This window comes from Rhinichthys klamathensis, unplaced genomic scaffold (genome assembly GCF_029890125.1).
Source record: "Rhinichthys klamathensis goyatoka isolate OS25496 unplaced genomic scaffold, OSU_Roscu_1.1 h1tg000571l_1, whole genome shotgun sequence".
NCBI lineage: Eukaryota > Metazoa > Chordata > Actinopteri > Cypriniformes > Leuciscidae > Rhinichthys > Rhinichthys klamathensis.
Window position 1 is genome coordinate 2,685,522 of NW_026607037.1, and position 71,844 is coordinate 2,757,365.

General features: G+C 39.1%; 5 protein-coding genes across 7 annotated transcripts in view; 4 read left to right on the plus strand and 1 right to left on the minus strand.

Moving 5' to 3' along the window:
• The first annotated feature begins 220 nt into the window (after positions 1-220).
• Positions 221-20,963, plus strand: gys1 (glycogen synthase 1 (muscle)). Of its 2 annotated transcripts, XR_008805460.1 has the most exons (17): positions 221-367; positions 1,538-1,656; positions 12,012-12,193; positions 12,716-12,907; positions 13,494-13,679; positions 14,389-14,533; positions 14,783-14,900; positions 14,998-15,118; positions 17,085-17,191; positions 18,503-18,562; positions 18,643-18,835; positions 18,936-19,062; positions 19,539-19,634; positions 19,763-19,926; positions 20,107-20,187; positions 20,527-20,791; positions 20,835-20,963. XR_008805460.1 is itself a non-coding variant. In XM_056239800.1 (16 exons), exons 2-16 carry the CDS (start codon positions 1,539-1,541, stop codon positions 20,737-20,739), a joined length of 2,103 nt encoding a protein of 700 aa, XP_056095775.1. In that variant the 5' UTR covers positions 221-367; position 1,538; the 3' UTR covers positions 20,740-20,809. The 2 variants fall into 2 exon arrangements, 1 of the variants encoding a protein (XP_056095775.1); XM_056239800.1 differs by lacking the exon at positions 20,835-20,963 and having other exon boundaries at positions 20,527-20,809.
• A 2,077-nt stretch (positions 20,964-23,040) lies between these two features.
• On the minus strand, positions 23,041-25,720 carry aspdh (aspartate dehydrogenase domain containing). Of its 2 annotated transcripts, none has more exons than XM_056239886.1 (8): positions 25,616-25,720; positions 25,214-25,264; positions 24,698-24,842; positions 24,447-24,531; positions 24,158-24,307; positions 23,746-23,969; positions 23,410-23,549; positions 23,041-23,116 (listed from the first exon to the last, which is right to left on the minus strand). In XM_056239886.1, exons 2-8 carry the CDS (start codon positions 25,260-25,262, stop codon positions 23,079-23,081), a joined length of 831 nt encoding a protein of 276 aa, XP_056095861.1. In that variant the 5' UTR covers positions 25,263-25,264; positions 25,616-25,720; the 3' UTR covers positions 23,041-23,078. The 2 variants fall into 2 exon arrangements, with proteins under 2 accessions (XP_056095861.1, XP_056095862.1); XM_056239887.1 differs by having other exon boundaries at positions 25,601-25,703.
• Positions 25,721-26,521: 801 nt separating this feature from the next.
• On the plus strand, positions 26,522-28,948 carry tmem86b (transmembrane protein 86B). The gene is made up of 3 exons (XM_056239807.1): positions 26,522-26,692; positions 26,990-27,233; positions 28,043-28,948. The coding sequence occupies exons 1-3, from the start codon at positions 26,642-26,644 to the stop codon at positions 28,495-28,497; spliced, it is 750 nt and encodes a 249-aa protein (XP_056095782.1). The 5' UTR covers positions 26,522-26,641; the 3' UTR covers positions 28,498-28,948.
• A 1,142-nt stretch (positions 28,949-30,090) lies between these two features.
• lrrc3cb (leucine rich repeat containing 3Cb) lies at positions 30,091-31,095 on the plus strand. The gene has a single exon (XM_056239872.1). It carries the CDS (start codon positions 30,266-30,268, stop codon positions 31,076-31,078), a length of 813 nt encoding a protein of 270 aa, XP_056095847.1. The 5' UTR covers positions 30,091-30,265; the 3' UTR covers positions 31,079-31,095.
• A 34,460-nt stretch (positions 31,096-65,555) lies between these two features.
• The window catches only part of stk17al (serine/threonine kinase 17a like), a 16,243-nt gene continuing 9,954 nt past the window's right edge, over positions 65,556-71,844 (plus strand). Inside the window, exon 1 of the mRNA XM_056239776.1 lies at positions 65,556-65,963. Within this exon, the coding sequence (XP_056095751.1) occupies positions 65,866-65,963 (98 nt within the window). The 5' untranslated portion in view covers positions 65,556-65,865. The remainder of the gene's footprint in view (positions 65,964-71,844) is intronic.

Here is a 71,844-nt window from a genome sequence, read left to right on the forward strand (position 1 = left end):
AAAAGCTTAACTTCCTTTATGAGTTGTCTAAGGAAATTGTTTAGCCAATCAAAATGATCATTCAGGTAAACGCCTAGTTCTCTGTGGAAGTGGTGTTGCGACCATAGGTTGCACGACCGTAGACGCTGCTCTTCATTTACCCAGAGATCAAGGAGGAGGCGGAGACGGTGTCAGATAAGACACTCCCCCATTTTTATGACGTAACTGGACGCGTGCGAGCTGTCACTCTGACGGACAGCCAAATTGTCCAACAGACAAGGTGAATCTGCGCAGGAGACTCCGCCCACTGTCAAATCAGCCTCCTGGTGATTGATTTCAGCAGATGCGAAGCTTGCGCCGCTGAGCGAGGAAAAGACACTACCGCAGGGTGAGTGCATAACAGCTTTTCTCAGTTGTCAGTTTGAAATTAAATGTCCGTGTGTTTTAAAACCCGGAGAGGGAAATTATCTTCAATCTGCAAAGCCCGTGATTACTGTCACGCGCAGTGCTCTTCGTTTACCCGTGTCTAACCCACTTTTGCAGCCTGCTCTCGCCTGGCCAGTCTGTCCTTCCTCAAGCGTGCAAGACGAAATTCCGCAACTTGTGACTTTTTTGATCGTGTCCATCTGTTTATTCTATGCACTTTCAATACTATGCCCACGAAACACTTTATATGTTGTTTTGTTATGGTGACAAACAATGATGTTCTGCGTTTGACTGTTGTGTGGTCAAAGCGCACGTACCATGTCTGGGCGCGCGCGCGCGCACACGCAAACCGTATGCGTCCGAGAGAGACTCGGTGGTAAAATGCCCACTACCAGTCATAAATGACACTTCACCAACACTTCAATATACTACATTGGGGTTTCAAAATCCAAGTAACCATTGCGTGAAGGTGTGTTTATAATGTATGGAGGACCTTTTAAGTAACGTTATTTAATTAATGAATCCTGGCTGGGTTTATAGGGACTAGTCTATAAGCCTCTTCTCTCAATTAACGTTACTTTCTGTCCTTCTCGTAAAACAGGCCTATGTTGCTCAATGTATGTTGTAATTGGAGGGTGTGTAAGTGATGGTGTGATTGACTGTCCCGGTATTACATAGTGTTGTGATCACTGTAAAAAAAATTGTGATGTATGAAAGATCATGCCTGGACTTGAGATGAAGGCATAATGTCACAATGTATTTGTAGACCTCTCACCTGATCTGAACATGCACTTGCTCATAGTTCTTGCTCATAAGAGGCTTTTTCAAAATGTGTTTCCATGTGCAAATCTGAGAGGAAGAGCCAATGAGCCATGCTGGAAGATGAGTCATTATAATGAAATGCTGTGGATATAAATTGTTGTCATTTGGGGAAAGTGAGGAAGTGTGTGTGGTGCATATGGTTGAAGGTCATATACTGATGTAGACAGCTCTTGTGTGTCACATAAGGCTACATGTGTCATTGTATGATGGATATAAGTGACACATTAGTTTAAATGTTAGGAGTTCAATGTAGATGAGACTAAAAACATGGATAAATTGATTGATATTATCATTGTTTTCCATTACCCAGCATGCCACTGGCACGCAGTTTGTCGGTCACCTCCCTGTCTGGCCTGGAGGACTGGGACGAAGAGTTTGATCGGGAGGATGCAATCCTCTTCGAGATCGCATGGGAGGTCTCTAATAAAGGTGTGCGTGTTTCTTTTCTTGGTTACGATGTTTCGTTGCTAATGTATCATCATAGACATTTCAAATCATATCCTCAAAAATCTACACTACCATTTAAGTTTGGGGTCAGTAAGATCAAAATGTTTTTGAAAGAAGTCTCACCAAGGCTGCATTTTTTTAATCAAAAATAAAATAATACAGTAAAACAATATTGTGAAATATTGCAGCATCGTTACTCCAAACTTCAGTGTCACATGATCCTTCAGAAATCATTCTAATATGATGATTTGGTGCTCAAGAAACAAACTCTTCTGATTATTATTACCAATGTGGAAAACAGTTGTGCTGCTTTTTGTGGAAACTGATTTATTTTTCAGGTTTCTTTGAAAATAATCTTTTGTAACATTATAATATGATATGTCTTTACTGTCACTTTTGAACAATTTAATGCATCCTTCTGAATAACATTATAAATTACTTTTTTTTTTTAAATACCCCAAACTTCGGAACTGTAGTAAATTTATGTAACCCAGTAGGTTATAACTGTGTTGTTAATAAGTTACTTCAATTTATTAGCTTGTATTTGTTTAATTAAGAGAGAAAATGTGAATTAACCATTCATCTTTGTTTGTGATCATACGTGTATTTGTGCCTTTAAGAGCGCGCGTGCATGAGATACAAGTTTTATAGAGGTGTACTTGTGGAAAACGTGGCTTTAACCATCAAGTTAGGTGCTTGATTATTTTATTGGTGTATGTGAATTAAGTCCCGCCCTCACTGGTGTTTTGTGTAATGTGAGTGGTTGTTCGGGACATGAGAGTTTTTGTTGACAAGCGCGAGAGAGAGAGAGAGAGAGACGGAGATTCAGAGAGACGCGTTTGCGGGTACAGAGTGATTTGATTGACGATTTATAAGTTTAAACAACCTTTAACTGTAATGTAGATCCAAGATGAATCGCTTGTGTGTGCGTCTTTGAGTTTGTAGCCAGTGTTTTTATAGTTTTTGTTTCGTGTGGCTAACCTGCCGTGTGGGAGCGAATCCGAGTGTTTTCGTTTAGTTATCACTGCGCATATCTGCGCATCTGAACTGATTACAGCGACAGTTAAACAACCGACTAAAGACTGTTTAACCTGGTTGTTGCCCTTCACAACGAGGGAGACCTTGAGGACCAGATAGCGCCCCAAATACCCGCGTTATTTGGGGTTCCTCTGGCGGCGTGGGAGGTGCATTTCGTCGGCTGACGAGGGAGAGAGAGGACGAGGAGCTGCGTGACGCCTGCTGCAGGATTCCGGAGTTGCGGTATCATTGCACGTGGAATTGAGGTATCTTTGTTTGAATTGTTTTGTGCTCAGGAGAGTGAAGGGGCCATTTGTCAGTTTCCCGGCCACCACGAACACGAGCCACGTTTCAGGCCTGCAACGGGGTGGGGTTGAGTCAATGACTGGTGTGTGTGTGTGTGTGGGCCCACCGCATTAAATATTGGTACATTCTAGTATTATTCAGTGCACTGAACATGTAATTGTTTATATTCAGAGTATATTTGGTATAATTTGTGAGTTATTGTATACATTTATCCCATTGAGGTCATTGGTTTAAGATATACTGATTCTATTGGACCTGTATACTAATTTCAGTAGGTCGGGCATCTGAGAAATTGTCCTTCGAGGATTAAATTGTGTCCCATTTAATGTGAATGTGATTGTGGGAACACTTCACATTCTGAAACTCATTGTTTGAGCCAGTTAACATTTGATCATTCTATTACAATTAAATCCTTTATTTGTTTTGTACTTTTACCAGTGTGTTATTCTTTCAGAAGTGTTTGTTGACTTCATCAGTTTGGGGGCGTAGAGATTTAATTCTGAGTAACTTCGTAAAAGGAAAGTATAGATTATTATTCTAATTTTCTAAAAGAGAATTAATTCATTTAGTGACACCAGAGGGGCCTAACTTCAACATCTGTAGGCATATAGTTAATGAATCTGGAGCGCTGTCCTACTTAGTTACAAGAAAGACAGGTAGGGGGCGCTACATAAAGTGGGGGCTCGTCCGGGATCTCCCTCTGTGAGTCACACAATAGTTGATGCTGAAAGAAGAAAAAGAGGAATTAAGCTCAACACACCCCTGTAATTACATCATAATTAAGTGAAAAGTGCATAAAGTGTCATCATGGCTCTATCAAAAGACCCCAGTCTCCAAGCAGAGTTGGCCAACTGGTGCAAAGATGCTAGCATTGAAGAGACTCATGCTTTAATGCTGTTAAACGTACCCGTTCACACCGAAGTGGCCGAAATTGAAGAGGCGATGGAAGCTGTAAAAGCTCTAGGGAGAGTTCGTGTAAGGGACACGAGAGAAGGACCCACTTCACATTACCTGCTGGTGTTGTGTGAGTGCAGACAAGCCATCGACCCAAAGCGCATACCTCCTGAAGTGTCACGGGGAGACAAGAAAGAGCCATGGCCAGTCATAGTAATCCAGACAAAGGAATCGGCTGCTGACACCGCTTCTGCAGGTTTTACAGAAAAGTTTGCGAAGTTCCTGATGGAAGAAGGAAAGTCTCTTAGCGATGTACATGCTTTGATTTCTCCACACAGTGCCACCGACAGTTCCCCTGAGTCAATTATACGCGCCATGGGTGAGGTCCTGGAAAGGACAGTAAAGCACTCGAGTGACAGCAACACCTACCGACGCCTGCGCACCTTTTCAGCCGTAGTTCCAACCCCCATGGGTGAGGAGAATATGGAAAATTGGATTGATCAAGCCAGGCTGCTGATAACTGAGTGTGACTGCTCCGAAAAAGAAAAACGACGCAGAATTGTGGAAAGCCTCAAGGGACCTGCAATGGACATTGTAAGAGCTGTTAGATTCTCTGATCCTGAAGCTAGTGCCTCACAGTATCTGGAAGCGTTGGAGAGCACCTTTGGATCATCTGAGTCTGGTGAGGATTTATACTTCAAGTTTCGTCTTATGCGCCAGGGAACAGGGGAGGCCTTGTCTGAATTCCTGAGACGGATGGAGAAGACCCTCAGCAAAGTAGTGGAAAGAGATGGACTGACTCACAGTCTGGTCGATAAAGTACGAGTGGAACAGCTGATTAGAGGGGCGGTGAATTCTGACATGATGTTGCTCCAACTGAGGCTGAGAGAAAGAAAAAATCACCCACCTTCTTTCCTGAGTCTGCTGAAGGAAATCCGTGAGGCGGAGGAGAGTGAATCGGCTCGCCACAGAATGTCTGCAAAAGCTAAGGCCATACATTTCCATGAAGAGGAAAGAGCCAGCACGTCTGTTATCCAGGAACTCAAGGCCGAGCTTCAAGAATTGAGAACCCAAATAAGGGGAGTTGAGCCAAAAGCCATGTCTACTTCATCATTAGTGATTGAAACTAAAGAAAAACCATTCAAGAAGACTGAAAAAACTGATGATTCAGAAGTACAAGAGTTAAAGAAACAGGTCCAACACTTACAGCAGCAGTTGGCAGTTCTGAGTGTCAGTTCTACTCAATACTCACCTCATGTTCCAGAGCAGCGGCCAAAACCATCCCAGTCTGTTTCCACGTCGTTAAGATACCAGTCAGCCCGAACAAGAGATGACTACTTCTGCTACAAGTGTGGAGAAGATGGCCATATTGCCACAAAGTGTCAAGCGCCACCAAATTCTGATCAAGTGATTCAGAAGCTGATTCGTTCTTTGAGGCAGGTAAAGGGTGGAAAGCCTGAGACGGCTGACAATAGAACTACTCAAAACCAAGCCTGTTTCTCCAAAAAGAGCCAGACCACCGTCCATGAATCCAGCCGTCTTCCTAAAGGACTAGTAGGACCGGCATCCACTGTAAAAGTGAAGCTTAATGATCGTGTATGTCAAGCACTGTTAGACAGCGGATCACAAGTGACGATTGTGTTTGAAAGCTGGTATTCCAAGAATCTGCCTGATGTGCCCATTCACCCGTTGACTGGATTATCCATATGGGGCCTCAGTTCTTCCAGTTACCCGTACAAGGGATATATCATCGTGGATGTCACATTTCCTGCCTCTGTCACTGGTGTGGAGGAGCCGTTGTCCATCCTGGCTCTTGTATGTCCTGAACCCCAGGGTCCTTCCCAATTGCCAGTCATTATTGGTACCAATGCCAGTTTCTTCACCCGCCTTGCGACCCTTAGCCATGATACAGAAGGATCCAGTGTTGCACGTGCTTTGAGAATCCAGACTCGACACCCTGCAATCCATCTGTCACCGCCGAAAAAACCGGACCCTCTTCCTGATTCACCTGAAGGAGAAGTTCGATGGATAGGACCTGGCGATTGCGTAGTTCCCCCGAGGGGAGAAGTGTGTGCTGTCTGTAAACTGGAGACTGACAAGCCGTTAAGAAAAGAGATTTTTGTGGTGGACACGCCTGAGGACGCTAGTCTTCCAGCTGGAACATTCATAACCCCAGTGGTACTACCATCATCCGCCGTAGAAGGACAACGCATCCAGGTGATGATCCATAATGTAACATCAAAAAATATCTCCATTCCGGTGGGAACAGTAATTGCCAATGTATATCCAACTGACACACTCACTGCCAGGACTGAAGAACAGAGCTCCCAAGCAATAGACCCAAGTTTGTTTAAGTTTGGTGAGTCGTCCATTTCTGAGGCCTGGGAACGGAGACTGCGCCACAAGTTGGCCACCAGAGGTGATGTGTTTTCTGTTGAAGAATGGGATGTTGGATTAGCTCGTGGAGTGGAGCATCCCATCAGACTGAAAGACCCAAAACCGTTCCGCGAACGCTCCAGACGCATCGCTCCTGCAGACATCGAGGATGTACGACGTCACATCAAAGACTTGTTAGCAGCGGGAATAATTACAGAGTCAAGGAGTCCGTATGCATCGCCCATTGTGGTAGCACGGAAGAAGAGTGGGGCAATCAGAATGTGCATCGATTATCGCACTCTAAATGCTCGTACTATCCCTGATCAGTACACTACTCCCAGGATCGACGATGCCTTGGACAGTTTGGCTGGTAGTAAATGGTTTTCCGTGCTGGACCTCCGCAGTGGGTACTATCAGATAGCCATGGCGGAGGAAGATAAAGAAAAGACAGCGTTTATCTGTCCCCTGGGATTCTTCCAGTTTGAACGGATGCCTCAAGGGATCACTGGAGCTCCAGCCACCTTCCAGCGGCTCATGGAGAAAGCTGTTGGTGACATGCATCTCCTCCAAGTAATAGTATACCTGGATGACATCATTGTGTTCGGACGCACCCTTGAAGAACACGAAGAGAGGCTGTTAAAAGTCCTGGACCGTCTGAGAGAATGTGGCCTGAAAGTGTCAATAGATAAGTGCCAGTTCTGCCAGCCTCAAGTTCGGTATGTGGGCCACATTGTATCAGCTGCTGGAGTATCACCAGACCCAGCCAAGGTTGAAGCCGTAACACGCTGGAAAAGGCCCACTGACCTAAAGACATTGAGGTCGTTCCTGGGGTTTTGTGGATTTTACCGGAGGTTCATAAAGGATTACTCCGCCATTGTAAGGCCTTTAACAGAGCTCACTAAAGGTTACCCGCCAACATCTGGGCAAAAAAGCAAGTCAAGTGATGGGAAGATTTACTTCAGAGTATCGGAACCCTTTGGAGAGCGTTGGGACGACACTTGTACAGCAGCGTTCCATAAAATCATTTACTGTCTCACCCATGCCCCAGTACTTGCTTTCGCGGATCCTGCCAAGCCTTATGTACTGCATGTAGACGCTAGTCTGAGTGGACTGGGGGCCGTTTTGAATCAGGAGCATTCTGGAGGAATGAGGCCCGTGGCCTACGCAAGCCGGAAACTGAGTGCCTCAGAACAACGGTACCCCATACATCAGCTAGAGTTCTTGGCACTCAAGTGGGCGGTAGTGGATAAGTTTCACGACTACCTATATGGAGCCCAGTTCGTGGTAAAGACCGACAACAATCCCCTGACCTATGTGTTGTCAAGTGCCAAGCTGAGTGCGACGGGTCATCGTTGGTTAGCTGCCTTAGCTACCTATAACTTCAGCTTGCAATACAAACCAGGAAGTGCCAACATCGATGCGGATGTATTGTCTCGCTACCCCTGTGAATCAACTGCTTGCTCTGACTGGAAGGAGATACCCAAGTCAGGAGTAAGAGCCATCTGTCAGTTAGCAGTGGTTGCTGAAAGTGGAAGTTCATCATCCAGACTGGTGGATCCGTTGGGTGTGTTACCTGAGGGTATTCCTGAAGCTTTCTCTTGTCCCACAGCTTTGGGGCTTAGTCAAATGGAACAGTTGAGCACTACTGAGTTGAGGAAAGCTCAAGAGGAAGACCAGGTAGTTGGTGTAGTAAAGCGAGAAGTGGAGTCAGGAAGGATTCTTACTGGGGCTAGGAGTTCTGATGCTACCATTGCTCTGTTACAGCGGCAGGGAGACAAGTTAAAGATAAAGAGTCAACTTCTGTACAGAGTCACCAAAAGTTCCTGTGGTAGAGAAAAGACACAACTCGTCTTACCCGAGAAGTACTGGGCTACTGTGTTACAATCATTGCACGACGACTCTGGGCACTTGGGAGTAGAGAAAACTACGGAACTTGTGAAAGACCGTTTCTATTGGCCTAGAATGTCTGCATACATAGAGCAGTATGTCAAGGATTGTGGCCGGTGTGTAATGAGAAAGACGTTACCCAAGAGAGTGGCCCCACTGAATCACATACACAGCAGTGGGCCATTCGACTTGGTGTGCATCGACTTTCTGTCAATTGAACCTGACTCAAAAGGTATTGGTAATGTTCTCGTCGTAACAGACCACTTCACACGCTACGCTCAAGCGTTCACCACCAAAGACCAGAAAGCTCTGACTGTGGCTAAGATACTGTGTGACAAATTCTTCGTTCACTATGGCTTACCCTCTCGCATCCATTCTGATCAGGGTCGAGATTTTGAGAGTGGTCTCATAAAAGAGCTACTAAGCATGCTGGGAATCCGAAAATCCAGAACGTCTCCCTATCATCCACAAGGAGACCCACAGCCAGAAAGGTTCAACCGAACACTTCTTTCCATGCTTGGTACCCTGAATCCAGCCGAAAAGAACCGATGGAGTCAGCACATTAACAGTTTAGTACACGCTTACAACTGTACTAAGAACGAAGCCACTGGGTTTTCCCCTTACTATCTTCTGTTCGGAAGAGAGGCTCGTTTGCCAGTGGATGTGTGTTTCGGGACTTCGCCTGATGGAAAGGGAGCAGGAAGCCATCGACAGTATGTGGAAAGAATGAAATTAGACCTACAGAGAGCATATCAGTTAGCCACCGAAACTGCCCAGAAAAGTCAGCGAAGGAACAAACGGTTGTACGACAAGCGAGTGAAACACCAGAGTCTGACTGTGGGAGATCGTGTGCTGATAAGAAATCTGGCATTGACTGGAAAGAACAAACTCTGCGACAAGTGGAATTCTGTTCCGTACCTAGTGGTGGAAAAGCTAAAGAACTTACCAGTGTATCGCCTAAAACCTGAATCCGGTATGGGAAGTGTAAGAACATTACACAGAGACCATCTCTTACCCGTTGGGGACCATGTGAGGATGGCAGATCCTGGAGAACCAACGGAAGTTTCTGCACCTGCGGAGACCAGGACAAGATCTAGGGAGAGAAAACGGAGAAGAGGATTAGGAGAAAGAAATGTAGTGCCGACAGGGTGTGAATTGAGAAACTCCTCTGAAAGTGAAGAGGATGATGTGTGTTATTACTACTCGGATAGAGTGGAGAGACAGCACATGCCAGAGTGTGTTACACTGGAGGACTCTACAGTGGAGGATGAACCGGTTAACTGTGGATGGGAGGTGGATAGACCTTTTGACGACATGGCAGAGCCGATGATCATGGAAGAAGGCCCTGGAGAGTTTCCCGATCGAAGTTCAGAGACTAGGGGAGATCCTGGTTTAGAAGGGGGAGAGATGGAAAGAATTAACGCTACTAAAGAGGTAGTAGAGACAGTTCATTCCCGCCCAAAAAGGGAGATACGACCCGTAGTCAAGTTGAGCTATGATTCTCTGGGACAGCCCACTAACAGACCCTTAACTCTGATTCATAGAGGGATGGTCATAAATGTAGAGGGTGGGGAAGGTTCAGAAAGGAAACCCTGTAACACCATGTGGTGTCACCCTATGGCACAATGTGTTCGTTGTACTCAGTTAAACCCTTCTACTGAGCCTAAAGTCACCATTAAGGTGTTGAGAAGTAATCTCATGGGGTCATGAGATGTTTAGAAGGGGGAGCATGTAACCCAGTAGGTTATAACTGTGTTGTTAATAAGTTACTTCAATTTATTAGCTTGTATTTGTTTAATTAAGAGAGAAAATGTGAATTAACCATTCATCTTTGTTTGTGATCATACGTGTATTTGTGCCTTTAAGAGCGCGCGTGCATGAGATACAAGTTTTATAGAGGTGTACTTGTGGAAAACGTGGCTTTAACCATCAAGTTAGGTGCTTGATTATTTTATTGGTGTATGTGAATTAAGTCCCGCCCTCACTGGTGTTTTGTGTAATGTGAGTGGTTGTTCGGGACATGAGAGTTTTTGTTGACAAGCGCGAGAGAGAGAGAGAGAGAGACGGAGATTCAGAGAGACGCGTTTGCGGGTACAGAGTGATTTGATTGACGATTTATAAGTTTAAACAACCTTTAACTGTAATGTAGATCCAAGATGAATCGCTTGTGTGTGCGTCTTTGAGTTTGTAGCCAGTGTTTTTATAGTTTTTGTTTCGTGTGGCTAACCTGCCGTGTGGGAGCGAATCCGAGTGTTTTCGTTTAGTTATCACTGCGCATATCTGCGCATCTGAACTGATTACAGCGACAGTTAAACAACCGACTAAAGACTGTTTAACCTGGTTGTTGCCCTTCACAACGAGGGAGACCTTGAGGACCAGATAGCGCCCCAAATACCCGCGTTATTTGGGGTTCCTCTGGCGGCGTGGGAGGTGCATTTCGTCGGCTGACGAGGGAGAGAGAGGACGAGGAGCTGCGTGACGCCTGCTGCAGGATTCCGGAGTTGCGGTATCATTGCACGTGGAATTGAGGTATCTTTGTTTGAATTGTTTTGTGCTCAGGAGAGTGAAGGGGCCATTTGTCAGTTTCCCGGCCACCACGAACACGAGCCACGTTTCAGGCCTGCAACGGGGTGGGGTTGAGTCAATGACTGGTGTGTGTGTGTGTGTGGGCCCACCGCATTAAATATTGGTACATTCTAGTATTATTCAGTGCACTGAACATGTAATTGTTTATATTCAGAGTATATTTGGTATAATTTGTGAGTTATTGTATACATTTATCCCATTGAGGTCATTGGTTTAAGATATACTGATTCTATTGGACCTGTATACTAATTTCAGTAGGTCGGGCATCTGAGAAATTGTCCTTCGAGGATTAAATTGTGTCCCATTTAATGTGAATGTGATTGTGGGAACACTTCACATTCTGAAACTCATTGTTTGAGCCAGTTAACATTTGATCATTCTATTACAATTAAATCCTTTATTTGTTTTGTACTTTTACCAGTGTGTTATTCTTTCAGAAGTGTTTGTTGACTTCATCAGTTTGGGGGCGTAGAGATTTAATTCTGAGTAACTTCGTAAAAGGAAAGTATAGATTATTATTCTAATTTTCTAAAAGAGAATTAATTCATTTAGTGACACCAGAGGGGCCTAACTTCAACATCTGTAGGCATATAGTTAATGAATCTGGAGCGCTGTCCTACTTAGTTACAAGAAAGACAGGTAGGGGGCGCTACATTTAGTTAAGATATTTGTATTGTTTTTACACTGACATGTCATGAATGGACTAACAAAAACATAGTTTTACGTTTGTAATATTTGAGTGTAACCTTTCATTCAATAAAAGATAAACTGAATAAAGGTTTTTAATCTCCAATAACCAGAGCTGGACTGGTAAACAAACCATACTGTACTTTACATAGCCTATTGCATTTTCCATAGAAAGTGTCAATATATTTGGTAAACACAAAGAGGATTTTGATGCAATACACTACAATGAATTAACCAATAACCAATTGTTTTGAAGAGAGTTATTAGGTAGTCTACAATAATTACAGTTTTGAAAAGGAGAAACCAGATACTTTTGTTGTCACACCACAAAAACCTATATGCCACATGACTCCAGCGCCAAGTGCTCAGACACCGTATCCATCCACATACCTTCATGTGACTCTAGTGTTGGTATTTGCTGCACTCTGTGAATATTATATATTCTTGACAGCTAGATTAGATAAAGGTCAAGGAGACATTGCGATAGCCGTCGACAACGTCAAGTTTAAAGGGTTGGGTGGCCTTCTCTTTGCTGGACCTAAACATCTGTTGAAGGTTAACTAACCACTCTCGTTTTGTGGTAGTTGGTGGCATTTACACGGTGATCCAGACCAAGGCGCGTCTGACCTGCGAGGAATGGGGTGAGAACTACTTTCTAGTTGGCCCGTATATGGAGTCCAATGTCAGGACGCAAGTGGAGCTGATCGAACCCTGTAATCCAGCACTCAGAAGAACCATTGATAAAATGAACAGCAGTGGGTGCAAGGTATACAAATGCACGCACATCCTTGCTGGCTAGTTGACTAAATACATATGAAAAAAGAAAGACAATTTCTAACTCTGGGTTTGTTCACCTCCTGTTTATCCACACTAATATGTGCACACACATCACGCAGCCTGTTTTAATCTGCTCTTATCCTCAGTGAAACCCTAAACCTTCATTCTGTGTGTGTGCGTGTGTGTGTTTTAAAGGTTAAAAGGCTATATCTGTGTCCTACAGCTAGACTGAGGTCTATTTCGGTTCTTTGAGAAAATTTTCCGCTGAGAGAAAATTGGTGCCAGCATTATTGACAGGTCACTTTGCCGTCATCCAGGTTTCTCATAGAAAGTATTAACTAAAGATTGTGATCTTTGAATAAATTTGTCAAAACTGTATGAAGACAATATCAGCAAGTGTGGTGGTAATCTTGGTTATTAAAATACTGTTTCCATGAATGTTTTAATGAATCGTTTCAAATCTTTAGCAAAGTGACACAGTTTTTGACTTCATACCTTCCTCTTTCTCTAGGTATATTTTGGTCGATGGCTGATTGAAGGCTCTCCATATGTGATTCTGCTAGACGTGGGCTTCACGGCCTGGTCTTTGGACCGCTGGAAGAGTGAATTGTGGGAGAAATGTGGTATTGGTGTGCCCTGGTTCGACAGAGAGGCTAACGATGCTGTTCTCTTTGGCTTCCTCACTGCATGGCTGCTGGGAGAGGTGTGTGCAGTGTTGGTTTTGTGTATTTATTAATATTTTTAATTACTGGTAGCTTTTATTTTATATATTCAGTTTAAGTTTTAGTAACTTTGCTTTTGTCATTTATTAACTTTCTATTTAGCTTTAATTTATTTTTAATTCAGTTTTAGGAATTTTTTAACTTTCGTTTAAGTTTTTAATTTCAGTATTTAATCGTATATTTATATTGTATTATTGTATTTTAATAGTTTTAGTTAACTAACTACACTGGTGTGTGTCATTCCTTTTTTATAATATCTATATGAATATTAATTTTGTCATTGTAAAGTACATGTTTTTGTTTTTTTGTTCAGGAAATTCAACAAAAAATGATTTATATATTAAATAACCTACTATTTTTAGTAACCCAGTGAATTATATATATATATATATATATATATATATATATATATATATATATATATATATATATATATATATATATATATATATATATATATATATATATATATATTTTTTTTTTTTTTAAGATACATCATCTTATCTTTTTATTTGGAACAAGATGTTTAATTCTTATTTATTATGATTATGGTTATGTGTGTTTCAGTATGCAGCTCAGTGTGACGACCCTCCTCACATCGTGGCACATTTTCACGAGTGGCTGGCAGGTTTGGGGCTTGTCTTATGTAGGCAGCGCCAGTTACCCATAGCAACCATCTTCACCACACACGCCACTCTGCTCGGCCGATACCTGTGTGCCGGTAGCGTCGACTTCTACAACAACCTCGCAGAGGTTCGTTTGTGCAAGAGATTGTGTATTTGTGAATGTGATACTTCCCCATTATTGTTTTTTAATCTAACTCCAGATAGATTCGGTTTTCTTTTGAAAACATTCCCTGTTTCAAGCAAATAATAGTTTGACACCAAGAATATTTTCTGGAATCAAAAACAGCAACTGTAATTCAGCTAGTATCCCTAATTTAATAAAGGTGAAATACTAGTGGCACTTGGGGAAATACAAAAGTTAAGCATATTTTCAAACAACCTTGCAAACGTCCCCTTGTGTGTCATGCCTCCCAAAACCCAAATAGTTGTTACGGGTGCTTGTAGGCATGTCTTAAAAGGTCAAATTAAAATTAGCGTACTTTCAATAAAAGATCAAACATATTAGGAATACTTTTAGATGTTGCAATGTGTCATGAGTAAGCAATTGAGTAGATTAACACTTTGTCTAGAGCAAACGCGAGCGTCTTTAATATCCTTTTTTAATATACTGTACCCATCCAATGTATCTGCACTGTGTGCATTTTTTGACTCTCAGTGTTTTGATGGTGCCTGGGAGGTTCAGTGTTGACACTTTTTTGGAGAGATAAACCCATGTATAGCATACTAATACTAGTCAATAAACAAAAACTGGGTTAAGAGAAAGTATTTTAACATAAAAAAATACTTTAACTTTTAAGAAAGTGTTCTGAAGTGTCTTGTTATTTCTCCATGTGTAGTTTAATGTGGATAAAGAGGCAGGTGACAGGCAGATCTATCACCGGTACTGTCTGGAGCGTGCAGCAGCCCGCTGTACACACGTTTTCACCACCGTCTCTCAGATCACCGCCATTGAGGCCGAGCACTTACTAAAGCGGAAACCAGGTGACTTTAGTTTCTTAAAAAGACTGTTACACTACATTTCTAATGGCATAATGGCACTGTCAGATGATACCATTTAAAATGTCATCATGGCCGGATTGATCTGGTATTAGAAGAGATTCTGACCTCATTTTCACTCAGGAGGCTTCTTGATTTAGTTCAGAAATGGAATTTTGTCCAGGAAGCTGCTGTTTTGTTTAACCTATTTTTAACCATTTGCTTAAGATATCAACTTTCACTTTTCTCTGTCAGATATTGTGACTCCTAACGGTCTGAATGTGAAGAAGTTCTCAGCCATGCATGAGTTCCAGAACCTCCACGCTCAGAGTAAAGCGCGCATCCAGGAGTTTGTCAGAGGCCATTTCTATGGGTCAGGGCTCATAATACGCGCAATCATCATATTCACATGTCCATATACGATAACACTCTCATACATATGTTTTCTTGTTGTTTTGTGTTCCCTGCAGGCATTTAGATTTTAACCTTGACAAGACGGTGTTTCTTTTTATTGCTGGACGCTACGAGTTCTCAAATAAAGGAGCTGATATCTTTCTTGAAGCATTGGCCAGACTTAATTACCTTCTGAGGGCAAGTATTTGTGTTTTAGGGTGTACACTAGAGATGTGCGGATCAACTCTAACGTCACCTGAATCCGCTGTTAAAAATAAATAATTCACCCGCCACCCACGCAAACCTATGATTTTCTCTGATTCAGATATCATTACCTGACCTGTGTGCGATCGTCACATAACACTGAGAATTAGAATAGGCTAATTGTAAAGCGTGATGTTATGGTAACATATAACACTGAAGTAGGCTGCTTTTAAATGAACATTAGTTTAAAGTAAAAGTTGTTCTTTGTCAAAATTACATTTCCTTAATAGCCTAAACGGAGGCTTTACTCCCTTCAAACTTTAAATTGGAATGTCACTGTTTCCGTCACTGCAACTTCCCGAACACACACAAGAAATTAAATGCGTTCAGCCCAAACAAAGGCTGGATATAGGATTTATCAGTTTATTGTCATACATACAGCGCTTCACAGCCGTTACATATCACATATCCAGTACTTAACTTGCCCTGGTTAACTATTTCACTAAAACACTCCCACACTGTATTTTTTTCCCTTCCTTTTTTTGTTTTGTTTTTAATGATCTTTTTAAAATTTCTCTCTGATCTGTTTTACTTCCATTGCTGCTTAAACAAGTAGACACCTCAAGTGAGTCTAAGCTAAGAGTCTGCAAATTAGTGCCTGACGAAAAATTAAGCTTTAAACGCATTAATAGTTCCATAGACTCTTTTTAGAATAGTTTCTGTTAAAGGGGTGGTTGATTATGATTTCACTTTTCTAACTTTAGTTAGTGTGTAATGTTGCTGTTTGAGCATAAACAACATCTGCAAAGTAAAGTTGTTCAAAGCAAAAGAAAGATATTTGCTTTTAAAGAAATCGTTTCCTCCTGGGTTAGTGACATCACTAACCCTAAAATTTACATAAACCCCGCCCCCGGGAACACGCAGTCCATATTGAGAAGAGGAAGAGTTGTAGTCGAGCGCATTTGTGAGTCTGCTCAAACTGTCGCATCCGTCTTTTCACGTGCAATACAGTACGCAACACAAAGGCAATAGCATGTCACTAGTCATCTTACAACAGTTTCCACGTGAGCGATTTTATAGATTATCATGACAGAATATGCTAATTGAAGATAGTTAACTCCACATCAGCAACATAAATTCATCATCTAACCATTCAGAAATGTCCTGTTGCATTCTATGTCACTTCTTCTTGAGTCTAGTTTAGACTCCAGTTTAAACATAAAAGGCAGAACAGTTTCTGACATCTTAGTGTTTGTCTGTGTGAGGTAATCGGAGCTGCTAACACACACAAGCTCTTGAAGCTCCGCCCTCGGTGACGGGAGCAGCAGCTCATTTGCATTTTAACGGACACACACGAAATGACGTGTTTTTACTGATCCTCAAAAGGGACAATTTTAACATGCTGTAAAAAAAAATTTCTGTGGGGTATTTTGAGCTAAAATTTCATATACACACTGGAGGCAACAGAGACTTATTTTACATATTGCAAAAAGGGGCATTATACCACCCCTTTAAGCTTGTGTATATTAGTTAAAGTTATTAAGCGATATCTCATGTAGGTTTTTTCCTTTGTGTTTTATATAATGACCACTAGAAGGTGCTCTAGGCATATTTTTTCCTTGATTGATTTTCCCTGAAGAAATGCACGTTGTTGTTGAAAACAAAAGTAAAAGAGTGGTGCGCGTTCATTGAGTTTTACCGTGAAAAGTTCCGTGTCTTTAATAAAATCAACACAATATAATGATTTATCTCATTCACCCACAATTAATTGGAATGTTATTTTGTATTACTTGGCCCGCCTCACCCGCGGATATAAGCGTGATCCGCGTATCAATAGTGTACACTATGTGCATTTGATACTTCACAGTACAAACACATAAAATCTTATAAAGATGGAGAATCTTTGTTTGAAAAGTTTTAAATGTGACCTTGATTTTAAACAATACTCTTATGGTTCTAGGTGAATCACAGCGAGGTGACTGTAATAGCATTCTTCATCATGCCTGCTCGTACCAACAACTTCAACGTGGAGACCCTGAAGGGCCAAGCCGTGCGGAAACAGCTCTGGTAACCATGACAACTGCACTGTGAGGACTACTATTGTGAATGACACTGTGTAGCTCAACCTACCTACTTCATAAAAACTCCCAAGATCGCCTAGAATGCCGCCACATGTCTTGAAAGCAGTGCTAATGTAATATTATTTATACTGTATTTTGAATTCGCTTTTGTTTTTATATTTTCAATTTTAGTTTTAGTAATTTTATGTGCTTTTGTTTTTTTATAAGTTTGTTTTTAACTCTATTTATCTATAGTTTATTTTTATTTCAGTTTTAGTTTGAGCCGTTTTAATACTTTAACTTTTACTTCAGTAAGTTGCTAATGCAACATTTAAAATTTTCCTTTGTTTATATTTTTCATCTAATATTTATTTTTAATTTTATTTCAGAATTTTTTTTTTTTTTAAATAGTTTGTTAACAATAGCAATACTGGTCTAGAGCGTCCCAACACAGCTGCCATTCTGTAGTGAAGGATGTATGATGATGTTGAAAGAATTGTATTTAGTTATTATTAAAATAAACAGTAGTCATAATGTCACCTAATTGAAAGGAATAGTCAAAATTATTGTTATTTATTAATTATTTTACATAAATATAATTATTTACTCATTATCATTTTGCTCAAAAACACATATACAGTTTTTTTTCTCTCTCGACATTTTAGGGTGCTTTCACACTTGGTTCGATTGCCTGGTCCTCTCCCCCTTCCCCTGCTTATACAAATAATTATATTATTTGTGTCTGAACCGCGATGCGTTTGCGACATAAAAGCAGCAGCTGTTTACCCCTATTGCTTGGTAACGACGACACAGGAGATAGCGGCAAAATCTATAGCGTTGCTCTCCTCCCTTTTATATTTTGTTTTTTGTACCTTGATTACATTTTCAAAGCATCAGCACATAACACTTGCCGCAAATGTTCTAAAGAAGGCGGGAGTCCATTACTGCAGAAGGCGAACAGAAATGAAATGTACATTTTCTCTGCTTGCAGTGCATCAGCTTGTCAGGAAGGTGAGTGAAACCCACACAAACAGTTTTATCGGGTCATACGTCATCAATAGAGGTTCACTTCCGCAATTTAATACGATTGTGTACCACCGACCAACCTTTTTAATGCGGATTCAGGTACAGTTCACAAGTGCGCACCCGAGTTCGGAAAACAGTGTTCACATCCAAACGAACTGAACTCTGACGTCAATCGAACACGGGTGCGCACCAAAAGTGCTAGTGTGAAAGCACCCTTATTTTCAGGGACTCGGGGTCTGTTGGAACAGTGAATGGATTTTGTTGTGATATTGCATCTTTGTTGTATTGTCAGGGACACTGCACAGACTGTGAAGGAGCGCTTTGGGAAGAAACTCTACGAATCACTTTTAGTGTGAGTTGCCTCTTCGACTGCATCAAAAAAGTGTGTGAATCTCTTCTTCGGAGTGACATTGCTCTCGTTTTTGTTCTCAGAGGGCAGTTGCCTGATGTGTCTAAGATGTTAGATAAAGAGGACTTCACCATAATGAAGCGTGCCATCTTCGCCACCCAACGACAGTGTCTGCCCCCCGTCTGCACTCACAACATGCTGGAGGACAGCAGTGACCCCATCCTCAACTGCATCCGCCGCATTGGCCTCTTCAACACCTCTCAGGACCGAGTCAAGGTACAGAGACACAGTATATAATTAAAGGCTCACTAATTGATTAGTTTTTCTGTGGGAAAAATACTGAATATACTTTTAAAGACTCCTATTCTTCTGCTAGGTGATTTTCCATCCAGAGTTTCTCTCCTCAACTTCTCCTCTCCTGCCGATGGATTACGAGGAGTTTGTGAGAGGCTGCCACCTTGGAGTATTTCCATCTTACTATGAGCCCTGGGGATACACACCAGGTATAACTACACACACTCCTATATGTACACCACTGGTCAAAGGTTTGGGGTCAACATTTAATTTTTTTTTTAAAGAAATGAATACTTTAAAATGATCCAAAGTGATACTGAAGACATTTTTAGAATTTTACTAAATACTTTTATTTCAAATAAAGGCTCTTCTTTTGATCTTTCTATTCATCAAAGAATCCTGAAAAAGTGTTACTTTACAAAAAAAATGCTAAAGAAATGTTTCTTGAGCAGCAGATCAGCATATTAGAATGAATTTTAAAAATCAACATTTTAAATAAAATTTCAGTGTATTATTGTTTTTACTGTATTTTTGACCAAATCAATGTAGCCTGGTAAGGAAAAGAGACTTCTTTTAAAACATTAAAAAATCTTACTGACCCCAAACATTTTAATGGGAGTGTATGAACTAATTAAATGTGTATTAATAACTACCACTCAACACAATGAACACATCTCTCTCCCAGCTGAGTGTACAGTGATGGGTATCCCATCGATCTCCACTAACCTGTCTGGGTTTGGCTGTTTCATGGAGGAGCACATTGCTGACCCATCAGCTTACGGTGAGAGCTGTACATTTATGGTGGAAAAGATAAACCGCAGCTACAAGATTTTTTTTTTTTTTTTTTTCAAGTCTCATTTTTGTTTGAATTAGTTTTATTTGGTTCCTAATTCCCTCTCTCTCTCTCAGGTATCTATATTCTGGATCGGCGGTATCGTGGGGTGGATGAGTCCTGTAATCAGCTGACGTCTTTCCTGTTTCAGTTCTGTCAGCAGAGCCGCAGGCAGAGGATCATTCAAAGGAACCGAACCGAGCGCCTCAGTGACCTGCTAGACTGGAGATATCTGGGCAGGGTAAGACACCACAGACACAGACACACTCACACACTCAATCTCAATGAATTGCTTTTCCCAAGTCCATACCACCCAGGACTGTCAGCCACAAGATGTGTCCAAATAGCTGTATATACATCAAAACAATAAAGCTAACGGGTTATTGTTCTTGAACTAATATAACATGTTTTTATTTCTTAGTATTACATTTCTGCCCGTCATATGGCTTTAGCGAAAGCTTTCCCGGACACATACATCTATGAGCCTCAAGAACCCACTTCAGTAAGTTAAAACGATGACTTAAGTTTATAGTCTTAAATTTAATTATCTAGACCAGTGGTTCTCAACCTGAACTCTCAACCCGGACGTCTCAACCTCAGCAGACGTCCAAGGGGGACTTTGGTAGAAATTGAGTGGAAAAAATATTTTTTATAATGCTTTTCAAGCTAGTTACAAACAACTAGACAAGTCATGGGGCTTTTGAATATTGTTGTGGACAATGGGGGGCCTTGGAGTCAAAAAGGTTGAAAACCACTGACTGCTCTAGGCAGATCTGGTTAATGTCTATCAGCTAAGACGTAAATATTTGTTGACATTTATTCTTTTATTCACGTAATCCAGGCCACAGGCTTCCGTTACCCGCGACCTGCCTCTGTGCCCCCTTCTCCCGCCCACTCGCTTCACTCGTCTCCTCATCACAGTGAGGGTGAGGATGAGGAGGAACTGTATGATGAAGATCTGGAAGCAGAGAAAGACCGGGTCAACATCCGCCAACCGATTATTGTACCGAACCGAAACAAGAATCATACAGTCGGTCTCCCTGAGAAAAACTAAAACACAGCCCTACATGCATACATACACAAACTGTAGCTTATACTGTGAGGCACTTATATACACACACACACACACACACACACACACACACACACATATAATATATATATATATACCCACACACTTTAAACACAATAATACTCCCCTAAAAGTGAACGTAATGCCTGCAAACAGTGTGTTTGCATGTTGGTTTTCTGAAGAGAAATAAATAAGATGTTTAAGTATATGGTGAGCCATAGTTTGTGAAGATTTCACTGGTGTCTTTCATAAAAGGCCTATTACAAAAACAACTGAGAGCAAAGGATTTAGTAGTAGCTAGACTTATTCAGATGACAATTCCTATGGATTCATACCAAACTGACCTCCAGCTGTGTGTCTGTGATGCCGGTCTTAAAGGGATAGGTCCCTCAAAAAATTATTTACCCCATGATTTACTCACCCTCAAGTCATCCTAGGTGTATGACATTCTTCTTCTAGACGAACACAATCGGTGTTATATTAAAAAATGTCCCGGCTCTTCTTAGCTTTATAATGGCAGTGAATGGCCGTTTATGTTTTGAAGTCCATAAAAAAGCATCCATCCATGATAAAAGTGCTCCACACGGCTCTGCGGGGGTTAAAAAAGGCCTTATGAAGTGAAGAACGATATCCATATTTAAAACTTTATCGACTAAAATAACTAGCTTCCGGCAGACGGCCTACGTATACTACACAAGTCGGTTAGTCTTCCACTGTGAATCGATGTGTACGGCTGTCTGCCGGAAGCTAGTTATTTTAGTCGATAAAGTTTTAAATATGGATATTTTTCTTACACAGACACATCGCTTCACCTCAGCGATTTATTAACCCCCACAGAGCTGTGTGGAGCACTTTTATGATGGATAGATGCACTTTTATAGACTTGTAAACCGAAACGGCCATTCACTTCCATTATAAAGCTTGGAAGAGACAGGACATTTTTTTATATAACTCCGATTGTGTTCGTCTGAAAGAAGAATGTCATATACACCTAGGATAACTCGAGGGTGAGTAAATCATGGGCTAATCTTAATTTTTGGGTGAACTATCCCTTTAAGCGGACATTCAAATGGCCACTGTGAAAAGTTAAGATGATACAAATGAAAGTGTTCATTTCAAGTCTTCCCATGATAAACTAATTGAGATGAAGAACATAATTGTTACAAGCATTTATTTTAAAGAGACCTTTATAAGGAATGAGAGCCTTTTCAATTCTTTAAAGGAAAAAAAATGCATTATTTATACACTGTCTGTTCCAAACCTGTATGACTTTCCTCTGTGGACCGCAAAAGAAGAATGTTCACGCTGCTCTTTTATGTAGAAAATGAACGAGTCAAGGTTCAATATATAAACATAAAAATATAATAAAAATAGTCCATATGGCTCACTGTCTTCTAAACTCATACAATATCTTTGTATTAAGAACAGACCCAAATTTAATCTGTTATTTACTGAAAATCATGCTTTGACAGTCATTATTACTATTCACTTTCATTGTGCTTAAAAGAGCTAAACTTCTCCATTTGTGTTTCATGAAAGCAAGAAATTCATACATGTTTCAAAAGACTTGAGTTTGAGTAAATTATGACAATGTACCGTTATCCGAAAACATTCTTGCGATTCTTTACTCATGGCCAGATTTCCCTTTGCAGTATTATGTACTCTCAAAAACATAGTGCGTATCCAGCAATTTTTATTATTATTATTATTAAAGGTGCTCTAAGCGATGTTGCGTGACGTCACTTCTTGTTGACGTTCGAAGTATTGTCAAACAAAATGGAGGCTAGCTCGACCCTCCCTCCTCCTCATCCCCTCCCCCTCCCTTCCGTTGCACGCGCACTAACCCCCCAACCCCCAAATCATTCTTGTCGGTTATTGGCTGGAACACTGTTTATGTTTCGTGGTCCAGGTTGGACCAGTTTGTTTTTGTTGCTGTTTGTGGAGCCTGGGCTGTCTACAGAGACCGCGTTTTTGTTTACAGTGTGTTCAGGGGACAGGCAGCTAGCGGATAGTGCGGAGATGTTTGCTGTATGTGACGACAAAATGTTTCAGCCTAAAAAACGCGTGACATCGCTTAGAGCACCTTTAAAGAATCACAAGCAAGTAATGTAGCAAAAACTAACCTGTCAAATGAATGCACTGGATGATCATTGATACTGTAATACAAATACACACGAGCACTGTTTAAATTTGTCATGTCTGTCACGGCTGTACAACAGAGATTAAAGTCTACAACATTATTGACACGACAACAATTTTTTTATTATTTCTTTATGTGCAACTGTTATTCTTCGGTTAACTTGTACACTTTCTGACTGTTGTCAACACAGATATACCCTCCCTCCATGACCCTTGCAGACTGGAAAAAAAAGACAACATAATTCAGATATAATGTAATATATAATAAGACAGAGATAATAAGATATGAGACAAGAGATATTATGTATCATTTTGGACTTTTCATTCATTTTCAAACTTTAGCTGGACAGAAAGAAAAGATGATGGTTACAAAAGAATGCAAAAGTTCATGATGGAATTGCTTTCTATGGCTATATTATCTGTGCAAAACCAGGTTTGGCTTATAAGGATGTTCACCACATACTGTGGTTTTTGGCTATATGCACTCCATCTGTCTTTCTTATGCAAACATACCCAGTAAGCTGCTCCAGAAGGAATTGTATGTGGCATTTCCTGTTACAGCTCCCGGTTTGGCGGGGTTCCGTCTTACCGTTTTCACTGAGAACCCATCTGGACCTATTACCTCAACCTCCACAATATGGTAGTCTGCTAATCTGGAGAGAAAGGAAAGAAGAAATGCTCATACTCAAGGTTAAGGATTTGAACAAAACCTGAAGTATATTGGTTTTTTTTTTTATACTTTTGGTAGTGAACAACTACTTAGCAACATGCTGAAAAGTCTAGGTATGGAGGCAGTTTTATTGTGTTTTATGAGGAATGAAACATTTTGAGGACCAGTTGGCAACTCACGCAGTGTCTGAAACGATTTCTCCAGTAACCCCATGGAAGCCCAACTTTGATGCGGCTATGGCCGCAGCTGCCATTGTGTTCACATTGTTGGGGGCTATGGGGCAGAGCTCTGCTACTGAGCCGTGGTACAAGACCCGCCTCCCCTCTCCCTCCGTCCAATCAGAGAGCAGGCCACCAGTCAGTCGAAAGCAAGAGGGATGTTTAGACATTCGGATGGAAAGAGCCTATGAGAGAGACATTACCATTTACCATTTACATTTGAAAATTACTTAATTGTTTCTCTCACATTAAAAAATATATTAAGTTGAACTTTAGCTATTAACTTTGCTGACCACCTGTTGAATATAAATATTTTTTATGAGCAATCGTATTAAAATTTGTACACTAAATAATTATAATAAAATGGTATCACCCGCAATGTTCCGCTGTCGTTCATTTTTTGAATATCTTGGCCACCCCATAATGCACCACTGGGCACATAAAGCGTTTTTCCATGTTGTTTTGCAGCAGTGCGGAGCTCGTGCTCAAGCTGGGTGTCGGAGAGGGCCGAAGGGCTGCCCACCTGAGGGAGGGAAAAACTTGATCGGGGATGGTTCTATAACAATTACATAACCAACACAGCTTGTAATCATTATGAAATAATGTAAATAATATGGAAAGCAAGATTGCTGGTGATTAATATAGAGGTAAACAGTAGTTACCAGAAAATGAGCGTGTGACAGAAATCTGACCCCAAACTCTTTAACTATCTGTGGATGACACACCTCCACTATTACATCAGTTACTCTGAAACACACACAAAAACACTTATAAGTGCTCTGTCTCTCCCGTTTACATTTAAACAAATAGGGTGAATTCAGGTTGATTGGGACACTTTTTGCCATTGATATGACTGGGGAAAAGTGCCCCTATGCAACATGCACGTGCATACAAACATATTAGCAATGTTTACCTGCATGTGAAATCTGAGAGGTCATGTAGAATGAGCTCTTCGGGCAATGAATCTTTAAGTTTGTCTGGATTTCGGTTCCAAACGAATGCTAATTGCAGCCCCACTTTAGGCCCTTCCCTTTGGATCTTCTCAACAAGAAACTGTCCTGAATGTAGAGAGAAATATAAAATACAAGCTTCATGGTTTGACAGAACATCAATTGATACTGAACATGAGTAATCACAGCTCTTCCACGCTTCTTGACCAATACATTTTCATGATATTTTAGTGGTTTGTGTTATGGACAGATTCACTAATGAATCAAAAGTCCCAGATACTTTTCGATGACAAAATATATGGTTATATGCTGATTAACTGAGAAAATGACCTTAAGATGTTATATTTAAAAAACAGGAAGTATAATTTTTTTTTATTTTGTCAAAGGTAATATGCAATATTTTAAGTGCAAATTAAATAAATCAATGTGTAATACACTGTAGGGAAAGTTGAAACAGAAGTTTTCACTGGAGAACTCACCTAAATGTCCATATCCCACAATTCCAACCTTTAAGGATCTATCAGCCATATCTGCAAACTGAGAAAATAGATTCAAAAGAACCATAATAGCATTTCTATAGAATGTCTAATCTCCAGGGTTTGTCTGCTAAACGTAGTTTAAGGGAGCTAATTGTTACCCACAACTATATAACAACAGTGTAGTCTATTTTGTAACTTCTGAAACGGGAAACAGCATGTAGGCCAAGAAGATTTGCTTATATTGCATGTATATTCCCCACACATGCTCTTGATTAAAACTCTGGCCCCTCCCCCCTTTTCATTTTCTCCAATGTCACCGTCCAACTAATACATTCTCCTTTATCTCTAACACACTGAACTCAATCGCTCCTCTCAACTTTCACTTACCTGCTTAATCCTTACCTTTTCTCTATTTTCACTCTCTCTTTCTTCTCGATGTTCGTCGATCTCTTTCGCTGTTTAAACTTGACAGATTGTTGGATAGAGCGGGTTAAAGTTCATGTTAATCATTAGACTTTGTGTGTGAATCCATTGGCGTTTGGATATTTTAAAGGAGCACTGTAATATTATTTATGGTAGAAACGGGGATCCTGAACCTGAAGTTGCCATGCCATCTATGATAGGTCTTTAAACACCTTATTAACAAGTGTAAGACAAAAATGTTATAGTAGACTCCCAAAATATACAACATTAATGTATTTAGAATATATATATATATATATAATTTTATTTTGTGCTTTTTTGCATCATAACACTGCGGCTCCGTGGCGCCCTCATATGGGTGACCATGTGGAAAAATTTAAATATCTCCAGCAGTTTTGATTATAACTATGCATTTAAAACCACTACCATCAGAGAAGCTAATAATAATGGAAAAAAAGAATTAGAATTACAATGATTATTATAATAATTACAATACTTTTGCATATATTTAGGTTGATATAGGCCTAAACAATTAGCCTAAATAAAACGTTTCTTGTGCTTCTCCTTACTCTGACATCTACAAACACAACGGAAAAGCTGACAAAATGAATAAAATAAGCTGAAAAGACAGAAATCAAAGTGATAAAGATAATTTTCTATAATTAATAATAATTAAAAAAAAAGATCTTCCTGAACTTGTGTCTCAATCATCAAACCTTTGCTCTTACTGATGATGTCACTGCAGGGTAATAGGCCATAATGCAGAGAGAAGAGGGAGAGACAGGCACAGAAAGAAGGAGAGAGAGTGAGGGGTGTACTTTGTTTATGACAGAACAATCTGACAGATAACACATCCCTCATAATGGTCCAAAGTCCAGACCTACCCGAGCCAATGAAACACACTGGTATACATAGTTCACAGAGACATTGCAGATCTCCCAGTTGTGGAATACGTGGCCCACATCTGAGAACGGTGTGTGTGACTGTTTAGGCCAGAAGAGAGAGATGGACATCCTGGAGACAAGTGCCTTTGACCGCAGACAACGCAGAAATACGGTAATCACATCACCACACACACACACACACACCTGCACACAAATACAGACACCTGCGTTCTGCTTTTGTGGGATTCACAGACATCCAGTTTAAATATTTAGATCCACATTTAGTCACAATTATTTTTCTAGTATTATGGCTTCACACTCATGTCATGTTTTAATTTCCTCATAACAAAGATATTTGCATTTAATGTTTAATTAAAAAAAATGTGAGACTATTAGAATTCTCTTTAGAGCAGAATGTGCAGACTGTGTTTTTATAACTGATGCCTGTACTGCTTTCATTCTTTTCCAGTGCTGTGTACTGTTTCTCTACCTCCTCCCTTTTTTTGCATCCTGCACAATATACTTCTATTTGTGGATCCCAGACTCCACCCCCTCTCTTCTGGCTGCTGGAATAAAGGCTGCTCCCATCCTCTCGTTGGTCCTTCTGGTGTTCAGCTATAATGGGGGGCGGAGTCTAATGGGTGTGGCCGGAGGGTTGCTGCTCTCAGCGGGCGGAGACTGTTGCCTTATTTGGCCAGAACGTTTTATTCATGGTAAAAGTTATTTCTTTCTGTCCCATATCTTAACTTAAGACTATCAGGGTTAATGACACAAAATTTAACAAGAACATATCCAGGCCATATTTCACCCTAATATATACATATATAGGCTATATATATATATACATTGGAATATTAGGGATATTAATTTATTTTCATGGCAGCAGTTAGGCACAATTTCTCCATAAAAAGTGCCATCACCACAATCCAAAATAGTAATAAAATATATATTTTTTTTATATTGTATTAATACATCATGATACTAATTTGTTCAGTCTTTATTTTAACTTGATATATACATCGTATTTGTAACTGTATCACTGTAATGAGAATAAAATGAGAATTACCATTCAGAATTAGGGAATTTGGTATTTTTTTTATTACAAATGTTTTTAATTACTTTAAATTTATTTCCATTTTAATATAGAATTAATCACAATTCTCCACAGCAGTGTTATTTTAACATCAGTTTTTATTAATGGTTTGAATTTGTGTTTAATCTAATTTTAGTTCAAGTTTTGTAATTTTGTTGTGTGATTTTGTCTCTTTTTATTATTATTAAAAAAATAAGTCTACATCTTTTATTCATTTTTATTTCATTTTTAATGATTTAAGTAGCCTATATCAGGTAAAGGTAAATTATAAAACTTTCCTTTGCAACTAGTTAAAAAAATGAGTAAATATTAAATTTTATTTTGATTGACATTTATTTTACTTCAAGTAACATAAATATTTATTTATTGTTTTGGTTGATTACAAAAACCCTGTCTCACAGTCCAATCTCTTTCTGTTTTCTTTTTCAGGAATGAGCTGTTTCGCTCTGGCCCACTTGCTTTACTCTTTCTCCTTCCTGTCATCACGATATTCTGCAACATCTTCGTCTTTCTCATTCTATATCCTCTACCTCCCCCTGTGGTTGATCGGCGGTGGACTTTATGTGTACCTGGTGCCCTTCCTACGGCTTGATCCAGAAGCTGACGTCCTCGTCCCAGCCATAGGGGGTTACGTGCTGCTCATTGTCATCATGGCTACACTAGCTGTTCGTACGCGGCGGCCGCTTGTCCTGCTGGGGAGCCTGGTCTTCATGGCTTCTGACCTCACAATTGCACTAACAAAGTTCAATGTCTTTGATATAGAATACGAAAGGCACATTATTATGACAACATACTACCTGGCACAGCTGATGATTGCGCTGGGTGACGTGAAGGCAATGCTGGAGGAGGATGCTGATGATATCCACAAGTGGAAGAGATCATAAAACTGCTGTGAACTCAGGATATTGGTTTAGTGATGCCACACAAACACTACTTTGTGTATCATCATCACTGAAAAGGGTTGATTACGGTATAAAATGGGACCTATTTGAATAAACCTGTCTGTGTCTGTTTCGCAGTTAAATCCACAACTATTGTGTGTGGACTTGACTTATATCCCTAAATATCTGAAATATTACAGTCTACAATAACAGCTGAGACTTAGGCCTTCTTCTAGTTTCACTGCAGCAGACTGATGTAAACTCCTCACAACAGACTCTGCGCTGATATGAACTGATTTAATTAAATTTAACTGTATTTAAATCAAGTTTTATTTTGTCGAACAACACAAATATTTATGCTGGGATGCTCCACATTGAAATTATGCTATTTCTAGAGCAGAGATAATTGTATCATACTTAAACAGAAAATAAAGGAGGTTGTGTCACAGTGTCACAGATATGTATTTATTGACTGATTCATGAAACTTTTGTGGTCTAGTTGCTGGACAAAAGACAAATGTAAAAATGTTTATTTTTTTATTTTTCTATAGAAATTGAATAATAGAAATATATATATATATACGGTATATATATATAATAGAAATTGTAAAATTGCTAAATCTAAGCAGTTTTAGTCTGTATTAAGATATCTAAACTGAACATTTAGGATCTTATTAGGCTAAAATTTATTCCATAATAGTATTAATAAATAACTTGAGTAAACTGAACTGTAGTGATTTGACACTAATCACAAATCACTACAGTTGACGTAAGATCTTAACGTAAGCTCAAACATACTTGACGTAAGATCAAACATCATGGACAGATGATCCCCGTTCACTTATAGCGTCATCTGTCGGTTATCTTGAGTTATGTGTGAGGAAAGCTTCGGTATTCCAAAACCACACACACACACACACTCACTCACTCACTCACTCAACAGAACTGAGGAGAGAGATGGGAACTGAGAGAGGCTTCTCTACGATCAAGACAAGTTGATCTTCAAGACAGGAATGAACTCGTATCCATTTCATTTGTGAATAATGCCGATGGAATCATCACATGCGTTGTTTTGGTGATGAGGAGACGTTCACATTCCGAGGGAAAGAGGATATAGCAGCTAAGTCATAATTAGTCAGACAGGCAAATTATGAATGAAAATTTTGAAGAAATAAGCCCAAAACGGGAAACACACCGTGTGTTTATGCGCTAAAGACAACAACATTCGTAACGCGAGTTACGAATTCTCATCTATTCTCTCAGGTAAATAACTTTAGCCTATTTTACATCCCCCCCCCCTCCCCCCATTAAGTTCCCAAGCTTATCAAAACCTTTTTTATTGAATTTCTGGATTGTTATAGGTAAGTTATACATTAACGGACTTGAGGAGCGATATTAGTTAACATTCATGAGCTGTATGTAAAAAAAAAAAAGAAAAAAAAGAAAAGATAAACTGACCCCCCCCCCCCCCCCCCCCCCCCCAAAAAAAAAATAGGCTAGGCATAAATTAGGCTATATCTGTATCAACCGTTTTCTCTTATTATATATCCAACTCGTTCCTCTACATCTGAAGAACACAGCTAAGTTTATGCCCTAAAAAACTAGCAGTTGCTTGATGGTAATTAACCTAACAACAAGTGCCCATTTATCCTCAAAATAACTCCACAATCAGCAAGCATAATGATAGCAGGGTGTCAGTTGTAATAATGACTATTATTATTTTCTTCCTGTTTCCTGTTTGTTTTGAGCTGGTGTGCTCTTCCTCCTCCTGATGTTCGGGACTGTCAGTATGTCTATGGGCGGTCATGCTGTGGCCAGCTGCCTTTCTCTCACTTTCACCCTCCTGCTCCACGTCTTGGATGTGTGTCTGTGCCACCAAGCAGAAAACGGATGCCCAGAGAGCTGTTTCTGCTCAGAGAGTGTCGACGGCGGGCTGGTGGTCCGTTGTAGTGACATGCACTTGATTGCAGTGCCACGTGACCTTCCGAACACTACACAGCATCTATACCTAGACAACAACCTGCTGCTTACCATACCAGCCGATGCCTTTATAGGGCTCCCACTACTGTTCAAATTAGATCTTTCCCACAACAGGTTGGCTTACCTGGAGCCCGGAGCCTTTCAACACCTTGCAGACTCATTGAGCAGCCTGGATCTTTCTTCTAACCAGCTGGAGACCCTGGACCCCAAGGCGTTCGGCGACCTTAGAGCCCAGACTAACCTCTCTCATAACCCCTGGCTGTGTGACTGTCGTCTGCAGCTGGCTATGCCACAGCTGCTCTTGGATCCCTCCTCCCTCACTGAGGTGGTGTGCAACACTTCTGAACCTGAAGCGCTGGAGGCTCAAGGTATGCCCTTCATTCTGGTGGCGACTGATCTTGACTTCTGCACTGCAATCCAGAGGACCATTGATGTGGCTATGCTGATAACAATGTTTGGCTGGTTTACAATGGTTATATCCTATTTAGTTTACTATGTAAGGCACAACCAAGAAGATGCAATTCGCCACCTCGAGTATCTCAAGTCTCTGCCCAACAGGCAGGGCAGATCTGAGGATTCACTGACACTTAACACCAGGCCGTAACACAATTATGAATAACAGGGTTAAAATTACACTGGTTTTTCTTTTTCTGTTGTTTTTATTGATGTTTCTGTATAAAAGATCAAATAAAAAAACAACAAAATATATAGAGAAAGTGACAGTAAAGACTTATATGATGTTACAAAAGATTTCTATTTCAAATAAATGGTATTCTTTTGAACTTAATATTCATCAAGAAATCAGAAAGAAGTCTCACGGTTTCCCCAAAAAAGCAGAACAACTGCTTTCAACACTGATGATAATAAAAAAGAAAAAAGAAGGACCATGTGACACTGAAGACTGGAGTAATGATGCTGAAAATACAGCATTGACACTACAGGAACAATTTTTTTTTTTTTTTTTTTTTTTTTTTTATAAAGTAAAATAGAAAGCAGTTGATTTAAAGTGTCATAATATTTCATAATATTGCTGTTTTTACTGTGTTTTTGATCAAATAAATGTAGGATTGGTAAGCATAAGAGAAATAAAGTGAAATAAAAATTGAAAATTCTAAAGTGATTATCATTATTTATAGAAATATGCATTAAAAACAACTGTGAACTTGATATATTGAGACTTGGTAACCATTTCTTTGGGACACAAGACCAATTGAAAATATGTTACTGCCCGGATCAAAAGCTTTTTTTTTTTTTATTAAAATAGGGTTCCTGAGGTTAAAGAATGTGTCTTTCAAAATGGGACACACATGTTGTACATGCAGTAGCTATATTAGATTTGAGCACATTGTGGGTTTTTGTGAGACTCCAATAACAATGAGATTATGTGCAGTACCTGTATATCATACTGTATCTATTGAAATATAAATACTGATACTGTATTGAAATAGAAATACTGATCTGGGCTTAGGTTGCAAAATTATGCAGACAATAGGCTCAAATGACTTGTATTACTCATATAAGATGTCTACTTTTAACAAGTAGCGAGAGTTGGATTCAGATTACACTGAATAACTACACCACATTTGAACTCAAAATTAAATACAGACGGAAGAGCTTGAGCCCTTCAGTCTTCAGATGTACAGCACTGTCATCTATTATTATCGTTGTTCGGGCCTGGTAGGCATGATGGACCAGCACCTGCTCCCCATCAGTGGCATCTGATACCAATAATGATGTTTGAATATGTTTCTCAAGGTCTTCATGATTTTTAGACCCAGTTTCATATGTCTCTGCTTTACTAATCAGCTGCTTTAGTGATTCACAATTGTATTGTCAATTATTGACAGCAAGTGCTCAGGTGCCCAGTGTTATGAATTTCCATTCATGTATGAATCAACTGCTGTATTAATATGCATTTTGCAAAAACCATCCTAATTTAGAAGTAATAGTGCAACGGTCACCAGCTGGAGTGCCCTTGAGAGCCACCAGAGGGCACTCCACATCAGACTATTGTCATTACCCCACAAACTAGGCAAGGCAAGGCAAGGCAAGTTTATTTATATAGCACATTTCATACACAATGGTCATTCAAAGTGCTTTACATAGAAAAATCAAAAGAAATAAGAATAATTAAAACAGTTAAGAGCAAAGAAATTAAAACAATCAAAAGAAATAAGAATAATTAAAAACAGTTTAGAATATAAAATAAAATAAAATACAGTACAAACTGTCGGACACAGTAGCACAGTGCTCATTCAGTAAATGCAGGGCTAAACAGAAGTGTTTTTAATCTGGATTTGAATGTGACTACTGTTGGAGCACATCTGATCTCCTCTGGAAGCTGGTTCCAGCTGCGGCTGGCATGATAACTAAAAGCAGACTCTCCGTGCTTAGAGTGAACCCTTGGTATTTCTAGCTGATGTGATCCTCACTGTGATTCAGTGAGCATATCTGCAATGTATTGAGGTCCTAGGCCATTAAATGATTTATATACCAGTAATAATACTTTAAAATCAATCCTAAATGTAACTGGGAGCCAGTGTAAAGACCTGAGGACTGGTGTGATGTGTTCATATTTTCTGGTTCTGCTCAGGATCCTGGCAGCAGCGTTCTGTATGAGCTGCAAGTGTCTTATGGTCTTTTTAGGTAGGCCAGTGAGGAGTCCATTACAATAATCCACCCTGCTGGTGATGAAAGCATGAACAAGTTTCTCTAAGTCTTGATTGGAAACAAAGCTTCTAATTCTTGCAATATTTTTCAGGTGATAGTATGCAGATTTAGTTATTGATTTGACATGACTACTGAAACTAAGGTCTGACTCTAGAGACACACCAAGATTCCGCACTTGATTTTTAGTTGTTAGACCCCTAGAGTCAAGGTATGCATTCACCTTGAGAACTTCATCTTTGTTTCCAAACGCAATGACTTCGGTTTTGTCTTTGTTTAACTGAAGAAAGTTTTGGCACATCCAACTGTTTACTTCATCAATGCATTGGCACAGGGAGTCAATGGTGCTTTAGTCGTTAGGCAATCGGGCTAAGTAGAGCTGTGTGTCGTCTGCATAGCTGTGGTAAGAGATTTGGTTCTTTCTCATTATTTGGCTCATTGGGAGCATGTACAGGTTGAATAGGAGTGGTGCAAGAATTGAGCCTTGAGGGACTCCGCATGTCATGGATGTCCACTCAGACTTATGGTCTCCTATACTCACATAATAACCTCTCCCTGTCATGATTCTGCCCTCGTGTCCTTGATTTTCTCTAGTCTTGAGGCAGGATCATGACAGAATCATGTTTTGTGTGCAAGCACATGGTCTTGTGTTTTGAGCCATGTGCTTGTGTTGTCTCGTTACGTTACCCCGCCCCCTTGTTATCCTCGTCTCGTCATTATTGTCTAGTCAGTTTCACCTGTCCTTGTCTAGTCAGCTTCACCTGTCTTTGTCATTAGTGTCTCCCTATTTAATCCCCTTGTGTTTGCTTGTCCTGGGTTGGTACATTGTCTAACTTTGCGTGTATATCCCTGTGAGTATTTCACCTGAAGACCTGTTCTATTAATTGTGAGTTTGCTTCTTGTCAAGTCAGTATTTTGTTTGTCATCGTGTCTTAGTTTTGTTGTGCTCTGGTCCAGTTCTGTTTTGCCCCCCTCGTGGGTTTTTGTTTTCTGTTTTGTGCCTCAATAAATCCCTGTTTGTCTGCATATCGTCTGCATTTGGGTTCGTTCCTCCAACTTCATAACAGAATGTACCGACCAAGACAGAACCCAGCAGACAGTATGAGCTTTCCTGCCAAGCAACCTTCGGGCCCCTCTGATCAATGTTGGTTATCAACTCCCCGCGACAGGAGGAGCGTCAATCTGCCATGCTCGCCTGAGGGTGAGTGGATCCTAAAGAACTTCGCTCAGGTTTTTGATCATTTCTCCCGGGAGGAGTCAGAGACGGCTTTCCCATGGTTTTCGCCTGCCGCCTGCCTGCCAGCTATTCCCGAGGGTCGTTTGATCGGCGTCGCGACGCTCGGGGACCAGGCTGGTTCTCTCACGACTCCTGGCACTCCATCTGCACCTGCTGACCTCCGTGGGAAGCGAGGGCGGCGAACCTCGTGGGACTCTCCTTCTGAGTCCTCAGCGTCGGAGTCTATCCGGCCTGATATATCTCCTCCTTCGCCCAGCACAGTTACCACCGTGCTTCCCCAACCGGTCACAAGCCCGGCTACGGCCTCTGCTTCTCGATCTAGGAGAAGGAGGGGAGCCTCCTGTCCTTCGTCAAGTGTCGTCACAGAGCCCGCTGCAGTCAGCGCAGTCGCCGAGCCCGCTGCAGTCAGCGCAGTCGCCGAGCCCGCTGCAGTCAGCGCAGTCGCCGAGCCCGCTGCAGTCAGCGCAGTCGCCGAGCCCGCTGCAGTCAGCGCAGTCGCCGAGCCCGCTGCAGTCAGCGCAGTCGCCGAGCCCGCTGCAGTCAGCGCAGTCGCCGAGCCCGCTGCAGTCAGCGCAGTCGCCGAGCCCGCTGCAGTCAGCGCAGTCGCCGAGCCCGCTGCAGTCAGCGCAGTCGCCGAGCCCGCTGCAGTCAGCGCAGTCGCCGAGCCCGCTGCAGTCAGCGCAGTCGCCGAGCCCGCTGCAGTCAGCGCAGTCGCCGAGCCCGCTACAGACAGTGCTTCCAGGTCTGATATGAGCACATCTTCCGAGTCTGTGGATAAGAGCGCTGATTCTGGTTCAGCTTCAGTGAACACTGATCCCTTTGTGGTGGCTCCGCAACCAGTTCCGTTGTTGCCCTTCTCCGTTCCTCAGTCGTCTACCTCTCTCCCTGTCATTTGTCCCGTGCCGCCTCCTGCCCTGTCCCAGTCAAGTTTCCCCAGCGCTTCTCCTCGTGTCACCCTGTCCCAGTCTGCTTCCCCCAAGGCGTCTCTTCGTGTGCCTCCACCCAAGTCCGCCCGGAATCCTCATCCTAAGCCCACATCCCGTAAACCCAAGACCACCGTCCCACCTACCCACCCTGGACAGTTCCCCAAGAACTTTGTTGTGCCTCCGCCTCCCCTTCCTTGTTTATTATTTTTGATGTTTCATCCTAACCCTGTTGTTGTGTTTTCGTGTTTGCCGTTACTGTTATTTGTCATGTTTTGTTGGTTTGTGTCGATGTCTCAGTCTGTCATGTCCCGTGTTTGATGTCCCCTTGAGGAGCGTCTGGTAGCCGCTCCTTAAGGTGGGGGTTCTGTCATGATTCTGCCCTCGTGTCCTTGATTTTCTCTAGTCTTGAGGCAGGATCATGACAGAATGGTAAATGGACTGCATTTATATAGCGCTTTCACAGACCCAATGGCCACCAAAGCGCTTTACAATTTGCCTCACATTCACCCATTCACTCACTCATTCATACACCGACGGGCGACGGCAGCCATGCAAGGCGCCATCCAGCTCGTCGGGAGCAGCTGGGGTTAGGTGTCTTGCTCATGGACACCTCGACACTTGGTCAGGTGGAACCGAGGATTGAACCACCAACCTTCCGGTTTGTAGACAACCCACATGAACCACTGAACCACTTAGCCACAGAATCATGTTTTGTGTGCAAGCACATGGTCTTGTGTTTTGAGCCATGTGCTTGTGTTGTCTCGTTACGTTACCCCGCCCCCTTGTTATCCTCGTCTCGTCATTATTGTCTAGTCAGTTTCACCTGTCCTTGTCTAGTCAGCTTCACCTGTCTTTGTCATTAGTGTCTCCCTATTTAATCCCCTTGTGTTTGCTGTCCTGGGTCGGTACATTGTCTAACTTTGCGTGTATATCCCTGTGAGTATTTCACCTGAAGACCTGTTCTATTAATTGTGAGTTTGCTTCTTGTCAAGTCAGTATTTTGTTTGTCATCGTGTCTTAGTTTTGTTGTGCTCTGGTCCAGTTCTGTTTTGCCCCCTCGTGGGTTTTTGTTTTCTGTTTTGTGCCTCAATAAATCCCTGTTTGTCTGCATATCGTCTGCATTTGGGTTCGTTCCTCCAACTTCATAACACTCCCTTCTAAGTATGACCTGAACCATTTTAGGACTGTCCCAGAAAGCCCCACCCAGTTTTCCAGCCTGTCAAGAAGTATGTCGTGATCAACAGTGTCAAATGCAGCGCTGAGGTCGAGTAGTACCAGCACTGATAATTTGCCTGAATCAGTATTTAAGCGAATATCATTTATTATCTTTATGAGTGCTGTCTCTGTGCTGTGATGCGATCGGAAACCAGATTGAAAATTGTCAAAGTATCCATTCGAGATTAAGAATTTGTTCAGCTGATTGAAGACAACTTTTTCAATGATCTTGCCTATGAAAGGAAGATTTGAGATCGGTCTATAGTTGCCTAATATCGTCTTATCCAGATTGCTCTTTTTCAGGAGGGGCTTGACAACTGCAGTTTTCAGAGAGTTTGGAAAATTCCCAGAGAGAAGCGAGGCATTTACCACTTCTAGGAGATCTGCTTCTAAACTGTTAACACACTTTTGAAGAAAGATGTGGGAAGTGCGTCAAGGGCGCAGGTTGATGTTTTAAGGTGCTGTACGGTTTCTTCCAAAATTTTGCCATCAATTTCTTCGAAAACAGACATAGTAACTACTTTCTTAGGTAGTGGTCTGATCTGTTTGACCCCAGCGCAACTCAAGGACATGCTGATCACCTTTCTGATATTATTGATTTTCTCAGAGAAGAAAGAAGCAAACTCACTGCACTTGCTGTCTGAGAGCATTTCTCTGGGAATCTGGCTTGGGGGGTTTGTCAGTCTCTCTACAGTAGCAAAAAGAGTGCATGTGGTGTTTAAGTTGCTGTTTATAATATTTGAGAAAAAAGTCTGTCTAGCTTTGCCTAGTTCCATATTGAAAGCATGGATGGTGTCTTTGTAGATGTTATAATGGACTACAAGTTTTGTCTTCCGCCACATCCCACATAGCAAACAGACTTGGCCCAAATGTGGCCTCAAAATGGCACTGCTGGCGTGTTGCCGGCACTGGCATGCATCATGTCAGCCAACTCTGGGCCATGCGTGGCAATGATGGCACTGCATGCATGACGGCAAACAACATTTGGGCCGATTGTGGATGGGAGGTGTGTGGCCCAGATCATGTCAGCCAACTCTGGGCCATGCGTGGCAATGATGGCACTGCATGCATGACGGCAAACAACATTTGGGCCGATTGTGGATGGGAGGTGTGTGGCCCAGATCATGTCAGCCAACTCTGGGCCATGCGTGGCAATGATGGCACTGCATGCATGACGGCAGACAACATTTGGGCCGATTGTGGATGGGAGGTGTGTGGCCCAGATCAGTTTAGCAATTATGGCCCAGATCAGTGTAGCGATTATGGGCCTTTGTGTACTGGACAGTTATAAGTATTTAGGGCTGCTAGGCCTATTAGTTTTCAGCAATGTTCACAAAATTCAATAATCATTAAACAATTCCCAAATCCATTTGACCTGAACAAAATATACATTTTCCTAACATGATAATTGATTTAAAAAAAAAAAAAAAAAAAAAATTATAGTTTAAAGAAAAAATAATTCACATACAAAATAGTCAACATTTTCCATACTTTTTAGTTTAAGCACCACAAAATCATGTTAAAAACGTACTATATATATATATATATATATATATATATATATAATTATATATATATATATATATATATATATATATCAGTTTATTAAAAAACGTTTGAAAAAAAATATCATTTAAAAAATGCTTATTTTGGCGCGATCTCCACGGTAACAGCAGCTTTTCTGGTTGGTTAATGAGGTTCACGTGATGTATGCGTCGTTTGAAATTTCTCCCGCTGAAGGGTGAAGAATAGTGATGGGAAGTTCGGTTCTTTTCCGCGAACCGGTTCTTTCGGACAGTTCGTTTCAATGAACCGGTTCAAAAAACCGGTTCACCAGTTCTTTTACGTCCTCGCGTAATGACGTCAATTATATCATCCCGGCGGATAAAAATACTTTAAATTAAAGGCATTTGTAATCATAACTTCACTTAAATAATAGTACTCATCGTAATAATCCTCTTGGATAAGTTTCTTACATTTACATTTTGCAAACGAACCCTGTAGCCTACAGGCGATGTGCAAACGCGGATGTTTAACATGTCTTAAATATATAAAGTGCATAAGTGGTCTTCATCATTTTATTTGTAATAAACTTACATTTCGCCGAATTCGGCCCCTCATTTAAGTCCTCGGTTCACCCGTGCTGCGTGCTCATCAGCACATCATCAGTTGGCCGAAAGAAAGTTCTGTTTAGAGACGGTGCTATCACGCATGCTCAGTATCTCCAGCTCATCGGTTCTCCGTATTGAACGTGTCAGAAAGAAACAGTTCTCGGTTCTGTACTGGTGATTCAAGAACTGCAACAACCAGTTCTTGACTCCAGAACCGTAGCATAGGCTGTGTGCTGAGCTGAGAACTGCTGAAACCTGAATATACAGTCGACAAAACTAAAAAAATCGATGCATGTCTTTCTTCTCCAATATGTTTAATACGTTATGTTTTAACACATTATAAACATTTACTAAGCAGTACTGTGCAGTGTGCACCATTAAAACTTTGGCAAGAGTTTACATCAAATATTTATATCAACTTACTTAGAAATTAAATGAGCAGTTCCTGAAAATATTATTTTAATAAATGTTTAGTTTGACAGTTTTACAATCCATTCATTGTGTTTCCAAACTTTAAAATAATACAGTGATAATACAGTAATTATGTGATAAACATGTTTCCAACATGTTTTTTTTTATTACACTTACTGATGTTCAACTAAATAAATACTTAAGAAACGTACATTTCGTCCCTCAGAAAAAAATTGCACGCATGCTCAGCTCATCGATCAGTTGTTCTCATTATGTCGAACGTGTCCGAAAGAAACAGTTCTCGGTTCTGTACTGGTGATCCGATAACCGCTGTACATGTGCGTTCGGTAGTACGCGCATGCGCAGTATCAGCTCGTGCTCATCACTCTCAAAAACAGCACGTTTCAAACTGTTGGATTTACTGGAGTAAAATATATTCCGGTATATTGGTTTATTTCGAGTCAGAGGGACTGTCAGGCATGTCTGAAAGTGAGTAACTTTAGTAACTTGTGTATCAGCACTAACGCAAGACGCGAACTGTTTCGAACGATTCAGTCCGATTTAGTGTACTGGTTCGACCGGTTCACTAAAAAGAACCGGTTCAAAAGAACGATTCGTTCACGAACCGGCCATCACTAGTGAAGAACAGAAGAAGTCTGTCACTGTCAGACAACTCTGCTGTTCAGGTAAGTGAAGTTCGTCGCTCTCTTTCTTTGTGCTTTTTTTAAATACCAGAATTCAAACTCGGATGTCACTTTGTTCTTTATTGAAGTGAACTTTTGCTTATATGGTAGCGGATCCACTGCCCCTTGAGAATGCGAGTACAGACTGACGCGACCGGTGCGATAAACCGGCCTGCGGGATGTAATGTAAGTTAATGCTGTTAAAATGATAGGAAAAATCACAGCGAAATCAGCAACAAACAACAGTAATTGACTTTTAAAGCTCAAAGTGATTCAATGGCTGTATAATCAGATTTAATTATATCTAAATCTAATCTGTGACTTTGATAATCAGGATATGTCTGCTATTTTATGTGTGTGTGTGTAACGTTATGTCTGTTCTTGTTTTTTAAAGGAAGTTCAAACAAAACTGAAAATTTACTCATCATTTTCTCTTATGGTTTCTTTTGATGAACACAAAGAACACATTTTGAGGAATGTTGGTGACCAGACAGGTAACTGGAATGTAACATTAAATTGGAAAGTGGTTCTCTACTGATTAAATTTCTTTTTATTTTTTTTCTGCTGTGTTCAACAGAAGGAAGAAACTCATACAGGCATCGTACAAGTGGAGGTGAGGAAATGTTGACAGAATTAAAATTTTTGGTTGAACTATTCCTTTAGTGGATAATTGCCGTTTTATTTTAACAGTTAATAAATTAAAAGTTAATTCACAGATAAGCATGTGTTTACACCACAGTTTTCATATCTAAACATTTTTAAGGTTTTTGTTTGCTAAAAAGGTTTTGTTTGTCAAAATACTGTTGTCATACTGTTGTGAGTTTGACAACAGTATTTTGACAGTCATTCAATAGTGCCACATTATAAGCAACCATTTCCTGTATAAAATGTAACCAAAGCAACCTTATTTTATTTTGTTACCTACAGGTGGATTAATGTTTGTATATGTATTTATTAATTTTGTATTAATTTAATATTTTGTCTTTTAGCTGCTGTGAGAAAAAAATCGTCTGACACAACATGCTCCCGATCAGGAGATAGAAGCAACTATACAAGATGGCTTCAGCTTGCTCCTGATAGAGATGGAGGAAGGAGAGAGCGCTTGAGGAGAAAAGAGATGTACTTCACTTCCTGAGAACTATTTTTTTTCTCCCTCACACATACAAAAATTCTGATGTGTAAATTTGTTTTAAGTAATTGTTTTAATTTGCTCTATGTTTGTTGAGAGTAAAATTACATTATAATATGGTTACATTTCAGTGCTAGATTCATTCATAGATTAATTTAGTTAGAATTGGAAAATGTTGTATACTTGGCTGTTCAGGCAACTAAAATAGTGTTCACACAACTCTAGCTGTATTACTACAATATTACTACAATAAGTAAGCTACTGTTTAAAGGAACACTCCACCGTTTTTTTCATATTAAACTTTTTTTTTTTTTTTATTAAACAGACCATTAAACTATGTTATTGCCTTATAACATATAATGGATAACTATAATGTATGGCAGAATAGCACTTGATAGCACTTCAACTCGGTGCAGTAATATCATCACTCATAATCCTCTCCCGATGATATAGTTATATTACTGCGCCGAGTTCAAGTGCTATTCCGCCATACATTATTATCCATTTTACCCGCTTAGAAAAGTGCCATGTTTTATTTTGTTTCACCATACTTGGTCGTGTAACTGTATTTAAATAGGGAAAACGTGGAGGTGTTTGGTCGCTTCTAACTTCATCTCTGTTTGGATCCTAATGAATGAACTGGGCTAAGCTAAGTGCTATCAAAGTGTTGCCGCGCGCCAGAGCGATTGAGTGCCACACTGAGACGAGAGAGGTATCAACTCGTCTTAGTTAAGGGAATAACATAGTTTAATATGAAAAAACGGTGGAGTGTTCCTTTAAGACAGACCAGAACATTTTGAAATTAAATGCACTTTGAGGTAATAGGATGTTGCGCTTTGAATGTACAAAAAAAAAAAATAGCCTTCACACAGTTACACAATTCTAGATTTGAATTTTCATTATTATTAAATGTTTTGGCTTGTGCATTACTACAATAAGTAACGGTTAAAGACAGACAAGAACATTTTGAAATTAAATGCACTTTTTTGAGGTGCTAATAAGATGTTATGCTTTGAATGTACTAAAATAGCCTTCACACAGTTACACAATTCTAGATGTAATTTAAAAATGTATTTTTGGCGTGTACATTATTGTTAAATAAAGCAATTTTCAGAATTGAATTTTCCTGTGACTTATTTGTTCATATGGTTTGGTAAGATTAGGCTGGGTTATGGCTCAGTTTTGGGGTTTCTGGTGTTGATAAGGTTAACTTATGGCTGAGACTTGGTACCAATAATAAAACCTGTTTTGGTCCTATTCAGGGCCAGTTATGGCCCATGTGTGACTCTTGTCCTTAATCCAGTTCTGGGCCACATTAAGGGCCAGTTAAGGGTTAACTGGCTGAGATTCGGGCCAGTTATGGCCCATGTGTGACCCTTGTCTTTAATCCAGTTCTGGGCCACTTCAGGGCCAGTTAAGGGTGATTAACTGGCTGAGATTCGGGCCGGTTATGGCCCATGTGTGACCCATGTCTTTAATCCAGTTCTGGGCCACTTCAGTACCGTCATTCTTTGCGGTACTTGGGCCGAGGGAAAAGTGATTGTGTGGCCCGGAGCTGGGCCAGAAAACATTTGCTATGTGGGATGCGCTCTATTTTTCTGCATATTCTTTTCATGTTTTGCACTGCTGTTGAGTTTCTCCGAGGTGCTTTTTGTCTACCACTTTTCCTGACTTTCACAGGAGCAATATCATCAATTACACCGTTAACTTTTGAGTTAAAAGAATCAAGAATAAAATCAACAGAGTCAGCAGATATGCTTGGTTTTAAAGATATGGCCTTCATAAATAGTACACTAGTGTTCTCATTTAAGCATCTCTTCTTGACAGACACAGATCTAGCTTCAATGGCAGGAGAGATCAATATATCAAAGAAAATACAGAAATGATCAGACAGTGCTACATCCTTAATAACAATCGATGAGATGTTTAGACCCTTACTGATAAGTGAATCTAGAGTGTGTCCACGATTGTGTGTCGGTCCGTGTACATGCTGAATCAGATCAAAAGTTTTTAAAACAGTTTTGATTTCTTTTGCCATATTGGTTTCTGCATTGTCTATGTGAATGTTAAAACCACATTTCCCATAACTCACAGCCCGGACTCATCATCCCTGATTGCATCCACCTGTGTCTCATTACCTTGTCAGTCTCAGCCTATAAATCATGTACACTCATTCATTCCCTGTGAAGTCTTGTTTAGTGTTTATAATGCATTTCTGAGCATTCGCCCTGGTTTCATTGTCTCTTGGTTCTTGGATTTTTGCCTGTTTCTTGGATTCCTTTTTGCCTCTGACCCCTGCCTGTTTGTTTGTTTGTTTGTTTGGACTGCCTTTGCCTGTTTGATTATGATTCTGGATTACTCAAATAAACTGCATTTGCATCCTCAACCGTTGTGTCTCAGAGCAGTTCGTGACAAATAGGCTATTTTCTATCCTATTTTTGACCTTCTCCTTTGAAACACTCAGTTTTGATAAACGTGTGCCGCAAAGCCCACTGCTATGATTGGGTGTTTCAACATCCCCGCCATTACATGTGGAATTGTTTTGAAAACTTCCGATGCTGTAAAATGGCAACCAGTGAGTTCGAACCCAAATCAGAAGAAAACGAACCTATACAGCAAGGATTAATCATCTGTTTTTATAGTTGTTTGTTATTGTGTATTTGTAAGGTAGTATTATATTTTATTACATTATATTAGTGTTGAAACAAAGACACTACAGAAAGGTGTTTATCTCGTTACATAGTTTACACAGGTTATCAGTTGGCAAACATTTGCCAACTGATAGCCTACATTAAAGGGTTAGTTCACCCCAAAATAAAAATTCTGTCAGTAATTACTCACCCTCATGTTGTTCCAACCCCGTAAGACTTTCGTTCATCTTCGGAACACAAATTAAGATATTTTTTATTAAATCTGAGAGCTGGATCACTCCTCCATAGGCTTCTTAAGGGATCGAAACTGGCCGGCCCAGAAAAGTTAAAGACATCGATAAAATAGTCCGAGTGACTACAGTGGCTCAATCTTCAATCTCACGACCAATTCGTCCAAATTTGACGAGTGATTAAAAGATGGCTAATTCGTAACAATTCGTACGACCTCATTCGTACGAATTTGTACGATTTGTCTAAACCCACGTGATGGGTAGGTTTAGGGGCGGGGTCAGGGGTAGGTCATTCGTACGAATTCATACGAATTGGGCAACTCGTCAAATATGTACGTTTTAGCAAAAATCGTACTAATTCGTACGAGTGAGGTCGTACGAATTGTTACGAATTAGCCATCTTTTAATCACTCGTCAAATTCGGACGAATTGGTCGTGAGATCGGGTTGGTTTATCAAGTGACGAGAATACTTTTTGTATGCAAAAAACAAACAAAAATAACGACTTTATTCAACTATTCATATCCTTCTCTGTGGGCCGTGAGATTTCACATACTGAAACTGCGCAAAGCTTCTGTGTTGTACGTCACACGTAGGCTCACTATTGGTCGACGCTGGTCATGTGTGTGATGCGTCTGACGTACAACACAGAAGTTTTGCGTAGTTTCACTACGTGAAATCTCAAGGGACAGCTCCACCTGGTATGAACATCACAGGTTGCTATCTCTTAATTACGGTTACGATATGGTCGTGAACGCAGCATAAGCTTGTTGTTTTGGTTCAGGAAGAACTGTAAAAGGCTGTTGTTGTTTGTTTGTGGCTCTCGGTGACTGACGTCTGTCTACAACTCTGCATAGCCTTATTCGGACCGAATGCAATGATTGCATGACACTTTTTTGGTGCTGAGACTTTCACAGAAAATACATATTTTAATATTTAGGTCACTCCTATATTATTGATTGCCACCAGGTTGTGAAGAGAGTTTTATCCAGTATAACAAAAAGTGTTTATAAAACAAATTGCCTATCCGTCCTTTAAATGTCAAAAGGAAAATGTGATTTCTCTGTTAATGATTAACTTATCAGCCACAAACCACAAATCACAAATCTGAAACAAGCTGTGCTCAGCATGGGTTTTGGTGGTTTGTGGCAGATCAAATGCTCTTTTTGACCATTTATTGCTCATGACTTTGTGACAGTGTGGCTATAATGGCTTGTTTTTAAATGTGTCATCTGACAATGTTTGGCTAAAGATGTCCTGCAACACAGACTGACTAAATGCACCGCAAGAAATAGGCACAGTCTCAAGCTTTTGAATAATTAGAAGTCTGTTTTACACAAATACATGCAATAAAAGAATCAGGCACTGATAAGACAATTACGACTACAATAGAATAAAATAGGTTGCTTACAACAAATTAATCAAAATGGAAAATAATAGATTTAAAAGAAAAGGGTATTTTTTTTGCATATAGGCAAAATAGGCCTTGCACACATAATGTGGCATAATTACAACACCATACTAACAAAAAATATCGAGACCACGAATCATCACCAAGATACATTTCTCCATCATCAGTTCACAAAACATGAAATAATATTTCCAGCAATCTCTCTAAATGAGGTTATTTTGCTGACTGGTAATTCTGAAGCAAAAGGACTCACTGAGATGAAGCTGTTTAATGCAGTGTAGTTATTAGAAGAGCACTAGAACCGACTTCTAAGAAAAGAGATAATACAAACAACTGTATTAACAATTATTATAAGAGCTATGTCCAGCTTTACAAATTTTTGTTCGTAGGCTTCATCTGTTGTATTAACTTTTATAAAACTGTTAAAGTGGAGGGACATGGTGGCTCAGACATACAGGACAGTCTGTGTTCACCATTCAGGGTGTTACTGTTTTCCTACTTTAATGCCCGAGGGGTGCCAGCAGCACCTCAGTGATGCAAAGTGAGTGGATGCCTTTTAACTCTTCCCCGCCATAGGCCTTTTTCACAGACTGTGATGATGTGTTTTAACAGTCATGAGCATCGTAAATCCTGCAAAGTTTTGTTTATTTAAAAAAAAAATGTATGTACATTTATAACACTATACTTTGTATTATATCACCTTTACATCAAATTACAAAAAAAAAACTAGTTAACGCTGCTGTGGGGGTGTTTCTAAAACAGTGGCTGTGGGAGTGATGGTAAAATTGACATATTTCTCTCTTTTGACTGCTGCTATCAGTCTCTCTCTATTTTTTTTCTCTTTTGGAAGTTATGAAAACACTGTTGTGGAGTTTTTCTTTTGCTTTTTGAGCAAATGGGAACACCAAAAATTTATATTTCATGTAGTATCTTACCACATTACAACAACACTTACGCTTAGACGTCGATGGAAGTAATATATATATATGTGTCTTTTTTGTTTTAGTTATTGGACAACATGTCATGTACAAACAACATGGCAACAAAAATATATAATTACAATATGACAATAGGATCAGGTGCAAAAGTGCATTACAGACAAGAAGAAGAAGAAAAGAAGAAGAATTATCCTTTGATTACCGTAAACATATGATAGTGTTGGGGATAGCTTTAATCATGGAATTGAATGTGGTCTGACTACAGGTTATATCATACTTGAGACAGAAACTCCAAAACGTTCCTCTGATATTGACAATGAAGCACCGACCAGTTCTCCATCCAGTCCTTTTTATACATTGATTTGTTTCTTATTGTGATATATCTATTTTATCCATATTGGGGTGTTGTAAGAGCTTCCAGAAGACTTGTTGATGAAACTGGGATAGTTTGATAGGGAGATGCTGGGGAGTGAAATCACAAGTAAAAATTATTTTACCATGCAAATGTACAGTTATTGCTATCTGTTCAAACTTGATATACTGAGACTTTGTCACCATTTCTTTAGGACACACAATTGAAAATAAGTTTGAAAGCTTTTTTTAGGGCTCCTAGAATGTCTATTTTCAAAACTCACATGTTCTACATACAGTAGATTAGATATTTTTGTGAGACTAATAACCCTTAGATTATTTGGGTGATTTTTAATGGAAAAAGTTATGTTAATGGAATTCAGGGAAATTCCATGTTCCTCTGACTTTTTAAAATGGTTTTATATGTCTCTGCTTTACTGATAGATGCTTAAGTGATTCACACAATTGTTTTATTGTGTGAAGCCAGTATTGTTGAGCCAGTATTATGCATTTACATTCATACGTATTGTATATGATTGAACTGCTATTAATTTGTATTAAATTGTCTTTTAGGAAGTGAAATTGTCGATAAACTGAACAACTGATCATGGTTTTTTTTTTTATATCTAAAACCTGCTGTGCTTGGCATACAAATTCCAGTGGTGTGTGGTAGATCAGATGACAATTTACTGTATTGTTCAGGACTTTCCATCAAAATGATAACACTGTGTCATCTGTCTACAAATTAAGAATGTAAATGAGACTTTAATTTTATGATGATTTTAATTCCTTTTTTAAAGCACTTTGAATTACCATTGTGCATTAAAATAAACTTGCCTTGCCTGTATGTTATTTTATACTGTAAAATATTTATACTGTAAAGGTTTGCTCTTTTTTTCTGGACTTTAGCCTACTCTTCCCCACTTTTTATTTATTATCCTAAAAGTAAGAAAAGTGATAGATTTTTAACAGAATTCAAAAAGTGCCTTACCGCTATAATCGGTAACACTTTACAATACGGGTGCACTAATAAGCATTAATTCATGCTTAACTAATGCACAGATAATACTGAATTAATGTGTAACTAATGATTATCTAAGCTATTCATTAATGATTACCACATTAGGAACTAATTAAGAGTCTTACACTAATATGCATTAATACATGATTAATTACTTCATTGTTAGTGTAAATTCATGTGTAAATTACAACAATTACTAAATGACTAGTTAATAACGATGTGCCTCAACACTGAATTTGACATTCCTATTATGGACCTCGAGGTGAGCAAAGATGCCAAAGAAGAGCCTGCTCTTCTGCAAGACGGCTGGGAGAGACTGGGCTGTGAACTGAACCGCGGTGCGGGGAAAAACCTCATCTACCTGTGGGTGAAGAGAGAGAAGCCAAGCTACATCAGTGAGGTCGCAGCAACTTCTGAATTCACTTCTGACAAGCAAAAGTTTGATCTGGGCTTCACTCGTGTGGATGAAGACACCAATCGTGGTGCTGGTGGAGAATATGTCTACCTCTGGTATCGGCGCACAACCGATAAGAGCAAAGCTCTCACTGCTCTTAATGTATCCACTGACTTCCAGGAGAATGTAAGGATCCAGAATGAAGGCTTCAAAAAGATCAGTGTTAATCTCAATGACGGAACCACTGGAAACGATGTCTACGCATGGCACCTGAACGAAGGATGTGAATCGCAGATCAAAGCCATGGTTCTACTGATCAACTCTGACGCCTATGGGGTGTATCAGAAAGCTGGTGTCAACTTTATTAACAAAAATCTCAACGAGGGCAACAAAGGCCAGGAAATGTACATAGCATACCAATAGCGCTCTATAGCTTAAATAATCAAATATGTGAAAGCCCAAAGGCAACTATAAGCACAATTATTGAAAATCGTAATACGCTCAAAGCATATTGTCACTGAGGGTTTTGTAATACACCCAACCACACACAATTCAAGTGGCTTTTGTGATTTTGTTTGATTGCATTATGAAATAAAGCATTTTTAACCACAACAAATGTTTGGTGAGGTTTTTTACATTTGTGTGCCTGTCTTTGGAACATAATGTCTAGCAATATGCACTGTTCATTCATAATACCCATATTTCAGGGTCATAATGCTCAAGGACAAAAACAGGTGAACGTTCTCTTTATTTGGTGCTGTTGTTTAATATAAGACCAAGTGCTTAGATACTAATACTATTCCACATTCATTATTGATGGTTACAGGTGAAGTGGAAATGTAAAAGGTAAAAAAAATGGTATGCCCATTAGGAACGCGACCCCACCTTGCACTATATTGACTGTAAGTGTACTGTGAACAACTTTGGATATAAAAATATCTACAAAATTACAAATATCCTCACATAACTCTTATAATTTCTCAAGTCATTGGCCATTATGTCCACTAAGTGGAGTAATCACTTTACTTTTGAGTTCATGTCTCTGAGATGAGAACAAAACATGCCAATCCAACAAGAGCCACAAAGTTACAAAGAGCTGTACAGGTATATAAAAAAGTATGCCAGGCCCATGCCATTATAAAGCTTTTTTTTTTCTTTTTGCCATGTGGGAACATTTTGTCCCTATAATGTAGGGTTTACCTGAACCACACATGTTTATTATGAATAAAGTGTAATTCAGTCCTGGTCAGACAAATTCTGCTGCTGGCATGTTCTATTTAAATCGCAACTTGCTCTCCTTTTCTTGTCCCGAGAGAAATATAGACCTTTTGTTGAAGTCTCTGTTCCCTTATGTAACAGGCCTGGTTTTAACAGCGTCTTCTGTGCTGCTGCTGGGAGTTGTTCAAAGTGGAATTTCCTGCCATTTTGCAGTGTTCTCTCAGTATGTCTGAGATCAGATTGGCAGCTGTCCCGCTGTGCTCGGGACAGATAAGAAAAGTTTTCAGACAGCAATCAGCTGCAGGTTACAGCACAAAACAATGGCGAAATCACCACAGTGATGTGAAGCAGTGATACTGTCTATAGTGCATTTATGTGGGGCTGCTGGGGCAAATAAGGGCATGCTGTATGTATTTTGTTTTTTCATTGAAATCTTATCAAGCAGACAAAAATTCAAATTTTAACAAGTTTGTGCTCATGTGACAACCACTCGTCCAGAAAAGCATGATTGTATAGTTCACATACTGGCATCTTGTCTGATTAAAACAGAAATTCTAAGAAATGATCAGATAGAGTGGCACAAAAGACAACAGTTTACTTTGATAATGGTCTTGCAACAACTGCCTCGTCAGATGCTTTCCAACAGAAAACATTTGCATCATAAACCATAGTGAAACAAAACTTTTGCTTCCAGTTTGCAATTGTCAGGTGTAGGCACTGAATAATGTGTTTTTCTATCCGAGTAGCCTATATGTGTACAGTACAGACTATGAGGGATGCCGCAGTGATCAGGTTTATGCAGATATCTCTGGGTCGTTTACCACTTGTTGGATAACATCTCACATTTGTTTTTACACCTGGAACTGTAAGAGATCAGATTAACACACTCAGAGCAATACCGGTTGTGTACTGCATTTGACAGTGTGTTGATGTGATATAGTGCTGATTTCCTGAGTTTAGGGGTGATGGCAAGGACTGAAAGTAAAAAAGAGCAAGGGGATGAAAAATTCATCAGCAATACACTGAAGCAGGGGCCTCAATTTAGCAAACCCAACTAACAGGAGTATACACTTGCTGACAAAGCAGAGGAGGTGCGTGTGTGTGTGTGTGTGTGCTTGGAAATCCTCCATGCAGTGTTGCATTTTTCCAGCATTTGTCAGCAGCACAGGGCAAGTGTGGGTTTCTTTGGTAAAGTCATCAGGGTGAGACCACAGAAGATAGAATAATTTTGTCCCGACCAGGTGTTTTTGTGTGTGCGAGACAAGTACATGTCGACATAGAAACTGAAAGTAGAAAAAAATGTCTTAAAATGGTACATTTAGGGGTACAACAGCTTGTCACTGGGGCAGTACCCTGCAAAAAAATGACATCTTTGTACCTTTTTTCACCACAAAAAGGTACATTAAGGTGCATATTTGTACTCTTAAGGTACTAATTAAGGTGCATATTTGTACTCTTAAGGTTCTAATATGCACCTTTTAGGAGTAAAAAAGGTACAAAGATGTCCTTTTAAGGGTACTGCCCCAGTGGCAAGCTGTTGTATCCCTAAAGGTACAATTTTTACACCTTTTTTTCTGTGTACAACAGAAGAAAACTTGCTTTCATTGACAATATATATCTTGTTTTGTTTAAGCTATTAAGTACACTTTTCTCTATTATATCAAAATCAACTAACATACAGTTTCTATTTTATATTTTGTGTTCCTATTACAAATTATTTTCAGGATGCAGTTTATAGGGTTCCAGTAGTTCACCCAAAAATTTAAATTCTGTCATTAATAATTACTCACCCACATGCCATTCCAAACCCGCAAGACTTTCGTTCATCTTCGAAACACAAATAAAGATAGGCTTTAACATCATACAAACATCAAACATCACATTCAAACCTCATTGGTTCTCGCACGTCAAGCAATCCTGCTTGAGCTTCCGTTTACCATAATGTGTGCGTTGATGAATGTTTATGTGAATTTTAAAAAATGGACTAAACTGGTCAATTCAGTTCAGTTTATGAACTAACTCTTAAAGTGAAAAGTTAAGTTGAAAAAAATTTTTTTTAGCCTATCTTATTTGATTTGTCTCCCTTTTACTTTAATGACAGCAGCTCTTTTGTAAATGATGAATCTGATGAATCTTAGATTTTTCTTCCTGTATTTTGTTACGTTCTAGTGGTTTTCTTTTGGGGTCTTTTTTTGTTGTTGTTTTTTATCATAAAAACGTCTGTCTCAGACTTTTGGAGTCCCCTGTGTGTATTAAAACAAATGTATAAAAATATACAGAATGTTTGTAGAATAGAGATGGTGCTTAAGGATTTAGCCTGATAATACAAAGGTCGCAGGTTCAATCCTTGGTGAGGACATGAACTGTGAATTATGCATTGTTTTATCTCTGTACCCTTGAGCAAAGCAATTAGAAATGTTATAAAATACATCTGCTCAATGCCAAGTAGGTTTTCAGCCCTTCTGACAGTTTTACCATCCAACAGTAATGGAAAACACCAAGACTTTGAGAATAGAATGACAGAGTCAGATCACTTTCCCTCCTCCATTTCACCTCAGTGATTAGAGTAAAAATAAAATAAAAAGAAGAAAAAAAAAACCTTCCTCAGAAATCCTAGACAATGCTCTCTTTTGTGGTTTGGTCATGCTAGCCCTAAACAATCAACTCTAGTTTTGTTATTTGTTCCTTACTTGTGTTTACACAATCTGACCAGGAATTTACGACCCACTGTACAAGGTCAAAGGTTTTCTCATTGGTTAACCACTTGACCCGGCGGTCACCATCACATTGACATACTTCATACTTTGTGTATATTTGTGAGGGTTTGTGTGTTCTTCCAGTGAGTTTGGTCTGTGGGAAGGAGTGTCCACGTCATCCATTACCATTAAAGTCATGACCTCGTACCCCTGAGACGTTTCGGAATTCGGGACATCCACTCCACGCATGTGTGTGTGGAAAGAGCTTGAGAAGGGTGCTGCATGTGGGAACTGTCCTCCACTATAAGCAGCCAAAAAAGAACTCCTTATTTTCCTTCCTAGCCTCAGCACAAGGAACATCCACTTCCTGCCTCTCTCCTAGTGCAAACTGCTGTAGTTACTGATGCATGTTTGTGTGTCTCTAGGACAATAAACTTCCACTGTTTACACTGTATTTTTTTTTAATTGTTGTTTTAATTTAAAAAAGAAAGTGTTTGTTAAAATTGTACAATTTTAAGTTTAGTCACCTCAAATATCCAAGTTGTCACTTAGTATAATAAAAGTTAACTAAACTTAAACATTTTAAGGCAGCATGAGTACTTTGATAAGTTGAAACAATATTTTTTTTACAGTGTATGCATCACCATTCATGAAGAAGCATCGAGTATACACCAGATAAAAATTCACAAACAGTGAAAAAAATCTTTGTGTCTTTAAAAACTAGAACATTATTGAATCAGTCAAAAATTACAATCAAAAAACATGAAAAGATGTGAAACAGAAATGTTGATGATGATGACCCTCTAATCCCTCTCTTATAGCCTACTATATATTTTAGAGAATAAAATATTGTTCTGTCCTTCGGTTATGTTTGGGTTTCCTAATGGCAATGTTAATTCATAATGGATATTCATGCCCCTGAAATAGCCCAGAGTAACGCCATGCGAGATATTACATTTGCAAGTGAAATACTACTTGCAGTTTTATACACATTTTATACACACACATTTTTGCAATGGTACTCCTTTTTATACACTAAAAAGTGGCTTAAAAAGTGGGCCAATTTAGTCCCAAGTAGTATTGAAATAGTACACTTACAAGTACTACTATTGCATTGATATTAGTATACTTACTACATAAAGTATTCTTGGAAATATACCAGAGCTTATATACATTTAGAGGACTTATAGCCTTGACGTATAGCCTACTTATTTTTTTAAAGTGTCTCTATATAAATCCTGAATAAAATAATAAAAGCTGAATCAGTCCCAGACACCTTGATGATGATACATGAGCGATGACATGTGACCCTTCAGGTTTGGCAAAATATTTCATGCCATTCTTGCTATCTCAGTCATGTGATTTCTCTCGGATTTCTCTCAGTGGAGATATGAGTATGTCAACTTTTCTTTCGTTCTTTTTTTGGACAGAAAGCTATTTCACCCTTTCCATGGGTTTATCTGCTTTATTATTACTTCACCCAAATGAAGTCCAAAATTCTGAAACCACTAATGAATTTTTTTTTTGTTGCATTATTCATATTTATATCCTTTTACATTACAAATCATATTATCATCATAACAATTTGAATGAGAGCTCAATTAATAGGCTTTCACACATAGATCTGGGATTTGAAATACACACCGGTTAAATGTGTCACTCACCGAATCTAGACCAGATGGTCTTGAAAATGGTCTCACTTTCATTTTTTTTGTAGCTCTCAACTACTTTAAATCTATACTACTGAAACTGTTCATCTGTTAGCTCACTGAACCGTGACTGGGTGACAAGATTGAAAATACTAAATGTAATTACTTGTGCCATCTGAAATATTTCAACAATCTGACATAAAAATTCCTTAGACAACATGGCATAATTTTTCTCACACCAGTTCTGGGAAACCAGTTTATGGTATGCTTCTCAAGTTTTTATGTGTATAACAACAGGTATGGCTCCTGTTTTCTCAACGTCTTTTGTTTCCATAGCAGACCTGCTTTACAAAGGAACAGTCGTGAAATACTTCATTCCAACTACTATATGCTCTTGTTGTCTAAATGTTTCTAGACAGCTATTTTAAAAATACATTCATTGTTGTGTAATGTCACTTGACTACATTCTACAACGTATACTGTACCACAAAGGTTTCATACTTTCAGTGCATTGAAGTGAAAGGATTTTTATCCTCTTATAATGTACATTTTCATTCTCGGCTCTACAAACACTATATGCTTTTTGTATAAACTGTAGCCTACTACTACTGGTCATGCTAACCAGCCAAACTTTGACCTCTCAGTTAAATCTAACAATCTTCTGAATCAAATCTGAATCAAATTACTCTTTAATGTGCTTTCAGAAATATATACCTTGTTGATCATTGTGTTTTAATGTGGCAGTGTGATGTCGTGCATGTCAGAGTAACCCCAGACAAAAGGTTAAATTACTAATAGACAATAGCATAACCTCAGGCTGCCTTGTCCCAGTTGCAAAGACTTCAATCTTTTTGTTTTTCATTGTGTTACAAGAATAATTATAAGAAATCCAAGTGCTATATACTCACATTGAGACATTCATGCTCCCCTTGAGTCCTGAAATCAGCTAAAAATTGTGGTTGTTGTATAGGGTACAGGAGATTGAAACTACTTGAGTCTAATTTCAGATGAGATGGGAGACTGTGAGAATGACTGTTATTATACATTCTCTAGATCCATCATGTCGTAAATGCAAATGTGCTCTGCAGGGTGAGTGATTTTCCATTCCTCTCTTTCCTTTAAACGATTCATTCCTGCCGAGGAGCATCTGTGGAAAGAGACTCAACACAGTCGCTACCCTGTTTCAGGTTTTACTTACTTTGCTTTTTTGTCTTTGTTTCTACTGGAATTAATGCAGTATGGATGATAGCAGCTATGTGATTGAGTATTTGGTTTCCCTAAATATTAATGTTGCCTCCAAAGCTGAGCTTGCGGTTTTTCCTTATGCGTCAACATTGAGGGCGTTGACTAGCCCCCTGGTGACAAACACAGAGGCAAGCACAACTTTCACACAAAGACAAAATCTTGCCTTTTTGCAATATTAAGGTTTAACTTCTGTGGCATTGCGTCCAATGTCTGAAAAATAAAACATTGTCCTTTACAAACTATATGTTTTCTGAAGTAAATGTGAGTGGTGCTTCCCTGCAAACCTCATCACCATATGTTTGGGTGGTTGTTAGGGCGTTGCTATGGTGGCCTAACCCTCAATAAGCTTCATGAACATGTCTCATTCATGTCCGTAGCACAAATGGTTGGATAATAAGATAAATATGATGGCATGTGCTTGCGTTAAGGAGGACTGTGATCACAAGATGTAAGAGAACCAATAAAACAGCACTAAAATCATCACCTTGTTTTAATGCACCATGATTCAAATGTATACGGAGAAGGGCTGGTGAGCGATAATGTTCTGTTAAGTTATCACTTATCAGGTCTGTGAGATAAGTTCCAGATTTAAGTCTCTTTCAGTTAGAAAATACCTTCCAAGAGCCCAGTGGTGAAATACATTTTCCCAAAATTATAATGGAAGAGCAAAGAGAACACCACATACGGAAATAATTAAGGGGAAAAATTATGACATTGGACTTTTTTTCTGAACGGATGTACGTGCCTCCTGAGCATCAGATCACATATGTTCGCCGATAGCAGTTTATAGCATCTTTTTGCTGAAGTAGGACGTGCTGTGTCGGATGGCCCCTGAGCACTGGACAAATTCCTGACTACAGAGTTTAGAGGATATGACCTCTTCTCCCTCATTGACAATAATTGCATAATGACATCTGCTTTCTCTACGCCACGTTTAGATGCGTCCCCTTCCCACAACAGTAAGGAGCACGCCGTGACTTAAGTAAGTTGGGCTCAGAGCCGGACAGTAACGGAGTACATTTACTTGAGTACTTGAGTACAATTTTGAGGGATCTGTACTTTACTCGAGTATCATTTTTGGGGATTACTCATGACTTTACTTAAGTACATTTGAGAGGCAAATATTGTACTCTTTACTCCACTACATTTCTATCCATAACCGTGAGTACCCGTTACTTCTAAAAAAAAAAAAAAATCTCAGGAAACCCTCAATTTGTTGTTTCCCTCTCAAACGTGATTGGATTGTGCAGGCGCCACTGATTGGGACAGCCTATCAGCAAATCACCTTCACCTTCAGCTCTGAACTGACGCCAAAGTAAACTCCATGGTCAGATTTAGATAAGAGACGAAACAGGTTCAAATGTGGGCGCAAAAAATCCATTAAAACTCTAGCAGAGGTTTGTCAGAGCGTTGCCATTGTGCATTGCCTTGTGGGCAAGTGAGAAATGTTAAATAAAGCAACATGGTAAAAAGATGAAAATGACTTGAATTAACTTTCAATTCCTTTTAGATTATCAAAGGTATTAACATTAACATTTTTCATAACTCCATGTAGGACGTTTCTGTACATAAATGTAAGCACGGTTCGCGTACCTACCCCGAAGTGATAAAATAAAATTCTGTATCAAATTTACAGGCAAAGACAATAGTTTGTTTAGGCATGGTTTGTAGGGAATTACAAACCTGCACACATATATTCAAACACACAGAATCAATTCTTAATGCGCATGTGAATCCGTCATCGTTTATCACAGGTTTCAGTTTAAAGTCTGTTTAGAGAGAACGCCGTCGTCTTAGTGGCCCTTAATTTAATAACAAATGATCATTTCGCCGGAAGTGAATCAATCAAAACTAACTTTAGCTGGAAATAACATTATTCAAGAATCGCTATAAAGCCAAAACAATCTCTGTTACCTTAAATTATGTTTATCTCTGTAAAGCCGCTTTGAAACAATCTACATTGTTAAAGCGCTATATAAATGAAGATGACTTGACTTGACACTGTGGCAGTAGTAATGCAATATTTAGAAAATTTACTCTTGTACTCTTGATACTCAAGTACTTGAGTACTTTTACTTAAGTAGACATCTGACTGTAGTACTTTTACTTGTACTTGAGTAAAATTTAGCATGGGGTATCTGTACTTTTACTCAAGTAACGAAGCTGTGTACTCTGTCCGCCTCTGGTTAGGCTAGATGCAGAGTGAGTAATTGCCTCAATTGGGAATTCCCCATGAAGGTGAATTTGGTTGCAATTCCTTGCATGCCAGGCCCAAGGAATGGACAACACCTTTGGACTTTCTATAAACGAGGCACTTTTTGTCTTTGAGAGTTTCTGCAAGAGGAAATAGCTCTTTATGAGTAAAATAAGTATTTGTTGATGTCATGCTGCCTTAAAACGGGTGTGTCGTTACTCTAAGCCTCTCCAGCAATTGTGAGATTACAACTCACGTTTCAGGGAAAAGCAATGGCCAGAGCAATGAGACTACATACAGACGTGATTGTGTGTGTTATAGACAGACACACCTCTCCTGTGAGCGTCTCAACACCTCAGGAGAAAGGATCGTTTTTCAGAAAAGGGTACAGTTTCTGTGCTTCAAATGAATCCCCAAAAATAGTCTCTGACCCAAAATATCAGTGGCCTGAATTCATACCAAATCACTGACCCGAATTTGCTTAATTGAAGATGCTTGATTGTTTTAAAAGATGAGCTCTTAGTTTGCAGGCATGAAATGCCCTGTCTGTACAGATGCATGAAGTTTATTTAACTGCTGATGTTTCGCACAAAAGCTGTTTGTTTATCTTTGGTTTTGTTTTGTTTCTTTTCATCTATCATTTTTGTTTAATACTAACATATAGGAAAATGAAGATTTGTAGATTAAATCCAACATATTAAATTGAATGCCATTAAATTAAAGTATAACTTGTCAAACAGCTTTTTTTCAGTTGCAGCTCAGATTGTTTCAAATGTATTTTTTTATTAGCAAAACATTACTACACTCTAAACAATGCTGGGTTGTTTTAACCCAAAATTGGGTAAAATATGGACAAACCCAAATGTTGGGTTAAAAATTTAATTTAAAATTTTAACCCAACTTCAACTTTCACTTTCAACTGTACATTTTTTAATTACATTTTTAACCCAGCATTTGGGTTTGTCCATATTTGACCCAAATTTGGGTTGAAATAACCCAGCATTTTTTAGAGTGTAAGTGCCTCTTTAAAGTATACTGTGATCTTCCAGCTATAAAAGTGTTCACATATTGGTAAACGTGAGTTGTGACTGTGTTGTGGTCTGCCAGTTGTGTCCTCTGAGGACCACAAATGCATGTCTCTAACACAGATCATGCTGTGAGACATTTCTTGTCGTGTGGTTTTCCTGTCATGCAAATCACCCAGCCATGCAGAGTGACATCTGAGGGGACAGATGGTCTGGCTATTTAGACAATAGCATATGAGAAAGAGTGTTATTGTATATCTGTGAAAAATCAATACGGAAATTTCCTTATATTAATCCAGTACATTGAGCCATATATCTTTACAAACCTGTGTGTGGCTAATGATGCTTTCTCTTCTTTCCCTGTCTTATTCACTCTCTTCAGGTTTGCAAAATGTCACATTTGACATCTTTATTTGATCTATCAACTCTCTAAGGCAAGAGCCAACATCTCTCCTTCTTTCTCATAGTCATTCAGAGTAAAACTGCCAATATGAATAAGTCGATTGTGTGGTTTGAAAGTTAGCTCTCAGCAAAATATATCTTGGTTTTTTCCACACACACACACACACACACACACACACACACACACACACTAAAAAAAATGCCGCAGCCACTGTGTGAGCATATCAGGGTGCCATGAATGACTGGAAATCATCACGTCATTATAGGTGAATGAAGCCCACACACCACTAACATCAGCAATAAAAATGAGTATTGAGATGAAAAGAATATAGTTTGCATTAGGGAGAAACATGCAGTGTTTAAATCACACTTAAGGCCTATGGACCTCTCTTATCTTTGTTTTGGTTAGTTTATAATTAAGCTTAAAATTAAGTTTCTGACATTTTAAATGGAAGGAGAAAATGTTTGCCATATATCTTTAGTTGTTGACATCAATGGCTGTGATTAAAAATGCAAAATAATTTAGCATACTGTGGCGTATAAATTTAATTGTATAATATAATATAATATAAAATTGTATAATGAATATATTTCAGTGTTCATTTTTAAGGACAACTAATTTGCGTTTTAAGCAAGATAAGTCAAAGTAATGTTTCTGTGGTTCATCACTTACCCCTGTTTTCACAGACAAGGCTTAGGCCTAGCCCCAGATTAAAGTGCATGTTTGAGCTGTTTTAACTGAAAGCAACTTGCACTGACAGATCTTAAAATATGTCAGTGCCATCGTTTTGTCTCAAGATCCACACCAGTAATGTTTGTAAAAGCTACTTAAACGACCTTATTGAACTAAGGCCTAATCCTGGCCTAATCTAAACCCTGTCAGTGAAACCAGGCCTTGATGCCGTTCATGGCAATGTAAAATGTGTATCCTGAAGTAAAACCAGTTGCGAACCACGGATTTAGTCTCTTTTATAATTTGATTGTGTGTTTGTGAGCAGCATGAAAACTGTGGGAGAGATGGAGAGACATAAAAAAGAAAAGAACTATTATCCGAGTCTTTAAAAAGCTACCGAAAAACCCAGATGTATGTGAGGCAAAAACACACACTCAAAGTCACATTCAGAGTGTTTTACGACTCAATTTAAATGCAAACAACAGTTATATTCTTGAAGTGTATTTCTCATTGGGGAAACCCCTGATGATTTTTTTCGTATGTGGACCAGTTTATGTGGAGCCGTTACTTTTGAACCCTGCCGTCTGGTTGGATGCCTTTACAAATGAGGTTTTAAGATGAAGGAACATTATACTTGAAGGTTTTCCCTCTCTCGATTTCAGATGAGACCCTTAGGAGAAGGCGCAGAGCATGGGAGCACTGTTTAGCTCCCTGTCAGAGTCTGCACAGGAAATCTAGGAAATTCCTGACAGAGATGCGGAAATCCGTCCGCTGTGTGGGGAGTTGTGTTATGCACACAGCACACACACACTTACACACACTCAAATACAAATACTTCTGTGTGAGGTTGGACACAGATCCAGTAGGATTTTAAAGGATTTTGCTATTGTGTGTGTGTGTGTACTACTGAATGTAGAGATTATTCAGTTAAGTTATTCAGCTAAACGAAGGTTCATCACATCAAGTCATTCTGAAAAAGTTGGTGTATGCCTGATACTGCCTATATTTAATTTTTTTGTGAAATATAGGCAGTTAACAGTTTTTCAGATTTTCCATGTGCCCATGCCTCACAAAATTGTATTTAATTTAATCACATTTTTTACAGCTTGAATAATTCAGAAATCTAAACTCCAAACGCTGAAAGTACTGCTGGGTCCAAACCACAAAACCCTCACTGGCAAGTTCACTGGCAGCCTCTTTAACCCCAGAAATCATGTGAGCCCCTTTAATTCTTTTTCGCCTGAGCTTTAAAAGTCTAACGTCACTTTTAATATTGTGGGAATAACAGTTTTTTTTAGCTAAATCATTGCTGAAAAGCATCTGTTCAAAGGATTAAAGGTGGTGAGAATTTTTATTGCTTTTACAAGAATTATCTTATGCTCAACAAGGCTGCTTTTCTTTATAAAACAGTAATATTAAGGAATATTATTACAATTAATTATTTCTTTTTAAATACTTAAAGGGATAGTTCACCCAAAAATGAAAATTAGCCCATGATTTACTCATCCTCAAGTCATCCTAGGTGTATATGAGATTCTTCTTTCAGACAAATACAATCGGAGTTATATTAAAAAATGTCCTGGCTCTTCCAAGCTTTATAATGGCAGTGAATGGCTTTATATTTTTTGAAGTTCATCAAAGTCCATCCATCCATGATAAAAGTGCCCCACACGGCTCTGCGGGGGTTAATAAAGGCCTTATGAAGTGAAGCCATGAGTTTGTGTAAGAAAAATATCAATATTTAAAACTTTATCGACTAAAATAACTAGCTTCACTTCAGAAGGCCTTTATTAACCCCCCACCCCGTGTGGATTACTTTTAGGATGGATGGATGCACTTTGATGAACTTCAAAAAATATAAAGCCATTCACTAGCATTATCAAGCTTGGAAGAGCCAGGACACTTTTTTAAATAAAAATCCAAATGTATTCGTCTGAAAGAAGAATTTCATATAATCCTAGGATGACTTGAGGGAGAGTAACCCATGGGCTAATTTTCCTTTTTGAGCGAACTATCCCTTTAATGTGTCCATGACTAAAAGAAAGATGAATATATGATATAAGATTGTACAATACAATATAAAGATAAATATGATTTAAAGTTTCAATTATGAGAAATAGTCATAACACTGAGAAAAAAAGTCACAACTTTGACCAAATAAAGTTTCAAATAATTGTCACAATAAATAAAAGTCACAATTGCGAGAAATTGTGAGAAATAAAGGCACAAATAGCACTTTTTTGTTTTAGTGGTGTAAATGGGCTTCCAGCCAGAGACAACACCGTGTATAGTAAAAAATTACAAAACATTATTACCATCTTCATTATAATACTGTACATATTTTGGCTTTATATGGAAGAACTGGTGTAGAATGGCATCCACTGGAATCTTTTTTAAAGCATGCACGCATGTGTTTCAAAACATTGTTCCTCCTCTATTGTATGAATCTTTTGTGTCTGTTCTAATCCCATTCCTAACTTGGTTACTAATACAATGTTGATTGTGCAACAATAAACAGACAAGATTTTTTGTTTGACCTAGTGTGACATTAATACCTTCTGTGAGTGTTTTGAACAAATAGTTCTACCTCAGCTGCATGAAAGCGTGCATGTGCGTGCGCTCATCTCTGTGAATGTTGCACACAACAGCAGGATGTGGACAAATCTGTCTCATGCTGCTACCTGTCAAACCGTTTCATCTTTTTTTCTTTACACGATGGCTTGTGTTCGACTTCTCTGAATTTTTTTAGGTTTCCTCCCACACAGCGGTGAGCTTCTGGTTGATTGCTCTCAGTATGCAACAGGAACTTTTATCATTATGAGAGATAACTAGGATTTTATGATTCTGAAATTGTCATTTGCCTTACACCTCCAAACTCGATAAAAAAAGTCCCATGATTTGTCACGAGTTGTTACTGGAGCTTTATATTAAAACAGAAATGTTACTTACATGTGCAATGGGATTTTAAGTCCCATTTAAACTCCACAGGATACACAAAATTGTAATGTCGAATAAAAACACAGGTTGGGCATTTCATCAAGATTATATAGACCATTAGATAAGTTTCTGTTCAGATAACTACTTATATTAGCAGCATTGCATTTTAACAACTGGTATTGATGTTGTGTTTGCATGTTTATTCAATAACTGAAGAAAAAGGTTTAGTGTCAACCTCGTGAAACAGCTCCAGTGAAAGCTTGTGTGTGTATGTATAACGGTGTTGTAGGTTGGCTTTAAACAGAAGGCTTTTGTGCTCTTTTGGTGCACTGCAAAAGTAGCCTACAAGAAGGTGTAGCTGTAAAAAAAAAAAAAGATATAACAAAAAATTACTCACTATAGAAAATGGAATTCTCCAGATTCAGACTGACACCGAAATGTATGTATGAACAACAGAGTGTAAATTGCTTCTGTATGTGCACCTGAAGAAGTGTCCTTTATATTATATACCAAGGTCCAAATGTTTTGAGAATCAATAGATTCACAATTTAATTTAAACCAGAAAATAAGCCTTTTTAATATATATATAATGTACATAATTCATATTAATGTTAATATACTGTACTTAAAATTAAAGTTACACTATGCAACTTTTGGCCCATTGCGGTTAAAAATTTTTGCAGAAGAACATTGTTTTGGTTGTGCTTTGGATCTGCGTGACTAAACAAAAAACTAAAAAAAGTTACATGGTGTACCTTTAACATTAATGTTAATGGTTATTTTAATACTATTTATATTAAAGTTAATATTAATATTGATGTTAATATTTAAGATTCTTTGTAATATTTAAGATTAATCAAATAAGTTAATTTATAAGTACATTTTTGACATTGATCATGTGAACTCTTTGTATGGAGGGTCAAATACTCTTGCTTCTGAGCACGACTCATGAGATGGATCATTCTCAAATCTGGAGAACATGATCATCATTAAATCAGAATGACTTTTCCCCAAGAATCTTTCATGGTTTCTAACATGCTTAACTTAATGACTGAACAATTGACGAATAAATCTCAATTCTCTCTCTCATTCTGATTTCTTTTGTTTTTGGTTCCTTTGTTTTCATGCCAATGGATTAACTGAAAAATGATAGGCCTGTAGTGAACATTTAGTGCCCGTCTTCTTCAATGCACTATGTCAGACCAATTTGTCATATAGCAACACAGTCTGGAATCCCCACAAACAGACACATGCATGCATGACAAAAGGTGTTTGCTCAGCTCAGACGTCACAATTTTGTGTCCCCTTGTGACCTTTCTAACTAATGTGCACACACACATGAATGAATAGCAAGGCCAAAAATGCAGCCAGAAGCTCCCTGTTTTGCCAAAGCAGCCAGTAGAGAGAAAGAGAAAGAGAGTGAATGCTCAGTCAAGGTACATTGGTCCTGTAGAGCAAAACAAAGCAGCAGAGATTCCATCAGGCATTTCCCAGAGTATAATTTAAGCAGTCAGATGTCCCAGCAGAGCAATCAGAGGTGTGTGCTCTGCTGGCACAGGACCCCCATCTTTACTCATACGCTCACTTCCACAGCCAAACAATTTCTGAATTGGGTAAGAAAAACAAGCTTAATTCAATTTGTATACTCCCTGAAAACCGACCTTATTATCTTACACAATTTTGCTTCTCAAGTAAGTTTATCTTGTTTTAAGGATGTTTAAACATTAAAAAAGAAGAAGACTTGAACTAAAACTTGAAGTAACAGGTCAAGCATAACAGCATTACATAAGCTATTCCCAGAGAGGCAGACAAACAAATGCAGGAATGCCCTTTTCTCATTAAACTCAATCTTCTTCCCATTCCATTCTCTCTTGCTCTCTTCTATTTATGCTGTCACACGGCCACATGGCTCTTTGGTTTTAAACTGATCACACGTTTGTGGTTTGAAGAAACACAATCTGGACTGCAGGCACATGAACACACTGAAAACAGAAATGAAATCCATCCATCCATCCACCCATCCATAATAGTCTGCTCTGTATCACCTGGATACCAAAACTGTTTATGAAAGTTATTTCACACGCACACAAAAACACACACACACACACACACACTACAGAGTGAATGTGGCAACATCAATTAAAGGATTAGTTCACCTCAAAATGAAAATGTCCTAATAATTTACTCACCCCAATGCCAAAGATATCCATGTCTTTCTTTCCTCAGTGGAAGAGAAAATACGTTTTTTGAGGAAAGCAGTTCTGAGGAAAACAGTTCTGGATTTTTCTTCGAATAATGGGCAAAAAAATAAATAAATATAATTTTTTTTTTTTTTAAATGACCTATCATTTCGCTAGATAAGACCCTCTTCATCAGCTGATCGTGCACAGCCGGTTACAGCACTTCTAAGACCTTTGAAACTGCATTGATTTGGACTTCAAAACGTTGGTCGCCATTGAAGTCCATTATTCAAAGAAAAATCCAGAAATGTTTTCCTCAAAAAAAAATATATTTTCTTCCACTGAGGAAAGAAAGACATGTATATCTTGGATGGCATTGGGGTGAGTAAATTATTAGGAAATATTCATTTAGAGGTGAACTAATCCTTTCAAATAGGTCATACAAATCTGTTTTTTAATTGATTGAATTGGGTTTTAGACTACAGCGTAACAAGCAAGTCACCTAGAAACAGAGGGGGAGAAAGTATGAAACTAAAAACAGAGATTAGTGGCAGCAGGGAGTGAGAGAAGGTGTGGTCTGAAGCCAGCTGGTATGACAGGAATCCTGACACTCATTGGGTAATTGGTTCTGGCAGATACCAAAAAAACTGTATGTGTGTGTGTGTGTGTGTGTGTGTGTGTGTGTGTGTGTGTGTGTGTGTGTGTGTGTGTGTGTGTGTGTGTGTGTGTGTGTCAAAGTATGAGACAAGTTAAGGTAGGGCACTGTGTGTTTGGTTGCCATGTGACAACAAGGGAATCAACAGACTTCGAGATGAGTGAAAACATTTAAAAAAAAAAGATTTTTTTTGAGTGTGCAATGAGAGAGGAGGGGAGAAAAATATGTTTTAGTGCTAATTTTCTCACAAAGCAATAGATAAATAAATCTGGGGCCAAAATATATTTGAAGCATATTACTATCTACATATAATTAAAAAAATGTCATATATAAGAAATATGTTTTCCAAAATGTAGTTGAAACCAACTTTCAAATGCCAATATATATATATATATGGATAATGTTTTGTATTTTACAATATACAAAGAATGACAAAATGTGTTTATTTGGAAAAATAAATATCTAAAATATTCTAAATAGGCCTACAGGTAGCTATATAACTGTATTTTACATATCCTCATGTATATTTGTGCCCTATTTTATGGGTGTATCATTACATCCACATTTATTGTGTAGGTATTTTCCAGATTTGTGCTTTGAATTATTATTATTTGTAGTAGCCTACATTTATCTGGTCATTTCACAGGGCTGCAAACTTGACTTCACTTTCTGAACGACAGCCAAGATACAAATTTGTCCATCCATGCCATGAACTCGCCCATTTCACAAATTCTACGCTCCCATTGGCCGCCTTTTTAAGGGCGGGGTTTGTGATGAGCCTTGTGCTTGGGGATGTTTGTCCGCATTCTCAAACTAACCGAGTTACCGCTGCTTGGACGTTGGCACACGGGCGATCTCTCGCGGTTCTTAGCAAGTTCTGTGAGTTTTTTTGGAAACTGTACAGTAGCTTTAGAACATTTGCACCACATCGAACGCGGTGATAAACCTGTTATGGCAAGGGAATGTTTCTTGTGAAATTTTGCCTCTGCAACAGTTAATTTCTCTAAGCATCATCATTTTCGCCACCGCAATTGGCTTGAATAGCGCTCTATGATAGTGACCTGATGGACTAAACCTTTACATTTCTACTCCAGAGAACGCAAGATATTATCCCGCAGCAGGACTGTAGCGGAAAACAGCACAATGATGAACAGGAACGGAATGGTCACAAAGATTCGCACGCGGATAAGGACCGACCCCTTCAAGAACAACTATGACCTGGTCGGCAGAGAGCTTGGCAGGTAAAAAACAAAACAAAAAAAACATTGTGGATTATCTGCTGTATACGAGCTATCGTGTTTAAAAGATCAATATGTGTAGAAGGCATGTAGTCATATCCCCGCAGGCAGTTTCACAAACTTGGGAACCGGTGTGAGAATTAATTGGGGGGGGGGAGTGAATCACCGCCAGCTGGAAGCCGAAAGAGGTTTGTTTGGCTCCCGCACGTGTAATCTGAGGATCAACTGGAATCTCGATGGATGTTTAGTACCTTTTTGTAACGTGTCATACTGTAAACGTACGACATGCATTTATGAAAAAAAAACAAAAATGTTTATCACGCACTGTAAGCGAACACCTTTGCGTTTGTGCACACCTTTGCGTTTATTATAACGGGACCGTTCTATTTCGCTGCAGCGTAGACCAGCAGGTGAATTAGTAGTGTTTCCTTCATAAACTAATCGTTGTCCCTACTTGCATGTTTTTGTTCACCAAGTTTTGTGAAGCGCACAATTGCTTTAGTGAATTTTTTCACTCTGCAAAAATAACGCAAATCAAAGACAGAATCACTGCGAGTCAGTGTTTTAAATCAATTCTTAATGAAGAGTTGTATTAACTGAAGGTGTTATTTAGAATTGAAAAAAAAACATTTTTCTTAATTTGCATCTTTTTGTGGTTACCTGTGTGGGAAAAGCTTATGTTTGTTTTAGTCAATCTGTAGACACAAATTTTGCTATTCGGTCGTGAACAAATAGGTTGGGTAAAAGATTCAATCATTACACACAAATTGGCTTGTCACCACTAACTGGTAACAATAAAATGCATAGAAAAGGGACACTGAACGAATCATACTGAATTGCTTAGTAAATGGATTCACAATATTCTATTCATCGTGATAAATCAATCAAAAGTGAACTCTGAACCACTTAACATTCTTATTGGCATTTTCCAGGGGTGCCCCTCATGCCTGAAAATAAGACTTGGATCCTTTCAGTGTGTTTTCTCAAGTAAAAAAAGCATTTGAAACATGTTAATTCAGAGCCGCACGGGGCCCATGTGTGATGGATATAGCGTTGCTTGCCGTGACATTGTTCTTTAACTCTCCACTGACTAATTATAGACAAGATGGTATCGTTTGACCACTCAGATTTGTTTTCTCTTGGACAGATGTGTTCATTTAGAGTTAAACACATGCTGTGCTTGTTGACAATTGCATGGTCTGTATCTGCTGCCTTTTAGCTAACTTTTTTTCAAGTTGCTGGATATTAATTCTCACTGCCATTCTGCATCATTTAACCCAATTTGATGGGTAATTTGTGGATTGGGTTGTAAAATGTCTCGATTTGGACTGGATTTAGTAGGCATTTGGTTCTCTCTGAAGCTTTTTATGTTTTGCTTCACACTACAAGAGATGTGAGGATTCTAAGGCATGAGTAAATCCCAAGTTTTTCCTGTAATTAAAGTGCACTAAACAATACATGCATGAGTCACAAGGCAAGCTGCTTACCATAGTGGTGAATTGAATGAGCATTGGAGGAATGCAGATGTTGGTGGATGGATATTGATGTTGAGATAGGCAGAAGGCGGCGGTCACACAAATATCTTGCATTCCTTCAGCGTAACCTAATCTGATTTCATCCCTTCCCTACTTTTTCTTTATCATATATTGACATCGTTTTTATGTAAACCTGTGACAGTTGCTTTGCAGCAAAGATATTTACACTGAGCTCAGTGGGTCAGCTTGTCTTGTGATTTCTACGGTGGCCTATAGAGCTCAACGTGCTGCGGCTGAAGAAAACAAATGCAAATAGAAAAACACCTTCAAATTTAGAAAATATCTTCATCAGTTTCACAACACATGTGCTCCAAATACTCACAACACAACCAAATAATGCGCTGCCAAAGTTCACAACACAACCAAATACAGAAACGTGCTGCAAATGGCACAGACCGCAACGGAAATGTTTCCGGGGGACCCCAATAAGTGATGAACCCGGGTGGGATATGCTTATTGCTCAAAGTCTTTTACTTTATTGTATTTTTTGTAACTTTATTTTTTTAATACATTTTGTATAATGTCATCAGAATACAAATGAGAAAAGAAGAGTGAGCTGAAAACTTGCGCGTTCCAAACGGCTACATAACGGCACAAGTGTCCTGCTCACTCCAAAGTCCCCACTTCAAGGGCTCTGCCCTTAAAAGGGAGTAGGGCATAGGGATGCTCATGAGCAATAAGCATGTCCCAGCCGGGTTCGTCACTTTTTGGGATCCCCTGGAAACATTTCCGTTGTAGTATGTGCTTCCATTTCTGTATTTGGTTGTGTTGTGAGTATTTGGAGCACACGTGTTGTGAAACTGAGTTTTCTGAAAAGATGTTTCTTAATTTGCGAGTGTTTCTCTATTTGCATTTGTTTTCTTCAGTTGCAGCGCCCTGAGCTCTCTCGGCCACCGTAGATTTCCTCTGAGTTTAAACGAAAATCTTTTTTTAGTGATAGGCCAGCTTTTAAATGTATTCTTTAGCTCTCCCGATGATTATAACATACATGTTGGCCTAGATTTTTCTTTTAGTATGTGCACACACTTCCACTCTTCCCACTGGAGTCAATGGAGTACAACGTAGACTGTAAAATATTCCTTCTGTGTCTGTGTTGCTGAATACTCGTCTTACTGAATGGCCAAACCATCTGGCCCTGTTGTCAGCACTCCATTCATTTGATACAAAACTCCAACAGCAATTTCTGTGTGATTCAGCTAGATAAAATCCAAAGTTTGCTTCCAGACAACTTGTTTGTTTATTTGGAGGATCGGTTTAGTTATAAGTCATGTTTAAGTCAGTTTCCATTTCTAGTCATTTTCTTCCACAATATTTTGGAATCCTTCTGATTTATAACAGTTTATTTATGCTTGTTCTCATTAATGCTCTGTGTACCAAAAGTCGTCACTTGTGTGGAAATGGACCATGTGAGAACAAAATGCGGGATGCTGAAATCCGCCAAATAAACTTGTCCGTTCCACTTGAATATCTGCCAGTTACCCATCATACAGTGTAGTGGATGTCCCAGTTCATTAAAGTTCTTATGAGTTGTGTCCCAATTCAGTGAGATTAGAGGGTATTTTTAAGCATATCATCTTTGGAGCTCCTCCAGAGTATCCAAAAATGACTTTAACCCCAACCTTCAAAATCCCATCTCAGATCATGCACCAAAATATAATCTATTTGAGGAACTTCATCCACACATACCTTAATAAACACATCATCAGTCCTAGCACCCCTTTTCCAGAAGCTTTCCATTTACTTCATGTTTTCTCAGCTATTTTTTTTTTTTTTTTATGAAACTTGACACTTTTTCCGTCCTCTCGCTGTGCGGCTGTTTTGTTAATCTGCACTTTTTATCCTCAGGAAACCAATAAAGTTCATGAGTTCAGCTAAGAATTCAGTGATCCTCTTTCCGAGGTGGTCTGAGTGAGGAATGTTCTCCTGCAGAATTCTGGGATGCTGACTGAGCCTTCTGCCATACCAGTAGCAGACAGGCCAGCTGTGCATGTGTTGCAGTCTTTCACTTAATATTGGGGTTGTATGATTTTCCCTTTAATAACAGATTGAGATTGTATATATCTTAGTGTCTAAATGGTCTTGTGTTTGTGTCTTCATGCACACGTGCATGATTTTGGTCTTTAAATGTTTATCCATTCTTTGACTCTCAAAGTAGACATGTTTCTACCATCTGGGCATAAGAATGAAACCGAGAGCTGGAGACAGATACTGTAGACAGTGAAAGAGAAGATGGTGTGTTTTATTTTATTTTTTTACACAGGAAGTTTAACCTGTACAAATGTACTTTTCCTACCCGTTGAGAGTCATTGTTTTAGATTAAGTCTGACCATATTTATAAGTAGAGAAAATGGATGCTTCAAAGTGTTATTGGATTTTATTGATTTCTTATTCATCTTGGGTGCTTTGTTGAGTGCTGAACAAAGTTGAATTTTATTGTGAGGGAGGGTGTAAAACCGCAAAACTTTCTTTATTTAAATAATTTAACCAATTTTTTAATGTATTTTTATGAATTTATAAAAAAAATTATATATATATATATATTAGTTTGATAACTCCTGACCCTTCAGACCTGCTCTTTTACACCCCACTGAGAAAGAGGGCAAAAGAAATGTGAGCTTGGCAGAATTATGGCAGCCAAGTGATGCCCTTTTGACCTTGTTACTTCTCAGTCTAATGCTTTATGGTTGTGTTTGTAATTCAGAAATTGTACACTTCATCATTTAATGTCTGGACAGTTCAAAACAATATTTTTTGTTCACAACAATTTCTTCACGTGCTGAACTAATGAACAACAGGGTTGTTCTGGGAGTTGGCATCATCACATGCGGTTCTTGTGCTCCATTTGAACTCTGTATTGTGACTGTTCTGAGCTCAGACGCTGGAACGTGCTCGCTTCACCTCGACCCTGCCAACCACACTCACGTTTAGCAGGAAAACCACTACAACGCTGGAAATGGATGGATTTTGGCTTGTACCCTTGGGAATTTTCAGAGGATTTTAAGTGTTCTGCAATCATGGGAATTGTTAACAGCAAGACCAAACAACAAAAAGCTTTTTAAACACCCCATGAAATAAGTAGATTTTTCTGTGGCCACAAAAATATAATGGATATTTAGTAGATGGAGATATTAAAATAGTCTTTTTCTTGTAGGAAAGTTGGCCAATATATTGCAATTTACGAATCATTCATGTTTTCTACAATGCGTTCCCTCCCCTGCCTTTTTGTTTTTGTTGTTTGTTTATTTTAGTTTATGCACATTTATTATTTTAGTTCATTTATCTTAGTTTATGCATGTTATTATTATTTTAGTGTATGTTTTTGTTTTATTTAGTTTTTTTTTTTTGAAGGGTTAACTCATAAGTCGTTCCCTGACTTTGTTCAGCAGCAAATGTCAACACAGGAAGGACTGCTTCGCTTGGGCATTTCATTAGGTCTTTGACATGACAACTGGAAGCTCCATCCTAAATGTTTTATTGTCCGCCTGCGTTTTTGCGTGTTCGTGTCAAACTTTTAAGTAGGGTGTTAATGGAGACGTAGATGGGAAGAGACGAGCAGTGGACAGAGGAGAGGTCACCGGGGGGGCTGTATTTTGTTTGTAAGTGCCGTGTTTGGTCATTGGCTGAACTAGACGGTGGCAGGAGTGGACACCATTGACTCTCAATAGAGGAGTGTTGGAAGAGTGGGTGGTCTGTCTGTTAGGGTCCCTACCACACACACAAACTGGTGTCTCTTTATGATATGGCCTGAAGAGGAGGTGTGGTTAAGAGCCATTTGTCCATCTCGCAGTCAAACAAGAGAATGCCTACGCTGACAGGCCTGTTCTTTCTGTGTGCAGCGCCCTGTGTGTCTTTTGACTGATAGATGAGGCGTTGGGAGGTCAGATGAGAGAGGCAGCAGGAAATCAGTGTGAATGAGCCTGTGTGTGTAAGAGGCCTTGGACAGCTCCAACTGTCAGTCTTATCATTTAGGTGTCAGGCTCTCGTTGAAAACGAAGAAGAGAGGGGAGTGAGTGATCATGAAAACTGTGAAATTGACGGCTTAAGAAAGAATACAAGGATGTTCCCATTTCTTCATAGAAGTCCATTTTTTCTTTGCATGTAGAAAACATCACACATTTTTTGCTTCCTTATGTTGTTTCAACCCTATAGGCTGTTATTTATCAGTAGAAAAGTATTTAAGAATCTTCTTGCTGCTTTTTGACGTTGCATCAGATCATGACCACAGCAACATGTTAAGCTCCAAAAAAGACAGAAAAATGTGGTAAAAGCTCCATAAAAGTAGTCCGTATGACTTGCACATTAACGTCATGCATTTGAAAATAAAGACAATATTCATTTTTGAACACTTC

Coding starts and splice junctions, on each gene's coding strand:
- aspdh (XM_056239886.1), bottom strand. CDS start 25,262: ATGGCTGATAGATCCTTAAAGGTTGGAATTGTGGGATATGGACATTTA. Junction 23,970..24,157: donor ACGACAGCGGAACATTGCGG/GTGATACCATTT, acceptor TCTCTCTCATAG/GCTCTTTCCATCCGAATGTC. Junction 23,550..23,745: donor GAAATCGTTTCAGACACTGC/GTGAGTTGCCAA, acceptor CTTTCTCTCCAG/ATTAGCAGACTACCATATTG.
- lrrc3cb (XM_056239872.1), top strand. CDS start 30,266: ATGTTCGGGACTGTCAGTATGTCTATGGGCGGTCATGCTGTGGCCAGC.
- tmem86b (XM_056239807.1), top strand. CDS start 26,642: ATGGACATCCTGGAGACAAGTGCCTTTGACCGCAGACAACGCAGAAAT. Junction 26,693..26,989: donor GCAGACAACGCAGAAATACG/GTAATCACATCA, acceptor ATTCTTTTCCAG/TGCTGTGTACTGTTTCTCTA. Junction 27,234..28,042: donor GCCAGAACGTTTTATTCATG/GTAAAAGTTATT, acceptor TTTCTTTTTCAG/GAATGAGCTGTTTCGCTCTG.
- gys1 (XM_056239800.1), top strand. CDS start 1,539: ATGCCACTGGCACGCAGTTTGTCGGTCACCTCCCTGTCTGGCCTGGAG. Junction 19,635..19,762: donor TGCTGACCCATCAGCTTACG/GTGAGAGCTGTA, acceptor TCTCTCTCTCAG/GTATCTATATTCTGGATCGG. Junction 19,927..20,106: donor ACTGGAGATATCTGGGCAGG/GTAAGACACCAC, acceptor TTTATTTCTTAG/TATTACATTTCTGCCCGTCA.